This window comes from Mytilus galloprovincialis, chromosome 7 (genome assembly GCF_965363235.1).
Source record: "Mytilus galloprovincialis chromosome 7, xbMytGall1.hap1.1, whole genome shotgun sequence".
Taxonomy (NCBI): Eukaryota; Metazoa; Mollusca; class Bivalvia; order Mytilida; family Mytilidae; genus Mytilus; species Mytilus galloprovincialis.
Window position 1 is genome coordinate 71298923 of NC_134844.1, and position 66996 is coordinate 71365918.

A 66996-nucleotide genomic window follows, 5' to 3' on the forward strand; every position below is an offset into this window, starting at 1 on the left:
TTTCATGATCAATAGGTCATTACTGAAGAGGAAACTTAAAGTTGAAATTTATTTACAAAGTGCATAATTGGATTAATTTGAACTGGAACGTGTGCTTTCCTGCAAAAAAGAAACAGGAAATTTCATCATTATCACATGATAATGCCCATAAACAAAATGGAGTTCTATCATAGATACACAAAAACACTATTGCATAAAAGCAACAACATATTATATATATTATTCGAAAGAAAGGAGAATGCAGAACAAATACTATTTTGTTGTTGAAAAAAGGAACACCAGTTTTATCCACTCATTTACATCGCTCCCTCATATCAAATATACGGAAGAAGATCATTGAAGAACAATTTGCAAAAATGTTTTCTCTTAGAATTGAAGGAAAATGTTAAGTGAATGGAATAATGTATTCACTGAATTCTTACGTAGTGGATTGAATAACTGTACACAAGCTGAAACAGAAGACAATTTTAATTTAAAATAACACGAAAAGTGTATATTTTATTATTTAATCTGCAAATATATAAACAAATTCTTTAGAACACCACAAATGGTATGACATTCAAATTGGTTGCTTATTAATGTATTGCATTGAAACAGTTACAAAGAAAACAGAATCATTTGCTACAAATTTTTTTTATAAATCATAGTTAAATTTTATAAAAAGTATGAACAATACCTAGATCTAAACAGTCAGACTTTATCAATTTTCAATGTCATTAAAATGTTGAGTCAAACATTTATGAAAGTTTTGAATATCATTTGCATCAACTAGACAGTCTTGTAATAATTATATTCATACTGTTTGTATACATGGTATAGAGAAGAAATGTTTAACAAGAACAAATAAGGGAAATTTGATGTTCAGAAATTTCCTTAGAGGAAATTTGAAGAACAATGATTTCCTTAGTGGAAATTTGTTGTCTTGAAGGAAATCTTTTTCCCTTGAATAAACAATTTCCCTTGAGGAAAAAACAATTTCCCTTTGAGGAAAAATCTTTTTCCTTTAGGGAAATTTGATTTCCCTTGAGGAAAACAACTATTCCTCTAAGGAAATTGTTGAAAAAAGGGGCATAACTTTTTTAACAGTGGTGCTAGAGCCAAAAAATTTTAGGACAATTATCAGGGAACCAATACCAACCAAGTTATCAACTTCATTTTGACGTAACTCCAAAAATTAAGGTGAACAACTTTTGCACTCAGCGGAATTGCAAACTTGTCCCGGAGACAAATCTGCTTTTCTGAGATGTTTTACAAGGTTCCAAAAATGTGTTATGCCCTACAGCTTTCCATCCAGCTAAGGCAGAAGTATATTCTCTTTTATTCTCATATATCCAGTATTTGCAACAAATTGTAATTTTTCTGAAGAAAAAAATTCAAATGGAAAATAATGTTTGTATTGTAATATAGTATGTTCCCATGGGAAGAAAAATTGTTCCTATGTGAAAAAAAATTGTTCCCATGGGAAGAAAAATTGTTCCCATGGGAAGAAGATTTGTTCCCATGGGAAGAAATATTGTTCCCATGGGAAGAAAAATTGTTCCCATGGGAAGAAAATTTGTTCCCATGGGAAGAATCAATTCCCATGGGAACTTTTTGTATTCATCTTTTCCCATGGGAACTTTAAAGTTCCTATGGGAACTCTAAACTTCCCATGGGAAAAGTATTTTTTCCCATGGGAACTTCCAATGTTCCCATGGGAAATTCTAATATTCCCATGGGAATTATCAAATTTCCCAAGGGAAATGTACTTTTAATCAGCTGCAGTGACAAGAGTGACAACAGTGACAAGTTGGGACATATGGCATTTTTTCAGTTTTTCAATAATCTATCACTGGGCAAATTTTTTTTTTGATATCTTGTAAACCGACAAAGTCAGATTTGCCGATACCGGAATGGCAAATTTGTCCCGCACAGTGTTTTGATATTGAAAAAAATTCAGAATATTAAAATTGATAAAATAGATAATGAACAAAAAAAGTTAAAATATATGTTAAAATGTTATCAATGGTTATGGAGCTCCTTTTTGTGATATGGGTTTTTAAAAAGTTGGCGGGAAAAGGCTGACTTGGAAGTTCACCATACATTTGCATTGGTCTTTTTGGGGTCTAAAATACAATGAAAAGAAATCTAAAATCGACTCAACTTATGGTACATGACCTTTTAAGAGCTATTGAAGTCTTATATGAAAAAAACAATGGGTGTTATGGGGCATTTTTTTTACTTTGTAATGTATTAAAAAACCAAGGAGTCCCAACATCTAAAACAAACTCCTAAACCTAAGTAACTAAGTACATCCTTAAGTGCAACTTATGAGTCTTGTACAATGTACATGTAAACAAAACACTGGTGTTGCATACCAAATTAAAAGTATGAAATCATATGTTTTTATATGTCTGACATTTATTGTGTATATATAGTGTGCACAAAATTTCAAGACTTGATTAAGGGGTACATGTAACTTACCCTGAAGCAGGAATCGAATCATTCTGCACGTCTACCTCAAACTCATCTCCACTGGGATCTATATCATAATCAAATTTGGAAGTTTTAACAACTTCCTTAAATGCATCTTCTCCCAATATGTTTATTAAGCCACCAGTGCCTTTAAGGATTTGGATAGCATCATCAGACAGTTCTGTGCAAAATAAGTTGTGATGGATTAACATCCAAAGATTAATAATTGTAGAAAATTCTAGTTTGTCTTTGTCGAAAATTTGTAAAAAGTCTTTCTTTTGCATTTTTAATAGGTAATCGTGCTGAGCATTATAAAAAACCACCATATATTTGTGTCTATTAATGGCACAGATAGGTACCATTGAAGAACCATAATCCTGGTTTCCACTGTAGGCCAAGACCCTTTGTTTATGTTTCCACATTGATAAAGAGATGGCTTGTTTACAGACTTGATTAATGTCTACATCATTAAAATTTTCACCATTGTTTTCATCACAGATCTCGTCGTTGTCATCGTTATCATTATTTTCATCATTAGTAATCCATTTTGGGTGAATTTTGTTTGCATCAGGACTTTCTTCTGGTTCTCCAATATGAAACACAGCAGCTGTATTTGCTTGAGAATCTAAAAACATGTCCTTGGTTGTTGGAAACAATGTGATATCTGCACTTCCATAAAATAGACGGGCACTTCCTGAAAAAAATAAATTTAAAATTACAAAAGTGTTTAAAGGACCCTTAGCATTTATTCATTGTTAATTGCCTAATGTCCAGTGGCAAATATTTCATGTATGTCCAGGTCACCCTCTAGCATGTTGATAAAACAATTGTGAAAATATGAATGTTATTTCATGTACAGGTGTATGATGTTCATAATCATCGACGTACATGTACTGTGTTCTTCTCACCAGACGGGATTAATCATGTTTTGTATATGTGGTTTATGATAATATATTTGAACAGTAGAGATTTTCTATTCTCATTTAAGAATTTGTTGATCTTTTCTTTTTCTTTTATCATGTTTATATGTACATACATCATGTACATGACATATCTTACCAAAATTTGTGTATCCATATTGTACTGGAGCGCCGCAGTCATGTGGTTGGTCTCCAGACAAGCTTGAATCTATGATATGATTTGCTGGATTATACAGGAGCTGTGAAAGAAGGTGACCAGTTATCAATGATGCAGTTTCTGTCTTTGTCAGTTTCATGATGTTCAGTTGAGCAAGGTTTCTTTCATAAAGTTCTGAAAAAAAAGATTTCTATAAATATACTAGTCATGCTATATACAAGGGACACAACTCTACCTTAAAACTAACTAACACGATTATCATATTAACCTGTACCAGTGATCATGGTTATAATACATTGTAAAAAGTTAAGTATTACCCCTTAATTGGTTTAGTATTCATCATTCCATTCTCATCAATTTTCGAAAATTCAATATTATTCCAGATTGAAGTAAGTCCTTGCTTTATTTATACATGCATTTGCTGTGCCATTTTGTCAGTAACAACATATTAAAATTTTAAAAGGTTTGGTTGAACGGTTCATGAGTAAATGCACGGACACAACATTTTTTAAACTTTCAAGAACCGTAACTCCTGAACGGTAAAAGTCAAAATCGTCTTTATTGAACTTGACCTCCATTTTGTTGTCAGTAACAACATATTAAAATTTTAAAAGGTTTGGTTGAATGCTTCATGAGTAAATGCACGGACAACATTTGGTTGCCGCCTGCCCGCCCGCCCGCCGTACATCCCCAAATCAATAACCGACATTTTTGACACAAAAATCCGGTTAAAAATTATTCTGGGAGTGTTATTGGTATTATTCCTGAAAATATACTTCAGGATTTCTAAAGAAAATTTAACAATATATATTCAATTTAATGAATGTTTGTAAATGTTTGACAGATCATGTTTATTTATTGTATTTATAGAACAATTTGCCAAATGACGTTTGCAGTAAATGTTCATGCCTGGTGATAACATGAACACTTTCGTTTAGACAATTAAAAATCAACTGATACAGACGATACACTTTAATTTTTTACAGTAACGATAATTATTTGAGACCTATGGCAATACATGATAAGAATATTTTGATGAATCACAGTATATTTTAACCAATTTGACACTAACAACTGACTAACAGTAGCCGAAATTGAGACAGTCTCTAGTATGGTTTGGGAAATGCCCTTGTGGGGCCAAAGAGTCCATGTATAAAGTTTCAACATGTTTGTTCGTCAATGAATAGCAGATCATTGAAGAAGCAGATGTCCAAGAGGTAGACAGCCAAAAGAATGTTTGTGATCAGTGGGTCAGTTTACTCCCAATTCACATAATCACACCCTTCATGTTCGCATGTCACATGCATCATTAACTAGGTTCATTGGCTTCAAATTATTCTTTAAATTAGAGTGAAGTGCTACTGTGATAGTTGCTACCGACCATGCAAGGGCTGTATAGCCAGTCGAAGTTGTTAAAAACTTCCATTTGTTGTTTTTGATACATGTGATAGTCGAGTTTGACATGATAAATTGTATTTATACACTACTGTTGTCAGTCATGAGGACTTACTGAAATAAGTGATTTTTAAATCTCTTATTCATTGTTATTTGAGTAGCAAATTCGAGGTTTTGTCACAAATTGTGATTTTGTAGTTTTTTCAAAATTTTAAACACATAGATTTAAATAATATCTTTTAATTAGTAAAATTAAAAAAAAAAATGAACTCTTTGCTTCTTTTAAGTAGCAAGGTTTATGCCTTTGATGCTATCATTTAGCTGAAAATTCTATTTTAGTTGAAAAAATGCTATAATAATGGCTTTACATAATGAACTGATACTTTCTTAAAAGATTTTTCCCAGCAGTGGGAGTATTTTTCCTGTGAAGTTCAAGGTTTCATTTCAGATTATGTAATAAAATTCTACTGTTCGCGATAAAAATTTCACTGTTTAAGGGGGTTGAAATTAGTGGGGGTTATTAAAAGAATGATACTTAAAGAAGTGATTTTTGGGAAGGAAATTGAGGTCTGATACTTAAACAAGTGATTTTTATGTCATTATCCTAGATTCAGTACAAGGTCATCACCTGAAATGACCTGGTCATCCTAGACAACACGATTTCAAGATTTCAAGATTTTATTGTACACTCTGACAGTTTACATTGTTACAAGAGGCAGATAAACATAATATACAGCTTGACAGAAGCACGGGGGGGGGGGGGTTACTTCCTATTATTGGGTATACGGGGATGTGCCAAAAATATGGGTCATAATTTTGCGAGATTTAATGACATCCTATATTAAAATGCATTTATGTTTGATAACTGTATATTGATTTGGGGTATGATCTACATATCATATATAAATATGCACCAAACGATGTCAATTCATATATAAAAACTTAAGGGTAGCTGGTATATTTATGAATTATGAGTGATGATAAGTTAGTGCTTATATAAGCATGGGTCATATTTTAAATATTGTATATAAGTATAGGTCATTCTTTCTTAAATATTTATATAACTATAGGTACTGAATTTCAGTGAATGTTATATTAAAATGGGTACGTTTTTTGAGGCAAAAATGGCACACCCCTACCAAAAAAATATCGAAGTTACCCCCCCCCCCCCCCCCCCCCCCCCCCCCGTGGACAGAAGTGGTATAATAACAGAACAAAATTGAAATAAACATATAAACAGGTCAATTTAATATAAGTCATCAAACACACCGTAACATATGGTTGTTTGACACGTGATTTAAACGATCCAAACAAATACACATATCATGACATATATATATATATATCATATATATGGATAATTGGATTATAACACACAACTTGAATTAGGTAAGTACTTAACAGTTTCTTTTATCAAAAATACTTCATGATTTTTTGCAAAAATAATGCGACATTATTGAGCACTTTTATATTACAATAGTATAGTAAACCAAATAGCTTGTCCTCTTTTGGGTTAAAAAAATAATATCTTGGTATATGTATTTTTCTAATTCTTTCAATATTAGGGTTACAACATACTAGCAGATAATAAAATTCATTTCCTATCACCCCCATGTCACATAATGTGCATATTCTGTCCTCACGAGGTATATTTAACCATCTACCGGCTTCTTTAGGAAATTTTAAATTTGAACATTGCAGTATACTCAAGTGTACTCTGCGTTGTTCATTTAGTTTCATCAAGTAGCCTTCATAAGTTTAGAAACATAATAAGTCCCTCAGGCTGGATCATTAGTACATGTATTCTATAGTTAAAGCTACAATGAAATTAAATCACTTCTTCTAGTGATTAATTTGAACTTCTTAAATAGGTGATTATTAAAGAAAGACAACTCTAACTTCCAACCTTTATGGAAATAATGTTACTTGAATCAGTGATTTAGAAAATCACTTATTTAAGTAAGTCTCCTGACTGGTTGTTATGATTATTGCTAGGATTTCAAAATCATGTGATCAGAGTACAACAAGGAGCTTTGGCTCACACATAACAGCAAACTATAAAGAGTCACAAATAAATTTCACATATCTATTCCACATAACACAACAAAAAGGATGTGAACAGACCCAGGTTGAAAATGTGTGAGGTGCAAACCTGATTTTGGGCACATGGACCCAAAATTTAAAGAAAAGCATGCCACAGTTTAATAAATACCCTTATTGCTATAAAATCTTTCCAGCACTGTGAAAGCAGCACAATTAGGATGGTCAACTTTTTCGCCATGTAAATAACCCTCCAGTGCATCATAACCTCTTGCAAATATATTTTCTGAATTTTCGTAAATAAATGGTTTGTCTTTTTCAGTTCTATTCCATGGAAATTGCCATATACTACTCCTACTAGTAAATGATTCGCCTAGATTATTTCCAATAACGTGTTCGTGAAACTTTTGTTTACAAACATCAGCTGTGGCAGCAATCAAAGTGTATTTGTGATTGTTTATGTAGTTTTCAATTTCATTTTTCAATTGCAATTTTTGGGGTTCACTAATACCACATCTCTGATTAGTACATGTCGACGAAAATGTCTGTCGTAGTAATACATTAGCATGATTAGTGTTGACTAAATATCGCATTTTTTTCATTTTGTTTTGATTGCGAAGATTGCGGAGGAGGGAGAGCAACGCCATATTCGTTGTTGTTACAGCTTGTAATTTCCTCCGTTGATTTCGGAGCACCATGTGTTAAAACTTTATATTATTTACGCATGTAATGTGTCTAAAGATCTTTCCAACGAAGGAGTACCGTCATCGCGTAAACTAAAATACAACTCGGAACAGTATAAAGAATAAAAATTAAAGTCATAAGAAACGAGTGACCGGTGAAAAATAATGTTCTTCCAATTCTTGAACCAATGCATACAAACATTATTTTATAGTCTTCTGTGCACGAATTTATTTCGTGTAAATTTCGTATAATCGTTACTTTTTTTTCAATCGGTCAGTGTTATTGTGAAAATATGGCAGGTAATGAAAGTTCGTGTTTTGAAGCCCAAGTTTAACGATTGTCACCTGTTTGTCAACAATCGACAAAAAATCAACAAAAAAGTATGGAAATTGAGCACGTGTTTAAAATTCAGATAATAGTTTATTTTAAGGACATCCATGCGTACTAGTATTGCAATCACCGGATTTTTACGAGATGGGTCACACTGAGGTCACTTTGCATACGGAAAATATGTCGGGGGAATTGCTTCCTGGAAGGAAGCAATTAAAATAAAGTAAACTTCTTCTAAATATGAATAGATTAAAGAATTTTCTTCAGAAAAAAGTATATGTACAGAAATTTTATAATGAAAACTATCCATTGAGTTATAAAAAAACATGCATTATTTTTTTTCTAATTTGAGGTTTCTTATGACTTTAACTATGACAAATTAAAAAAAAACAAGTGATCTGCTCATTGGCCTGTTATTTTTGCCGACTTATATATAATACAATTGTATCAAGGATAACTATGTATACAAATCCTTGATTTTATTATATATGATGTACGTCTCTGCTTTTATTTAATTTAATTTCATGATAGTAACTTTTTAACAAAATTTACGGGTTAAAAAAACAAGATATGTATTTAAATTCGAAGGCTTTTGACATATGCTTGATAACAAATTAATGTAATTATCGGTAGTTATTGTCTCTTTTAGTTTTATTTGGGGGAAAGCGAGAAGGGGTACAGAATGTATGTACCGTAAGTCGGCACCTGACTTCTATGTATGATATTAAAAAGGGGGGGGGGGTTGAAATGAAAATCTTTCATTTTCAACTGGTTTTTATATTCGTTCTTATGCTTATTGTTACACCACTGCCTCAGCTAGGTTACGGTAGGGTTGAGATCCCGCGGGCTTAAATGTTTATCCTCGCTACATTCTGTAGGTGCCTGTCCTATGTCAGGAGCCGCGGTAATTCAGTGGTTGTCGTTCGTTGTTGTGTAACATATATTTGTTTTTCGTTTATTTTTTTTTTGTGCATTAATTAGGTCGTTAGTTTTTATTGTTTGAATTGCTTTAAATTTGTCATTAATTTTAGGGGCCTTTTATAGGTGACTATGCGGTATGGGATTTGCTCATTGTTGACGGCCCTACGGTGAACATTAGTAAAATTGTTAATTTCTGTGTCATTTTGTCTCTTGTGGAGAGTTGTCTCATGCGCCATTAATCCACTTTTTATTTTTTGTGCTTGCCATATCGCCCATGAAAATAAGATTGTAGGACAGAAAGTCACAGGACAGAAAGAAACAATTCAGTTTCGAGATTATTTTTCTTTAAAAAGATAAAACTTTTTTTCTTGGACTTTTGTTTTTAATACAACTTTTTTTAACAACATGTATTTAGAAAAAAATCAATGCTGATCAAATAGTTGTTCAGAAAACAATTTGTCATAGTGGCTTAATGTGTATGTACATGTACGTAATGGCTACCTCGTGCCAAGAAATATAACTTGACTAAGCATGATTTCAATTTTAAAATCTTCATTTATCAAGGCTTAGGAACAATTTTCTTAACTATCAAAACCGTATATTTGACCCCATCATGTGTTTGTTTTTGCCGGGGTCGCATCGATTGCAAAATGTTTGTGACTTTTTGTCCCGTAAATTTTGAACTTTTAACCGTTAATCAAAACCGTATATTTGACCCTATCATGTGTTTGTTTTTGCCGGGGTCGCATCGATTGGGTGCAAAATGTTAATAGATTAGGCATATAATTATATTTATACTGCACTCGTTCTTTTTGAGCTGTCAAATTGCGTTGACCGTATATTTCTATATGTCATATACGGTCACTGACATGATATCACTTTTCCTCATGAATATTTAAATAGAAATTGCCGAGATACAATTAATTATTCATACGATCTTTTCAACCTGTTCTTGTTTTCAATGTATACAACGACTCAAACTTATTTCTTTTGCAATTTTTATAAAAAAAAACATATTTCACTTGTTAATATGTTTGGTCTGCATACTATAAATCATTATATGTATGCTTATTGTGGATATTTTAGTTCATTCTTAAACAAATTCGTTCACCATCGATTGCGAATTTCAACAGGTAAATGTACATTTCATCGTGTTGCATATTTCTCCGCCTGCATGATATGATGCCTTTTTATAAAAGGGGGAAGTTTCCCAATATTTCAATCAATGATGACATTAACACATTAAACAACAATTGAAAATGTGTTTTTTTTAGATTGCAGTATAAAGACAATAATAGTGCATTGACTTGACATATCAACGATATAAGGATTCGGCCCGAAACGGGGAAAAAGCTCGGCACAGCCTCGCATTTCCCCGTTTCTAAGCCTGATCCTTATATCGTTGATATGCCAAGTCAATGCACTAACATTGTCTATGTTCACGAAAAAAAAAAATGATATCAAGGGCCACGCATTGAAAGCATGCGTAGAACTGTAGTTTCCATTTTTTTCTCTCCGTCTTTCCAGTCGTATGTCCGCTAAGAATTTTTGTAAACGCAAAAATCACTATTAATTTTTGGGACTAAATAACCTTATTATAAACTAGGTTTAACGAGAACAGACTTGCTCAGCAGAGTATTAATAGGGTGACAATTCAATCTTATACTTATCCAAATTGAAGAACAGCGACATTAGTTTCTTTGCATACAAAGTGTTGCTGTATATCATATTTGTTCATTGTTTTGTTCATAAATCTGACCGTTTGATTTCTTGTTTGAATTGTTTTACATTCGCCATTTTCGGGCCTTTTACAGATAACTTTGCGTAGTCGGTTTTGCTTATTGCTTAAGGTTGAACGATGACCTATAAGTGAGGTTACCATTTGATAAATTCGAATTTTTGGTTTACGCAGTGAGTCGTTGCATGCATATGAACCCGATGATGAAAATAAGCAATATTCCCAACAATGGCTTATAAGCAACTATTTTAAGTATTAATATGATTTATTTAATTGAAACACATGCTAAATGAAACAATTACGAAAAATCATAACCAAGTAAATATATCATATTCTATGTGCACTCTGTTATGTTATAATTCACATATAAAACAATACTATAGTTACGTATCTATTATATATCCTTGCAGACAAATATATAAATGATAAACGGAAAAAGAAAATACTTAAGTAAAATCAAACATTATTGGTCGAAAAAAACCTAACAATAACATTTTAAAAAACGAAAACGACTATGAAACAACAAACAGCCTATACAGCGTTGCATGCATAGAAAACTTAAGAGCAGCACGAACGGTGTCATCAAGGTTTAAATGACATTTGCGGTGATTTAAATTTGTTTCGATCTTTCATTTGCGCCGATATTTGATTCTTTCATTCAATTTGCGCAATTTGTGTACAAGTAAATTACAGGTTAATGTTAATTTTTAGTTATCGTTATTACACCTCTTTCGTCAGCCATGCAGTTGTACATATTTTATGAAATGTCAATTAAAACATACATGCATATAACTGTTGTCCCCTGCAAATAGATTGTTGTCGTTTTGATATTGCCCAGAACTTCGTTGTTGCCAAGTACAACAGGTACATGTATACGTAAAAAACACTATTATATAACCAGGAAAGAATGCATCAAACGTGTTGTATTTAATTCTCGACAAGAACAGATTTATTACTCATTTTATAACGTTTTTATGGATTTAAATTTTTGTACTTCTGAAATCCGTGATTTGAGTGGATGTAAATTAACAATGTGCTTTTATCTTTTAAACTGATTCAAAATCCAACTTCCACTTTCCTTTGGTTAGCAGAGGACAAATGTTATATACATGTTATAACTGACTATAATTCATAAAGCTATGGTCACACCTTACCGTACTATCCGGTAGTACGAAAGAACGAACGGACGCCTAACTGATGAAAATAAAAGTTGTCCGTTGACAAAGTTGTTATCCGTTTGGAGTCCGTTGATGTGCTGACCAAATAAAACGGACACGTAATGAATGCATAAAGGACACACACCGGATATGCAACGTACGAGAAACCGAAAAGTACCGGACAGAACGGATATCGAACGTAAATCCAACGGACGAGTACCGCATAAAACGGACACCTCACGGAAGCGTACCAGATGAAACGGATGAACAAGATAGACGGAAAAATTATAGACGACAATAATAATACATGTAAATCGCATAAATTTCAAAAAATTGTAACTGATTTTGATTTTGTACTTCAAAATGCCACCAAAGGGTAGTGTCTGGCCTGAATAAGAGCTGCTTGATATCGAAAACGTTCCCTTACTCTAACTAAGATCGATTATGAATAATAAGAGTTCATGACTCAAAAAATCTGACATACCAATAATTGGCATTTCTGACGCGAAATTTTCCATTCGTTTCAGATCCGTTCATCATTCATTTTATCCGTTATACGTCCGATAGAAGTTCGTTACCAATTCTTTCAACATCCGTTTTATCCGTTAAACGTCCGGTAGAAGTCCGTTGGTGAATTTGTCTACCATACCTCCAACGGATGTATAACGGACAAGTAATGGATACAAAAAGGAAACGAAACGGACGCATACCGTACAAAACGGACGTTCAACGGACACTTTATCCGTCGGACGTCCGTTCAAAGTTTTGAACATGCTCAAAATTTTCCACCGAACAGAACGAACGTCGACGGATAAAACGTACGCCAAACGGACATGAAACGGATATGGACGGACGTCTAACGGAAAGGAACGGACGTCTAACGGACATGCACGAATTGAAAAAAAAGTTATCCGTTGGGCATCCGTTCGAGCTATCCGTTAAGGTGTGACCGATGCTTAACATATGTACATCTGGCTAACAGATGAGATTTATAATGATAAATACAAAAATAACATTCACCTTACATGCATGTACAAAATAGGCGGAAATGAAAGACAAAAAAGGCGCAAGTGAAAGAAAAAAATCTGTGAAAATGCAAATCGGCGTAATGACACATGGAAAATGATCTTATTTTCACTCTCTGAACAATGATTATACATTGAATTCTCAATTGATCTTAACTATAGACTTTATACAAAATCTCAAATCCTAAAAAAATTAGGTTCAGCTGAAAAAATATTCATGATTTTACCATAAACCACAATATATCAGAGTAATTAACTTGTGATGGTATACATGCACTGACTTCATTATGCAGTACATTGTATACTTTTAGATCTAATCAGTTCATTATATAGATCTATACAGTTATGCGTACTTTCGTTGTTTGAACTGTTTTTGAACTTATTATCTGTTTCGAAGAGGAATGCAGACCATTTTCAACATAACCAATGTCTTCCAAAGCGAGTCGGAAATCGGACATTGATTGAATATCCTTCATCCCCAACTGTTCTCTGATTGTTTGGTAGAAAGTATTCGGACACTGAAAAACAAAAATAAACACTTATGTGTTTTATGTTGCACAATAACATGTTTCTTTAAGGTCTCTTGTCTAATATAGAAATTGATAAGTAGATGTGTTATAACTGCCAATTAGACTATACCCTACCTACCAATGCTAGTTTTCAAATTAAGTGGTGTTACAACACACCATAATGATAATCAGTAAAAATCAGTTGCAGTTGGCCTAACTCAAATGATCGGCCAAAGGCAAACACAATAAAAAACAAAAAACTTAAGAAAAGAAATTCAGAGAAAAGACACAAAGCACCGACCATGTTGATTTAAGAAATAACGAATCATTTCTTTATAAATAGATTTGAAAATTGTCCCTTTGGTGGCTCATATGACAAATAACAATATATCTTAAAGATTGTGATTTATTTGCCATTTATTCGATTGCAAAAATTGCACAGTAACATTGTAAACCTATAATTTTATTATTTCGGAAGTTCTATAATATAAAAGAATAAATAAGAAATACTCAAAAAGTATGGTTGCATTTCCTATTAGACTTGTTATTATTGTCTACCACTTTTCGTTTTGGACCTTCAAGTGAATTTCAAATTCGTGCAATAACTGCTTCCTTTTTTCTAAACTCTTTAAATCACCTTTCTAAACTCTTCAAATTACTATCTTCGAACGTACGAATTTGATAAGGTGCTTTTTTTATTCTAATCTTTTAATTCCAAACATTTTCTTGGTGTTTTTCTTAGTAGTGCCTGTTTTGATTAATAATACGGACTAACCTCACGAACAAGGAGCTTGATAAAAGCAACGTCTTTTCCTCTCAAAGCCTTTAGCTGTTTTCTATAATAAAGCAAAGTTTATACATGCATATAAAATGTGCGTCTTGTGTGTCTAACAAACATATACTAGTAATGAAATAAGTGGCAATTATTTTCTAAATTAACCAAGACTCCGCTTTTGGTAGCTCGGTAGTGTTCCTGTCTTGAGGAAAGGAAGTCGTTGATTCTATTCCCGCCATGTTAAAACCAAATATTAACAATCAAATTTAAAACTGACTTAACCAGTAAAAGTAAAGATTATTCAGCTAACAGCCAGATTTATAGCACCTTCTAGGGGACCATTACAGTGTGAAATTTCAATATTGTGTGTTTTGCATAAAACGATAACTACCAAGGAAAGAAATTTGGAGAGCAAATTTCAAAATATGTCGATGAATAGACCAATATCTGCTAATATCAAAATCAGATGATCCCAATGCAAAACAAATAACAGACTTTTAATGGTTAATATGAAAAATGATACAATGTGCGGAAAAATTCCAAGAAACTCGCATTACATATGTTTCTAAGCCTTGTACATATACATCAGAAAATTAAAGACACTAAACAGTTATTGTATATATATATATGCATATGCAATATAAAAAACGGATTTTTCTATACACATGTACTTGTATATATATACCATATTCAGCATCAGAAATAGAATCAGTTGTGAAAAATAAGTAAAATAACAAACAATTAAAACAGACACGTACCGCGTTGATAAAAACATATCTTTTTGAAATATCTTATCGTTAAGCCATTCCTCTACTTGTAAAAGTGTCCAATTCATCGCATGGTATATTTCACTAGTCTGTTCTTCCTTTGGTTTTTCGCCTGACATATCAGGGGTCGCTGGTGGCGAAGCTGGCTGTAACATATATGATATTTTCGTATGGTAGAATTAAATGTAATTTGTTATACAAAAAAAAAAAACATGAAGACTAATAGTATATCATTTGGTACATGTATAATATGGGGAAATCGTGTAAACCAGAAGCTATTTATTTGCTTAAAACAAGATATTTTGGTGAGTCCAATTTCGAGCAACTTCTTACAAATTATAAAAAGAACGAAATAATCAAATCCAAATGACCATCACACATCAGATCCTGTAACATAGCTATATATATATATAGGTTTCTTCGAATATTGAGTCTCTTTTATTTGCAGATGATCTTCGTTAAATTTAGGTGCAAGAGCTGATCTGGGGAGACTTCTTCTGGAACTAAATATTAAATTTCAATTTATATTGTATCTTTTAAGATAATATTCTGATAGACAAAACTTGCATTTTATACGTATACTCTAGTCATATCGGCCATATCGGGTTTCAGAGAAGAAGATGTTTAGAAAAGTTAACAGACGACGACGAACGACAGACGCCAAGAGTTGAGAAAATCACACTTGGCCCTATGGACAATGCTCAAGGGTAATATTGGCTAAAACGAGAAACCGAAAACACTGATGAACCACACCAACACCAATATGCACGATCTTAGAATACGTTTGAACTTTACCATAGTATTTCTACACACGGTTTTACAATACAAACTCTACATTCTTTGTAGCAACATACTTTACTTGACAAATAAAGGCAAGAAAGGCCAATTAACAGTAACAGGAACAGCATACGGATACAAAAATAACAAAGGCATGTCTGTAGATCTGGTATCTCTGAAGGCTTGAAACTGTTTTTGCGCAGAGGTTGTTGATTCTGTAGAACCTGCAACATACGAAAATAGTATTGCTTTTATAACGACTATGTGGTATGACTGCCAATGAGACAGCCGTACACAAGAGATCATATGATACAGAAATTAACAACTATAAGTCACCGTACGGCCTTCAACAATGAGCAAAGCCCATATCGCATAGTCAGCTAGAAAAGGCCGCGAAATGATAAATGTAAACCAGTTCAAACGAGAAAACTAACGGCCTAGTTTATGTACAAAAAAATGATCGAACAATAAATATATATCACATTATTTCAATATGACGTGCTTTTTTTCGCTTTGTTAACAACATCGTGTTAAAATTTTCGATATATCTTTACTTAGCGCAGACTCAGAGATGTACATAAGAATGGCTTTTGAAATTCACCTCCCACATGTATCGTAACCTATGCGCAAACACTATGCCGATTTCGCTGAGTTAAAAGTTGAAATTGAAATGCAAACTACGGAACCTTTATTCTTATTCCAAGGTATAACATAAAGAATCAATGCGATAGAGCCCGGTAAAAAGTTTAAAAATAAGAATAAGATGAAATTCCGCGAAAGTCCATTAATTCAAAACATGACGTCATACAAATGAAAACACATAAGCTGAAGGATTTCCAATACCCTCAAAATTCAGATAATATTGGATTGTTGGTAGGTAAAGTTTTATGCATTATTCGCACATTTACTGTTTTCAGGTAGTCAAAATGGCGGCTCTTTATTTACGAAATTTCAACTGTGGTAGCTACGAGAAAATAATGTATATTGAAAATGGCAAATGTTGGGCTTTCGAATTTAAGAATTACAAACATTTTTAACGGTCATCATTATTTAAGGAATAATTCATGCAAGCGATAGATTTATTAGAAATCTTTAGCTTTAAGTTATCCAACGAGGGATAAAATAGATCAGCCAAACACACGACATTCCCACCCTCGTTTCATTTTAATGATCGTATTTGTCTTATTCGAATTAAAATCATTCATGGAAGCCATGACATTACAGGCACCTGACTTGGGACGAGCACATACACACAGAATATGACGAGATTGATCATGTAAGCGGGATCCAAACCATCCCACTAACCCAGGACCGTGGTGTAACAGTACAACATAAGAACAAACTATAAAAATCAGTTGAAAAAGGCTTAAATCATCAGATAAATACAAATAGAAATATATATGACAAAACACAGAGTGGACGTGGCTGGGTGCTTGTATATCCTAACAACAAAAAGACATTAAGTACAGATCTGAAAATACTCGCAGTTAGTGACAGCTAGTTAAAAACCACTAGACACTAACAAACTAATAACAAAAATCTAAGACTAATTTAATATGGCATATAGCCATGGGCGTTGTCAGTTTATTGTCGATTTATGAGTTTGACTGTCCCTCTGGTTTCTTTCGTCCCTCTTCTTTGATAAGCTTTCGCTGTATCCTCGTCTTCATTGAGATCTCTATTGAAAGGTTTGAAATACGTTTTTTCAAGTTCAATTTCCTCTACTGCTCGTACAGGAGTATTTGGCCCCTGATTCTTTGGCAAAGGAAAGAAAATGGATTATTTCATTAACCGCACAGGAGACATATGAAAACTAGAAAGACCAAAACATATAAAAAGAAAGCGCAGAAAGCTCAATTGACTCATTGTAGAACCCCTAATCTCCGTTCAGTGTGTAATTGCCGAACTAAAATGAAATGAAGTCATGCAAACTCCTTAGAGACAACCTCGTTACAAACTTTAATTTAATATTGTCAATCGCCAACAAAACTATTTAAGTAAAACTATACGGATTTTTGTACATTATTTACTATATTTGTATTATTTTAAGATTGTATCTGTCTTTTAATCTGTCTTAGTTTGACGCGTATTTGGACTCGAGTTGGAGTCATTCACCTATTGTGAGTCACTAGTACGAGAGACATATTTTCCGATAACCTTTCACTTAACAAATACCAGTATTGGTCGGTAAATTTCACTCTTTATAAAATTATCTCTTTCATTATCATTATATTTACCTCTGTGTCTTTCTTATTTTGTTCGCCCAGTTCTTGTTGTATTTCTCCGGTGTTTGTCTGATTTTGTTCGCTCAGATCTTGCTGTATTGCTCCTGTGTTTGTCTTATTTTGTTCGCCAAGTTCTTGCTGCATTGCTTCTGTGTTTGTCTGATTTTGTTCGCTCAGTTCTTGGTGTATTTCTCTTATGTTTGTCTTATTTTGTTCGCTCAGATCCTGCTGTATTGCTCCTGTGTTTGTCTTATTTTGTTCGCTCAGATGTTGCTGTATTGCTACTGTGTTTGTCTTATTTTGTTCGCTCATATCTTGCTGTGTTGCATATGTGTTTGTCTTATTTAGTTCGCTCAGTTCTTGGTGTATTTCTCCTGTGTTTGTCTTATTTTGTTCGCTCAGATCCCGCTGTGTTGCTCCTGTGTTTGTCTGATTTTGTTCGATCAGATCTTGATGTATTGCTCCTGTGTTTGTCTTATTTTGTTCGCGCAGACTTTGCTGTATTGCTTCTGTGTTTGTCTTATTTTGTTTGCTCAGATCTTGCTGTGTTGCTCCTGTGTTTGTCTTATTTTGTTCGCTCAGATCTTGCTGTATTTCTCCTGTGTTTGTCTTATTTTGTTCGCTCAGATCCTGCTGTATTGCTCCTGTGTTTGCCTTATTTTGTTCGCTCAGGTTTTGCTGTATAGCTCTGATTAATTTGTTTACTTTTTCCTCCAGGGTTAATTCCTCACTAAAATCATAATAGAGCAGGGAGCCAATTATAAAACTTAACCAGCTATCAGCCGTGTAACCTTTTTCCATTTTCAATGGTATTATAGTTTTCCTCAATTGATACGCATATCTTGCCTCTATAACATTAAAAAACAATCAATTACATTACAAGACTATATCATAGTAACACACATGGTCAATCAAAATGCATTGTTTATATGGAAAAAAGTATATTCGTCTGTTAATCATAGCATATTTTTTTACTTTGTAAGTACATACAATGTAAAGCTACTTATTGTTTGAAAAGATTAGAATTAACACTTTTAATTCATCAAATCATGTAAATGTTTATATGTTTCTTAAATTCACTTTATGAGCAATACATACCAGCTCTACAATTATAACTGTTCCTGTATTTAGACGAATAACAGACAAGTACAATATCTGCCTGCTCAATAGCGTTAGCCATATCATCGACTATGCAACCTTGCATATTATCTACATTCATCCATACTTTGATATTTTCGTTTTTCAAACTTTCAGATATCTTTTTAACTACCTCTTGGTGTCCCAAGTTGTAACTGATCACAATGTGCCTTTCGCCTCTTCCTCCGACCACGGTTTGTTGCAAATCACCTAAGTTGCATAGAAAATAAATATTTTGTTTATTCATTCATTCATTCGTTCATTCATTCATTGAGAGTAAAAGGACGAATATATGATTGACCGGCAATGATGTCGATAAACTCTTATTAAAACAAACAGACTGATAAAATTATTCAGTCAAATGCAAAATATTTCTAGCATTGTTCATTGTTGTTATGTTAGTGTTCACGAAAACAAAACATGCCGCTTGATACTTTAGTCTTAGATGTATGGTGTTTTAAGTTGCTATTGGCTTTGAACTTGCTGTCAGTAACTGCGAGTATACTATCAGATATGTACTTATTGTCTTTTTTGTGTTGGAGTGTATAAGTACCCGGCCACTTCCACTCAGTGTTTTTGTATCCATCAGATGAGTTAAGCCTTTTTTAACAGATTTTTATAGTACGCTAGTTTACATTACAGTAATGTTGTACTACTACATCGCTATGCCAGGTCAAGGTAGGTGTGAAATCCTGCAAACATGTTTAACCCCACCACATTATGTATGCATGTGCTGTCCTAAGTCAGGGGCCTTGAATCCAGGGATTGTCGTCTGTTGTTGAGTTGCGTATTTGTTTTCTTTGATTTTTCGTGCATTAAACAGACCGTTTGTTTTCTCGTTTGAACTGTTTTACATTTGGTCATTTCGAGGCATTTCATAGCTGACTACTAGGTGGTATGAGATTGTCTCATTGTTGAAGGCCATACGATTACATACAGTTGTTTATTTCTGTGTCAGTTGGTCTCTTATGTAGAGTTGTCTCCTTGGTAATCATACCACATCTTCTTTGTATATTCCAAACATATTACATTTTTTATCATTGCAGCTTTGATTTAACGATTCATGTCATACATGATTTTGAAGCAAGATCATGGTTATGTTTTTAAGATAAGTTTGATGTTTCATTCGTTTTAAAAGTCTAGAAAACACTCCTTTGTCTAAGATTGTCAAATGCCGTGATATTTTGTTATTACTAATAACAATATAATTACATGTATTCCTATGGTCTTTAATCATCTTAATCGTCCATACAGCATTTCTGCTAACCATTTTTACAGTTTGATCAGATGATTTAGACAATCTTTCCAATGTCGCTATCACCTTCCATTCCTTCTTTTCTATCATCTCTTTTCGGTTGTCATTATCAAACGACAACGCCCAAACGGTACAAACGGCCTCTTAATAAGACAATGATATAAGTTATAAAATATATAATACAATTTAATTCAGACATTGTTTGAGATATGGAAATATTTAATTCAATAATAATACTAATTGAAAATATAACTTCATATATATCATTTCCTCAACTTTCGTTTCAAAACTTACTCTTTATTATTCATTTTGTACAAAATGTTTAACATTTGATAAGTAAACTTAGGTACAATATATTTACCACGTTGTTCCTCGACGTTTCCAGTGTCAATAATTTTTACAAGTATTGGAACTGCACCATGGTGTACTACCGTCCCTTTATTGCTATCATTTCTTGCCACCTGACGAACAACTGTTACAAATATAGATACTAGTTTGTTATTTATTATATCAAGTACTCGGTTATAATTTCTGACTTTGATACACACATGTTTTTGATTTCCCATTATTTTGTTTTATTAAAAAAAAAATTATTTGATACTTTATTTCTACAGAAACACAAAAATCAATAAAATTGAAATAAAACGATAATTTGGACGATTAATCTTTATTTTGTCTCCATTGTGTTATGTAAGAAGACACCATTGCAGTGTTGAGAGTAATACATGCACTCTCTTTAATCTACATAAAAGTTAGTGTTTTCGTCTATATTCTGTTAAAAATAATTGTTTTACCAATTTCCCCCTTGTATTTCCACTGATCCGTTTCAATTGTTTTAACAAAGCGAAAGCACCTTCTTGTGTTTAAAGTATTAAAAATTCGATTGTAGTCTATCTATATATGTATATATATTTAGATCATACTAGATCGTTGGATTTGTCTGCAGGGATAAATGTATAAAGTTATTACAGGCTACGAAAAAGATATTTTCTATAGAAAAACCTAAATATTTGAATTTCCTGTGCATATATTTTCAAATTTAAGTAATATACACACTGTAGTTCATGTTTGCTGAATATGACATATGCTTTAATAAAAAGTTATACTTTTAAATTAATGTCACCAACGTGCCTTTTGAAGACTTACTTTTTTCGGGAACATTTATCCTCAAAACAACACATTATTAAAACTTATGAAAGAACAAATATCTTACTGGCGGGGATATGTAGGCAATAAGAACATAAAGAGAATATGATAGTCTACCTATAAGGTGTATTAGGCATAGGTAACGGAACTTTATTTTATCAACGGATATTTAAATAAGTACAAGTACACACCCGTGATATCGCGGGTCCGTGACTGAATTATAGTATTTAACTATGCCTAAGCCTTATTTTAGTAATTAGTATTGTCATCTGATAAAGTCATGTCGATTATAAGATACAAAGTTTTCTCTGCTTTTAAATCTTTCTGTTTGAACCCGTCGACCTGGAACTTATCAATTATTGGTAATATTAATTATTTGGAAAACAAAAGGTCCTGGCTATCCAGGAATGGAGTATTTTTTTAATCAACAGCATTGTCCTATATTAGTTATCTTAGAAAGTCTTGCTGATTGCTGAATAAAACTACAATAGGGAACAATTTGACAATGATTGAATTTAGTAGTGTCAGCCCTTTGATTATGACCCGTGTATTTAGCAAAATCCTAACTACACCGTTTGGTGGTGCGCCTGTCAAATGCGGAACGTACAGATAAGGTAATAGCTAACAGGTGAATATACTATTGGTATCGGTATCGGATTCGACCCGGAACTTGTTAATTATTGGCAATATTAATTATGTGGAAAACAAAAGGGTCTGGAGTGGTGTAATTTTTAATCTACACCATTGTCCTATATTAGTTATATATAGAGTTGAATTCTTTGATTTGTCGTTTTTACCCGATGACGGCTGACAAATTGGACCTCGTAATTTTAGTATTATAGATGTTATAAGTAATACAAATGCCGATTCACTGACTATTGAGATGTTAATTGGCGTTGCAGTCCGCTATCAGTAATATCAATCGTGTGGTGTATATATGAAATTTGTACGCTATACATTTGTGAATCAGAAATGTTTCTTTGAACCTTCATCAAAAGTTCTCTTTTATCCCAATAAAACTAAAAACCATGGATGTTTATATGCTTGAAACTTGTAGACTATATGACAATAAACTCATCATAGATACCAGGATTAAATATTTTATTTACGCCAGACCCGCGTTTCGTCTACATCAGTGACTTTCGAATCCAAAAAAGTAAATACCAAATGAAGTACGAATTTGAAGAGCATTGAGACAAAAAGAGTTGTATTTTAAAAATCAAACGTTGAACTTTTTTTTGCATCAAAAGATCTGTCATGTTGGTTTGAAATTGTGTTTTCTACAAAATAATGCATAATAATATATTGTTTGTGCTTTTATTTCAATTGATATTTTTGCAGGTGAAATAGATACACTTTTCGATGGCATCCATGTTGTTAAAAAAAATGTAGAAGGAACGCGTGGTTGTCGTTTGTTTATGTGGTTCATAAGTGTTTCTCGTTTCTCGTTTTTTATATAGATTTGATCGTTGGTTTTCCCGTTTGAATGGTTTTACACTAGTATTTTTTGGGGGGGGGAAGGGGGGGGGGAATTTATGTATTAAATTAAAATTCCTTGTTTTTGACACTTTTATATGTCTGTGCTGTTTCTATCTGTAACAATCTTATCGATCTATTGCCCGAACACCACGCTTCTTCTTCGATCATTAAACGGTTATATTGTTGGCCCTTTATAGCTTGTTGTTCGATGTGAGCCTATACTCCGTGTTGAAGACCATACCTTGACCTATAATGGTTTACTTTTATAAATTTTGACTTGGTTAGAGACTTGTCTCATTGTCACTCATACCACATCTTCCCATATCTAATTAAAGATTTGAATGTGCAATTTGTATCTTTCGCCTTTCTTAAATGTTTGGAAAAATCAAATGCGATCAAAAATATTAACAAAACCATCGAAATTGTTTTCTCTCAGAAACGTCTAAATTGGTTAAAGGAATCCTTCGATCTTAAAATAATGCATATAAAATTTTATATTTTGCATTAAACGTTTTTAACAACAACATACATGTGTTAGTCTAGTAACACTGAAAATCATTTTAAAAGTCTGGTAAAACAGAAAAACAGAGTTTATATGGATTTCTCAATAATCAATATCCCGTTTTGTTAAACAATATTGAATTCACTCTGTACTAAAAAAGCTGAAAGCCTAGCAAATAGAGGAAAAATAAGTATGGGACGTACTTCTAGCTAGTTTAATCACAGACCATCCGTAATACATTCTTTCTTTGCATTTCAATGCCTTCGTAATTGTAGACATTAAAAATTCAATAACATCAGGTTTTCTGTTTAAAATCCCACTTTCAGTTTCGTCCACCAGATTAGCTAGTGTTGCTAAGCATAATAGTAGAATCGTGTTGTCTTTTGAATCCAGATATGGTTTCAGTGCTTCAATGCATTCAACATCTCGAACGTTTTGAACATTATCCTCAACCATGGATATATTATACAGGATGGAAAGAAGCAATTCGAGAGTATTTCCACCTTCTCCTGACTTGTATAATAGACAGAAAAAAATGAACAGAACACAAACATATTGTTAGAATGAAATAATAAAGAGGTTTCGTGGAATTGCATATGTTATAAAAAAAAAAACAATATACAGAGACAAATGGTAATTTGTGAAAAGTTTCCATAGGATTACATTAAATGGGTTATACCTTTAAATTTAAACTCAATTCTTACAATTGGAAATGATGGTTGAAGTCGTTATTCAAATCATTTGATAACCTTCAACTGTTTCCCTGGAAAGCATTTCTCTTTTAAGTTTCCAGAATACAACTGTTTTTAGTAATTGTTGATAAGGAGTTCTATATAAAAAACAGACAATTTGACTATACTTTTTGCGGTGTTATGAAAAGAAATCTCCAAACCTTTATTCGCAGTTTTTACTAAGCTCCCTTACCTATCAATCTGAACATAAAATGTATATTTATTTTTTTCAAATTTTAGAAATAGTTCTTATTTGTATAATACAAATAAAAAAACATTATTCTGCGCGTATTTATAAAAGAGTAAAGAAGAATAATCATAAATACTTTGTGTACACAATGACCACAATAGGATAAGTCAAACTGTTTAATCTGAATACTAAGTAGCATGTTCTCGTCATAAAATGAAGGCGCCACTGGATTGTATGGGAGGCCCATAAACCATAAGATTTAGTCTGAGTTTTTCTGATTTTAATATTTGCTATATTTTAAAAATATTTGATATCAATTGTGGGCATTAATAAATTGTACTATGTCTTTTTGTAAAATTCAATCCTTTAGTAAAATATATCATTTCATTACGTTTAAATACCTTCATGTCAATATTGTCACCAAAAGAAATACATTTCCATTCTTGTAGTTTATCAGTCGCTCTTTTTAGAAAGTATTTTTCCCGCGCAATAATGCCACTCAGTTCACAGTTGTTATTTGAACAGTTCCCTAAATATCTCAACATTATACTTAAGAGAGCAATGCATTCTGGTTTTATTCCTGGATATTTAAAACGTTCTCCAGATTCCAATAGTTCAGCACTAATTTTGCAAAAAAATTCGACGATCCGATAATCTATCAAAAGTTTTGATAATTGTTTAAGCATGTCTGATCTTTCAATAGAAGATATCTTTTCAATGATAAACAAGTGCTTTGTAACCAGCGATAAAGTTGCTTTCTGAAACTCTTCGGTAACAAAATCAGTTTCGGTTCTTTTTGCTTCGTTTTCTTTTATAAATTTCATAGATTCTTCGGCTGCAACAATAAGATTTGATAAATCCACTAACTCATTTTCGCTGTCCGATTCATAACCATCACATGGCTTTACATCGTTTTGCAGTATAACAGGTTCATTTACTGCAAAGATAACTTTTCCCTGGATTTCCATGGCAGTACGTCGTCGTGAGTCTTTCTGAGTCAAAAATTAAGTACAGTTAGTAATTTCAATACAGTAAAAAAAAAGTCATCATTCAAATTATGTTTTTCAAAATAAATTAAAAAAATAAATTACAGTTACTGTAGTACACTTAAATTTGAATGTTGAAGAATCACTAGAATTTACAAAGTTCTGTCACAAATTCAAATAAGCAAACGCTGTATTTTGATAACCCTCTCGGTTCTTGGAATGCGATTACAATCTAAGCTCCCTAGGATATTATATTGACTAAAGATCTTGGTGAATAGCGGGAAGATAAGAACATGTTTTAGTGAACAAATGAAGCTTTAACGGTTTCTTAAGAGAATTATTCTACGAGGAGGTAAATCCCATACGCGTAAACAGAGTAAGTTTCAAAAGCTAAATAACTGTACGATATCATATTCATGATATATAAAATATATATCGACATGTTTTAAATGGTTGTAAAACGAAAGTGTGAACAACAAATGGAATCAGAACAAAATAAAAAAATCTTACAACTGCAATATGGCAAGACTTATTATATATTAACAACCTTTGTTTGTAATCAATAACTTGATTTTAAAAGAAGGGGTGGAAGGTACACAGTTGATCAACAATGTGAAGCAATATGGACATAAAGGTTATCTATTTTTTATTGATATTTCTATGATTTGATTGATTTTTGGTAGTTTAATAATGTATCCGAGAGATACTTTAGATATTTCATGTTTACTTTTTTTTTTAAATCAAACAACGTTTTCACTGCATACTTAGAGCATGTTTTATCTATACGGCTTATTATTCAATAGACTGTAAAATTTACAGATAAACCATGTGTACCATAACATTTTGTTAAAAGAATGATATAAACTACTGCTTTCATGAGGACATTTCCTTCAGTAATAAAATTGAGAATGGAAATGGGGAATGTGCCAAAGAGACAACAACCCGACCATAGAAAAAAACAACAGCAGAAGGTCACCAACAGGTCTTCAATGTAGCGAGAAATTCCCGCACCCGGAGGCGTCCTTCAGCTGGCCCCTAAACAAATATATACTAGTGCAGTGATAATGAACGCCATACTAATTTCCGAATTGTACACAAGAAACTAAAATTAAAATAATACAAGGCCAGAGACTCCTGACTTGGGACAGGCGCAAAAATGCGGCGGGGTTAAACATGTTTGTGAGATCTATACCTCTAGCCAATGTAGAAAAGTAAACGCATAACAATACGCACATTAAAATTCAGTCCAAGAGAAGTCCGAGTCTGATGTCAGAAGATGTAACCAAAGAAAATAAACAAAATGACAATAATACATAAATAACATCAGACTACTAGCAGTTAACTGACATGCCAGCTCCAGACTTCAATTAAACTGACTGAAAGATTATGATTTCATCATATGAACATCAGGCACAATCCTTCCCGTTAGGGGTTTAGTATCATACCATCATAACATATATGAGAAGAACATAACCCGTGTCATGCCAACAACTGGTTTTTGAATAAATGTGTTTAGTTCCGATGTAAAGACCCTATAAGTGAATCAATATTAACGCCAAAATATGCAATCTTTAATGACCTGACAACAGTATGGTAACTATATCCCTTCTTAATAAGTCTATTCAAAGGTTTTGTTAGTTTTTGAGGTGAATACTGACACCTTTGTGCTTTTATATTCTGGAAACATGACGGAAAATAAAGGCATACGTGCATAAGATGATGATCACCATTGATGATGGTGTTGGAAGTAAATGTAATACTTTTTTAAAATGGGTTGTATGACTTTTAAAAATGTCAATAATTTCCCCTTTTTTTGGATAATTAACTGCGCATAAATTAAATGAAATAGGTGCTTATAATTTAAATAGCTGCAATGTGTACTATTGTTTTGAGTTGGAAAATTCATTTCCAGAACGTATTCATAATGTATTTTTTTACAACAATGTTTTTCGTTATACAAATGAAGTAATCCAATATGATTTGAATTGAATTTTACAGTTCAAAATAAATATAGTTTTCATTGAATGCTAATCTTCATTATTAATAGAATAAAAAATATATACTGAAATTTAAATGTTAAAAATCATACCTTGTAATGCGGTCAGGTCAATCTGAAATGCAAAGTTAAACACGTTGTTCTCCCAACGACAACTTATCACCACAAAATATGAAATTTTGAGCTTCGTACAATCTATATTTGGTTATACGCTTTATATACTCGTCGAACGAATCGGCAATCATGCATCACTCCTTTAGAATTTATTTCGGAGAAATCAACAAAAAAGAACGGCTTATAATGTTTCGTGGAAATGTATTGTGGACGTATATTAGGATTTATTTAAGGTAGAAATCAAATTATTTAAACATAACACAATGCTCTTTTTACATGCATTAAATATGTTATGGTGTATTATATTTCATGCAATTACCACAGATGAATTTTGAATACTATAACTTTTGATATATGCAATACAAGTACGATAGTGATTAAGTTTATATCTTTGTCAGACGTCTTTGTATTTTATCAGTCTTCCTGTTTTCAGTGTTAAGTTATCATTATCAAAAAATCTTAACATTTATAAAAGAAAATTATACAAATTATACAGCTTATCTACAAAATGAGAAAAAAACATTTTATTCTAAATTCACTCAACAGAAATAGAACCGGTGGATTGAAATATTCAAATATTAAAATACATTGTAATGATTTTTTTTATCATATCTTATTCTGTAATGTATTTTCAATAATGATTTTGATTTTTTTGTACTTTTATGATATCTAATTCTATAACATGTATAATGCAATTTCAATAAAATTTTTTTTTATATATATTATCAAATTCTATTAAGCATTTTCAATAATGATTTTTTTAAAAACAAAATGTTGATTGATGATAAAAGGTTGACTCTTTTATAAAAGTTAGATAGCAAGTATTTCAAATATTTTACTAACACAAAAGTAGTTCAGTCCAAATCAGAAATTGGACAGTTAATATTCACTAATAGCATCTGATTTTGTCAGATTTTTAATGACTACCTCCTTGTGAATTTGCCTTGGTATTCAGTATTTTTTAAATTTTAGAAAATTAAACAGACATAATTTTAGTTACCAATATACTATTAATACTGTGAGTTTTTAAATAATTGAAAATACAACACAGTTTATATATGTACGGTATTAACCACTTTTTGTGTGTTGAATAGTAATTAAAAAAAAAACACGACCTTGAATTTATTTACGTCTGTAAAAGGAAGTGTCTTGGATTGTAGGCCATATCATTAGGGGTCTCTATAGATAGTCTAAATTATATCAACAAATAATTATAAATGTTTTTGAAGAAATTCTTTAAATTAGTCAAGCCATTGTATGTAAGACAACATTGTCATTCGTAAAGAGTCATGCTTCTATTTAAGAAATAATTCATGGGGGATTGAACATATCGTGATTTTACAACGGGTTGGCCCTTTATGACAAATATTTTACCCTGAGCGATATTCAAGCCCCCATGAGTTATTTCGTTTCTAATAGGACAAATACAGCAATGGTTGTGGATCGAAGAACTCTAGGTGAATGCAGTATTTGCCGTTCCCATAAATAAACGCACTACTAAATTGACGTAAAAGAAATGAGCAAACTGTATAAGTGGCATGCTTAAACTATTTACAATAACATATTTAGATAGGTTTGGATGTATCTAAATGATAATTGTATTTATATGTCTTATATGTATACAAAAACGATTTATATAAGACATTTTGGCATCGTTTGTTTACGTTTTATTGTTGTGATGTCTTTCGGTTTCACAAGCGTGTGTTTTCCCCGTAAAATGCTTATATTCTTACGTCATCAATCTATGACGTCGGGTAGTTCATTCATATAAAAGCATATGACGTGGAGTACGATCGGAACAGCCCAAACAATATATTCATATTTTACCATGTACTCAAAGCGTTTTAAGAACGTCATGTTAGAATGGTTATTATATTCATTTATTGTCTTGTGTCAAGTAAAATGGTGTTTTTATCTATAAAACATATCAAAAAGTTGATACATAAATGACCACGGAGTTAGCCAAAGTACTGTATGGTATAGAAATCTAAAAGGGATATCCCATCACGATTATATCTATATATTACGTCAAGTGTGCGTGTAAGTTAACAATCTACTTTCATGTCAAACATGTTGAATTTTGTTTAAAAAGATAGTAATTGATATATTTAAAGAAAAGATGTATATGAAGATAACACAACATATTTGTTTAAAAGGAATTCGTTTAAGTATTCAGTAAAGATTTATTGGTTGAAAGGAATTAATGTCTTTAACGAAAGAAATATTATAATAGTTTAAATGATTGACATATTGCAATACGTTCATTGTGATCTATCCGTATTTCATAAAAATACACATTTTTAAAGATCTGAAGAAGCAGGGTTATACACACAAGTATAGTCTGTATAAAGTCAGAACTCTCAAGCTACACTGGAGAAATGAAAAGAAGTAATGTCGTCTCATTATGATGTTATAATGGAATAAATCTTTGTCATTATATATTTGCATATTTCAAATCAGAAACTGTATAAGGATAGAAAAAAATATGCATAACCTTATGACAACATGGATTTTAATTCATTTGTTGATTCGAACGTCACTGATGAGTTTTTTGTTGACGAAACGCGCGTCTGGCGTAAATACAAAATTTCAATCCTGGTATATGTGATGAGTTTATTCACTGCAGCTTAGCTTAATAAACAGTGTCTTACAGCTATGATAACTGATTGACATACACCATGTCAACACATTTACGTTAAATGTACAAGGTTTTGATTCCTTAGGAATTAGTATGATATACAAGATGTGTACCGAAAAATATTTGAGCCTGAAATAACATGATTCATTTCTTATCTGTAATAATACACATTGCAGTGTTTTTAATGGGAGATTTGTGTCTTTTGTGTTAATCTTTTTTACTCATTTTAATTGGTCGTTTTAATCTAATGAATGAGCCATATATGAAACTGTTTTTTTTTTTTTTATTTGTAGCACTAAAACACTATTTTTATCACTATCATATTCTTCATTGGTCTGTCTCATGTTATCAGGTGCCAGTGATTTAGTGATTGGCGTTGATAATTGTTTAAGAATGAATATTTTATCAGTTTCATTGTTTCGGTAAAAGCAAAATCGCTGTTTCAATCAGATAATAGGCTATTTTAGTGACAGATCTATGCGTAGTGTGGTTATCGGATTTTTACGAGAAGAGTTACGATCAGGTCACTTACATGCGGAAAATATGCCAGCAAATTGTCTTCTGGAAGCAATCAAGTAAAATAAAGTTAAATTCTTCTAATAGTGGAAAAATTAAAGAATTTTCTTCCAAAAAAAGTATATGAACATAAATCTAATAATGAAAACTATCCATTTTGTTATGAAAACATTTCCTTAGGGTTTTTGTTTTAATTTGAGGTTTCGTATGACTTTAAATTGAATAATTCGTTTATGAAAACTCTCAAATGTTGTCAACGTAGTAGTATTTTATAGATATAAAAGTTATTGCTATTCAAATGAAATTTACAAAAAAATGAGAATGAAACTATCATTGACAGAGATAATCCAAGTACTCATTCTTCCTGCGAATCCTAACTCAGTCAAAAAAAAAATCGGTAACGAGACACAATCGATAAATGTACAGATCACACTACTCTTCTGCTGTCTCAAATAATCAAATATCATAGTTAAATTAAGCTATGGGAACTTGCAATTCAAAAAGAGGCACACATAGGCACAATTAAAACACATTCTGTTATTAATTATCATTAAACATATCTAAAAAGTTTACACTATTTTTTTTATATAAGATAATCAGTTAAAATGCCTTCTCACTTTGTTTATCGGGTCCGCTTATGATTTTCTATACATTCTGTCTCCAAACAAGATTAGTTGATCATTTTTAGTTTTCGTCAAAAGTATACATGTTGGTCTTCAATGCTCTTCAGCTTTGTACTTTTTTGACCATTTAAACTAAAAATTTAGATTGGAAATGGGGAATGTGTCAAAGAGACCAGACAACAGCCGAAGATGACCAATGGGTCTTCAAAGTAGCGAAAGTCCCTCACCCGTTAATGTCCTTAAGTTGGCTCCCAAACAAATATGTATACTAATTTAGTGATAATGGACGTCATACTTAACCCCGAATCATACACAAGAATCTAAAATAAAAAATCATACAAGACATACAAAGGCCAGAGGCTCCTGACTTGGGTCAAGCGCAACGTTACGGCAGGGTTAAACAATTTTTTTGAGATCTCAACCCTCCCTCTAAACCTCTAGCCAAGGTAGAAAAAACGCACGTACAACAATAAGCAAAGTAAAAAGTCAGATAAAGAAAAGTCCGAGTCAGAATATGAAACAAAAAAAAAAAAAAAAAAATGACAAAACGCTTAAATAACAACAGAAAACTAGCAGTTTCTGACATGCCAGCCTCAGACCTCAATTAAACTGATTGAACAATTATTTCTTCATCATATGAATATCTGGCACAATTCCTCTTGTTAGGGGTTAAGTATAACACCATCATGAAATAGACGATAAGAAAATTAGCCGTGTCATGCCAACAACTGGTTTTAATAAATATGTTTATTTCCGATGCAAATACCCTACAATTGAATCAATATTAAAGCCAAAATATGCAATCTTTAATGACCTGACAACAGCATCGTTACTATATCCCTTCTTAGTAAGGACTGGTTAAAGGTTTTGCTAGCTTTTGACTTTTTTGTGCTTTGTAAAGAATATTACCATTTTGAATTATATTTAAGAATTATTTCCTTATACCGATGATAAAACTTAGTAAATGTTTGAAGTAGTTTGTGATATCGATAACGCTGGTGTAATGATTTTCCAGTAATACCTAAATTTCTCTCCCTTAAGTCTAATACGTTGTTATATACACGAGCTAATCATACAAATTGAGATATATAAACACCATAAGATGGTGACAAAAGAAGGGAAATATCTGAAAATGGATAATCAACGGTAAGAAATGAAACATCATCTCTTTCATCATGATTTTTTTGTATCAAGCTTCCCGTTAATGATATAGATATCAAGATCGAGGTTATTGTTAGTATTAGCTTTATTTAAAGTAAGTTCAACATGATTAATTTCTTTAATATACATACTGAATTCGTCATTATTGAGAGCAAATATATCATCAAATAAACTCATCATAGATACCAGGATTAAATTTTCATATTTATGCTAGGCGCGCGTTTCGTCTACAAAAGACTCATCAGTGACGCTCTCATCAAAAATGGTAAAAAAGGCCAAATAAAGTACGAAGTTGAAGAGCATTGGGTACAAACAATTCCAAAAAGTTTTGCCAAATGATTCTTTGAATTCGAGCGTCATTGATAAGTCTTTTGTAGACAAAACGTGCGTCTGGCGTAAATACAAAATTTAATCCTAGTATTCATGATGAATTTATTTAAAAATGCCTATGACAGATTTTGAAACAAGAATGTGTCCATAGTACACGGATGCCCCACTCCCACTATCATTTTCTATGTTCAGTGGTCCGTGAAATTGGGGTCAAAACTGTAATTTGGAATTAAAATTAGAAAGATCATATCATAGGGAACATGTGTACTAAGTTTCAAGTTGATGTAACTTTAACTTCATCAAAAACTACCTTGACCAAAAACTTTAACCTGAACTTTGCACTATCATTTTCTATGTTCAGTGGACCATGAAATTGGGGTCAAAACTATAATTTGGCATTAAAATTAGAAAGATCATATCATGGGGAACATGTGTTTTAAGTTTCAAGTTGATTGGACTTCAGCTTCATCAAAAACTACCTCGACCAAAAAATTTAACCGGACGGACGAACGGAGGCACAGACCAGAAAACATAATGCCCCTCTACTATCGTAGGTGGGGCATAAAAACAAAGTTTGAAAGTCGTTATTTATATCAACTTTTTATTCGAATAATGTCAGCAGTCGTGTCAGCACTTAAACACAAGTGTCTGTGAAAGAGATGGACACGGGTAAGCAATACAGTAAGCAAGGGACTCCATAAGTGGTATTATTATGTCATTACCACTGATATCAGTCTCTTAATGACTAAATGTCGTTAGGTAAATCAACTATAGATTACCTATTAATGTGATCATTAACTTACTCCGAAATGGCATATTATAAGGAGCAACAGGTGGTATCGAAACGACCAGTGTAAAACAATTCTAACGAGAAATATAACGGCACATTCATATACAAAAAATGGCTTCAAACATAAAACCAAATATCCTCCACTGAACAAATAACGTTGATGTATGCACCTAAAACAATTTGACCTGAAACGTGTAGCATCAGCTCACTTTGTGTAGCAACATAGTGTATACAAGTATACCGAATGATTAGTGTGAAACAGTACAAAAGGGAAAGACAATGGCATGATTTATAATCAAAACTTGAAACGAAACACTAATAGAATTGGAAAACAGCAAATAACAAAAACAACATTGTCGAGACTCTTTTCCGTTCCACCATTGCAAGTTTTAGACTTTTACATGGAAGTGTGTGTTTCTGATATTGGAAATTATGAAAATCCAACACAAATTCAAATAATATTGACAGTGGAACTTGGAAATGTGTCAACAAGTCAACTATCCGAACATAGAGTGGAAAAGTTCGAAGGCCACAAATATATATTCAATAAAGCGAGAAAATCACTCGTGTATTGAAAAAAAAACCCATGAAATATAAAATATGATTTATTAAGTTAAAGCACGTGATAAAAAATAACACACAAAAAACTATCACAGTCAAGTAAATGTAATTTCTATGCAGTTGTGATATTAAATGTATATAAAAATATAAATCATATATTTATGATGTACCATTTATATTATGAAAGAAGGCACACAATTCACAGACACAAGCTGTCATTATCAAAAGCAAAAACCTAAGCAATTCTAAAATGAAACGACATTTAACAAAACAAAAACAAAACTTGATCACCAAAAGTAAAGTTACTTGTTCTTGTGTATAGCTCTTTGATTTTGTTTCCAAAATACCGCATATGGAAAGACATAGCTATGGAACGCCGTAGCTGCCTTATGTGTACTTGTTTTTAGATACGCTTATACTTTTCAATATATGCACATAGTTTTTCTATATATGCACATACTTTTTCTCTATATGCACATAGTTTACTTTATATGCACATAGTTTACTTTATATGCACATAGTTTTTCTATATATGCACATAGTTTTTCTATATATGCACATAGTTTTACTATATATGCACATACTTTTTCTCTATACGCACATACTTGTTCTCTATATGCACATAGTTTACTTTATATGCACATAGTTTTTCTCTATATGCACATCTGTTACGTATTCGTTTTTAATGCGCGGAGTATACGGTTGCACTTTGAATTAAATCGTTTTTCAATTGTGTTCATGTCTCTGGTGGTAACAATGTGTTCTTACAGATGAAATGACCCTATAAGCGCGATTGCAACCGTTCCAGTGCTCGGTTAATACCCTGTTACTTATTCACTTATAATACGTTTGTTGTACGTTGCACCTTTTAAAAAAGGATTTTCAATTGTGTCCGTGTCTTTGATGGTAACGATGTGTTTTAAAAATGAAATTACCCTATTAGCGCGCATGTACCCGTTCCAGCGCTCGGTTAATACCCTGTTACCTATTCACTTATAAACGTTTGTTGTACGTAGAACATTTTAGAAAAGGATTTTAAAATTAAGTTCATATCTCTGGTGGTAATAATGTTTTCTAAGAGATGAAATGACCCTATTAGCGCGCATGCACCAGTTCCAGCGCTCTGTTAATACCATGTTACCTATTCACTTTTAATACGTTTGTTGTACGTTGCACCTTTTAGAAAAGGATTTTCAATTTTGTCCATGTCTCTTGTGGTAACAATGTGTTCTTAGAGATGAAATAACCCTATTAGCACGCAAGTACCCGTTCCAGCGCTCGGTAAATAACCTGTTACCTGTTATATAAAATTAAAGTATTTACATGTTTCTGCTTTTGCACATATTTTCCTTGGAGAACCCTGACAAATATGGTTGAAAATCAAATATGATGAATAAAAGATAAAAATTTGCTCTTCTTAATGAACATTTATCATTGTCATAGAAAATTATAGATTAAAGCAATGTCCCTATTTTTTGGTGGCAGCTTTGTGACAAGTACAGCTTTCTTTTAAATGTTAAATTTACTATTCTAATAAATTCAAACTCTGAATGTTTACACTGCCATTACACATGGAATATTTAAACAAAATCATCCAAAACGCACAAACAAAAATAAGTCTGAACATACTACACTACACATAAAAAGTATTACAAACGTGTTATAAGCGAATAAGTAACGAATAGGTAACAGGGTATTAACCGAGCGCTGGAACGGGTACATACGCAGTAATAGGGTTATTTCATCTCTAAGAACACATTGTTACCACCTGAGACATGGACATAATTGAAAATCCTTTTCTAAAAGGTGCAATGTACAACAAACGTATTATAAGTGAATAGGTAACGAATAGGTAACAAATAGGTAACAGGGTATTAACCGAGCGCTGGAACGGGTACATACGCGCTAATAGGGTCATTCAATCTCTAAGATCACATTGTTACCACAAGAGACATGAACACAATTGAAAATCCTTTTCTAAAAGGTGCAACGTACAACAAAAGTATTATAAGTGAATAGGTAACGAATAGGTAACGAATAGATAACAGGGTGTCAACCGAGCGCTGGAACGGGTACATGCGCGCTAATAGGGTCATTTCATCTCTAAGAACACATTGTTACACCAAGAGACATGGGCACAATTGAATTTTTTTTTTAAAAGGTGCAACGTACAACAAACGTATTATAAGTGAATAAGTAACAGGGTATTAACCGAGCACTGGAACGGTTGCAATCGCGCTTATAGGGTCATTTCATCTGTAAGAACACATTGTTACCACCAGAGACATGAACACAATTGAAAAACGATTTAATTCAAAGTGCAACCGTATACTCCGCGCATTAAAAACGAATTAGTAACAGATGTGCATATAGAGAAAAACTATGTGCATATAAAGTAAACTATGTGCATATAGAGAACAAGTATGTGCGTATAGAGAAAAAGTATGTGCATATATAGTAAAACTATGTGCATATATAGAAAAACTATGTGCATATATAGAAAAACTATGTGCATATAAAGTAAACTATGTGCATATAAAGTAAACTATGTGCATATAAAGTAAACTATGTGCATATAGAGAAAAAGTATGTGCATATATAGAAAAACTATGTGCATATATTGAAAAGTATAAGCGTATCTAAAAACAAGTACACATAAGGCAGCTACGGCGTTCCATAGATCTATGGAACGCCGTAGCTGCCTTATGTGTACTTGTTTTTAGATACGCTTATACTTTTCAATATATGCACATAGTTTTTCTATATATGCACATACTTTTTCTCTATATGCACATAGTTTACTTTATATGCACATAGTTTACTTTATATGCACATAGTTTTTCTATATATGCACATAGTTTTTCTATATATGCACATAGTTTTACTATATATGCACATACTTTTTCTCTATACGCACATACTTGTTCTCTGTATGCACATAGTTTACTTTATATGCACATAGTTTTTCTCTATATGCACATCTGTTACTTATTCGTTTTTAATGCGCGGAGTATACGGTTGCACTTTGAATTAAATCGTTTTTCAATTGTGTTCATGTCTCTGGTGGTAACAATGTGTTCTTACAGATGAAATGACCCTATAAGCGCGATTGCAACCGTTCCAGTGCTCGGTTAATACCCTGTTACTTATTCACTTATAATACGTTTGTTGTACGTTGCACCTTTAAAAAAAAAATCAATTGTGCCCATGTCTCTTTGTGTAACAATGTGTTCTTAGAGATGAAATGACCCTATTAGCGGGCATGTACCCGTTCCAGCGCTCGGTTGACACCCTGTTATCTATTCGTTACCTATTCGTTACCTATTCACTTATAATACGTTTGTTGTACGTTGCACCTTTTAGAAAAGGATTTTCAATTGTGTTCATGTCTCTGGTGGTAACAATGTGATCTTAGAGATTGAATGACCCTATTAGCGCGTATGTACCCGTTCCAGCGCTCGGTTAATACCCTGTTACCTATTCGTTACTTATTCGCTTATAATACGTTTGTAATACTTTTTATGTGTAGTGTAGTATGTTCAGACTTATTTTTGTTTGTACGTTTTGGATGATTTTGTTTAAATATTCCATGTGTAATGGCAGTGTAAACATTCAGAGTTTGAATTTATTAGAATAGTAAATTTAACATTTAAGAGAAAGCTGTACTTGTCACAAAGCTGCCACCAAAAAATAGGGACATTGCTTTAATCTACAATTTTCTATGACAATGATAAATGTTCATTAAGAAGAGCAAATTTTTATCTTTTATTCATCATATTTGATTTTCAACCATATTTGTCAGGGTTCTCCAAGGAAAATATGTGCAAAAGCAGAAACATGTAAATACTTTAATTTTATATAACAGGTAACAGGTTATTTACCGAGCGCTGGAACGGGTACATGCGTGCTAATATGGTAATTTCATCTCTAAGAACACATTGTTACCACAAGAGACATGGACAAAATTGAAAATCCTTTTCTAAAAGGTGCAACGTACAACAAACGTATTAAAAGTGAATAGGTAACATGGTATGAACAGAGCGCTGGAACTGGTGCATGCGCGCTAATAGGGTCATTTCATCTCTTAGAAAACATTATTACCACCAGAGATATGAACTTAATTGAAAATCCTTTTCTAAAAGGTTCTACGTACAACAAACGTATTATAAGTGAATAGGTAACAGGGTATTAACCGAGCGCTGGAACGGGTACATGCGCGCTAATAGGGTAATTTCATTTTTTAAAACACATTGTTACCATCAAAGACACGGACACAATTGAAAATCCTTTTCTAAAAGGTGCAACGTACAACAAACGCATTATCAGTGAAAAGGTAACGAGTAGGTAACAGGTTAATTACCGAGCGATGGAACGGGTACATGCGCGCTAATAGGGTCATTTCATCTCTAAGAACACATTGTTACACCAAGAGACATGGGCACAATTGATTTTTTTTTTAAAGGTGCAACGTACAACAAACGTATTATAAGTGAATAAGTAACAGGGTATTAACCGAGCACTGGAACGGTTGCAATCGCGCTTATAGGGTCATTTCATCTGTAAGAACACATTGTTACCACCAGAGACATGAACACAATTGAAAAACGATTTAATTCAAAGTGCAACCGTATACTCCGCGCATTAAAAACGAATAAGTAACAGATGTGCATATAGAGAAAAACTATGTGCATATAAAGTAAACAATGTGCATATAGAGAACAAGTATGTGCGTATAGAGAAAAAGTATGTGCATATATAGTAAAACTATGTGCATATATAGAAAAACTATGTGCATATATAGAAAAACTATGTGCATATAAAGTAAACTATGTGCATATAAAGTAAACTATGTGCATATAGAGAAAAAGTATGTGCATATATAGAAAAACTATGTGCATATATTGAAAAGTATAAGCGTATCTAAAAACAAGTACACATAAGGCAGCTACGGCGTTCCATAGTTAACAATAGTTATTTTCCTTATAATATATCATTTCAGTATATATCTTGATAGCGTAATTATCTAAAATTCACGTTTCTATATTACACTCATGAAATTCGATGTTCCAAAAATCAATGAGTCGATTGAATACAAGACAGAGACTGTCCTACTATATAAAATTATCACACTTTGATAATTTTTTAGTTGGTACAGGAATAAGAATTCAAATATCATATTTTACTACATATTCTGGCAAAACAAAACTTACTATTATACAGACACATTTAATGTTTGCAAAATAATTGTAAATACTCGATAAGAACTATTAATTAGTAGGAATGCTTTCTCTTGTTTTTAATGTGAACAAAAAATAGACCGAGAATTAACTGTTTAAAATTCGTTTGCAATAATAAAGTTTTGTGTTTATAACTTATAAATTTGGTTATAGAAAAAAAAGGAACGCATACAATTATTTTGAGCTTGATCATCTATACAGGTAAAACGAATTTCATACGTTTTTTTCAACTTAGTTGTTTTATATCGTAGTTTATCTTCAATTTCAAAATTTGATAAATCTCATGTATGAATGTATTAATAGCATATATCCTTGACTAACAAAAACCAATATGCAAAACTAAAGCAGGCTAGACTAATAATAGTTCACACGGTCTTTATATTGAAGAATGCACAATAATTTTCTATACAGTTAAGCGAACTTTAGTTGTTTCAACTGTTCTCGTACTGGTACTCGTAAACTGTTGGGTAGTTGAATGCAAATCAGTATCAAGCACAGTATCAATGTGTTCGAAAGCGAATCGGAAATCGGACATTGATTGGATATCTTTCATCCCTAACTGTTCTCGGATTGTTTGGTAGAAAGTAGTTGGACACTGAAAAGCAAAATACAAAAATTATTATTTTCTTTAATTCTTACTCGTTTCCTTGTCTACATTAGAATAAACACCGCTATATATGTTTTGACAGTGAACATGCATGATTTTGTGCCGACAAACATTTGTTTACAAGGCACAATATATTTTTATAATCTTGAAGAACAGAGACATATACATGGGATTATTATACGGTACCCGTTACCTAATTGAAATTGCTTTTCTTTTCTATTTAGCTTTTTTTTTCTACACAGAAAACAGATAACCAAATGTCTCCTTATATGTCAGGGAAACCATTGCTTACAGGTGTATCGATGATATTGTCGGTTCAAAATGTTTTCTTGATGTTTGGTAGTGTTTATTTCTTTGGTAAGTATAAACTAACCTCGTTGACAAGGAGCTTGAGAAATGCAATGTCCTTTCCTCTTAAAGTCTTTAGCTGCCTTCTGAAAAAAAGAAACCAAATAAAAGTGTTCAACATTTAAATGTACTTAATGTACGGTCTGTGAGTATGCCACTTAGACCCATATCTTGGTAAAATATCAACCTTAAGTGGAGTATGTTGTTTGTCCCATACCCAATGGTCAAACAAAGACGTTTAAATAATAAAGTCGTAAATCGCGCTGACTTTTAAATTTAGCAATAAGAGAAAAAACTGACCAACACATTGTTATACTGTTATGTTTGCTAGAGGAAAATTGCATTTAGGGAAGCACGTTATAATTATGTTGGCCTGTACGAGACGGGTTTATCTTCAGATATTATTAGCATGTAAACGATAACAACTTCTCTTTGTTTTCTACAAATAACGTATAAAAACTGTTATCACAGAGATATGACTCGCTTTTTATATATTTCGATAATGAAAATGTTGAAATTAAAATAGCAACACTTTAACATGCACGTTTTGGAAATATTCAAAGTTAATGAACCGCGAATAAAGGCACATGCCTAAAAAATGACTTTGCAATGAGATGTGTCAATGTTAATACAACTGCAAACCAAATACCATTGACGTATCATAAGTAGTTCCCTTTAACAAACCTCAAGAAAAACTAATACTTGTAAACTAAGCAAAATTTCAAAATTAATAAACCATAACTGAGGGGTCAGATTCAACTAATCTCCATTATTAAGAGATGTGCCAATGCTAATACGGGGCGAACAATCTCCAAGAAAATGAGAAAACCAAGGCTGATACATCTGCATACTAATTATACTTAAGCTACCACTAGTGGTTCCCTATTATCTGACCTATTCACAACCTAATACTAAAACTAAGCAAAATTTTAAAAGTCAGTAGACCATGAATGAGGGATAGGGCCAAATGATCTTCATGGTAATGAAATCTGCCAATGCTTCTACAACAACTGCATACCAATTATCATTAGCGTACCACTAGTGGTTCACCATAAACTGACCTTATCACAAACAAATACATAGAAAATAAGCAAAAGTTTCATAGTCGATAAACAATAACTGAGGGGGTGGGGTCAAATAATGAAATGTGCCAATACTTATACAACTGCATACCAAATATATTTGGCTTACCCTAGTGGTTCACCATAAACTGACATAATCATGAAAAATAAGCAGATGTTTTAGAGTCAATAGATCATAACTGAGGGGGTGGGGTCAAATAATCTCCATGATAATAAAATGTGACAATATTTATACAACTGCATACTAAATATCTTTTGTTTACCACTAGTGGTTCACCATAAACTTGTCCTAATCACAAACTAATACATTGTTGACATCGCCTCCGCCGCCGCCGACGACGACACCGGAAACAGCATACCTAATTCTTGCTTTTTGACTTTGTCAAGCGAGACAATAACTACACTTTTTTATATATGAAACAGATGTTGAACAACATTTGAAATCTTTGCAGAAGGCTAAAAGATTTCGATAGAATCATCCAATACTACCGTCCACAACTATTGAAACAAGATATGTGTTTTGTATAAAAAAATCTTTTCAATAAAAATATGATGACATTGTATTAACTCCTATTAATTCATATAGTTTAACGCTGTTTGTAAACATATGTATATTACTTGTATTAAAAATATTTGATGAACATGAGAATGTTTTTAAATTCACATTTACAATCAAACCCCGGATCAGATTCAGTTACGAAATGTGATTAAGAAAAAAAAAATGAACAGAATACATACTGCGTAGATAGAAACATATCTTTCCGAAGAATCTTGTTGTTAAGCCATTCATCTACTTGAGAAAGTGTCCAATTCATGGCACTGTCAATTCCATTTGTCAAGTTTACCTTTGAAGTTTTATCTGACATACCAGATTGCGGTTTTGGCAAAGCTGGCTGTAACAATAGAAAGGATATGTGTGTACGAACCAGTTGCGCATGGTAAAAGACATACGAAAGATACAAATCGAGATATTAAATGAAAGCAAACTGAAAATGCTAGGACAAAAAAAAAAGAAAAACAGTATTTTGCAAAAACCAACATGAGACACCAAAGATTGAGCAACACGAATATCCCCCAATAAAAAAATAGATAAATAAATAAAAATAATAAACAACCGAGGGTGATCTCAGGTGCTGTAGGCTGTAGAAGGGTAAGCAAATCCTGGTCCACATGTTTCCCTCGTAATCTTGACCTAGATTCTGTGAAATTCATTAACCTTAAAATTCAAATCAAGTAAAAACGAATGATTTGCTTAGCAGGGGCATCATTTTTCTGCTTGTAAACAACAAATCTTATTCGAACGTTCATCAACAGTTTTCTGTTGAAGAAAACAATTGCTTTAATACCCTTTGAAATATCAATCCATCAAACTTAGCAAATAAGATGTCATTCAAAAAGTCCAGCATTGTAATGTTATCATCATCTTATGTGTTTTTTCATTGTTGGAATCTGTGTTCTTTGTAACAGGGTAAAGTATTTCATGACCCCAAAACAAGGGACTTTAATCAGCACTTATGTTCATGCTATTATCAGAGAGATATACCATTTTATCGACTATCAAGTCGATCTTTCAATTGAAAATTCGGAACATAATTCAATTAAAGACAGTACGTAGCATGCACGGTGTCTCTTCCTATATGAAGGTATATATGTTAGCGGCAGTAAGTGAAATTAGGAATTAAGCTTAAATCCTAGGCAATAAGCTAACGTCTAGGCATTAAGTTATTACCTGAAATTTTCTGGCATTAAGCTTATTACCTGATTTCTTAATAATATGATGATTATTCATCCTATTGACGAACATGATTTTAGGCAATAAGTGAAATCTGTAATTTATGTATATTAAGTGATTTTTTTCTTGAAATAAAGTAGTTTCTTAATTATATTCCAAATATCAATATATATTTATCTGACAAGTCTTCAAATTTTAGTAATTTTCTTATTCAAAACATAATTAACTCATACTTTTTTGTGGAAGTACAAAAATTAAAAACCATTTTAAAAAGTGATTGTATCCAATAAAAAAAGGGCAAGACTCAATATAATCTTTATAATAGTTTTTTGAAAATGTTTACACTTCACTGGTCAAGCTGGTAAAAAGTAGACAACAATGAAGATATTTATTTTTTCACTTCTTTAACTGGATCATTTGCATCACGTGACACCATGTCTATAGGGGATACATATCTTGAGTCTATGAGGTCTAATAACAATAACGGTACCAATTTTCTGCACCAGATGCGCATTTCGACAATACATGTCTCTTCAGTGATGAATTTGAATCAGGGAAAACAAGGAGCATATACCTAAGAGTAAAGTACCATGATCTTTTAGCAAAGATTAAACTTTTAGAATCATAAGAAAAGAAAGCGACAAAAGATTACTACAATTTAAGAAGGTATGACATTTTTTTACATTGATGGTTTTGAGAGGTTGATAACTAAAGTCAGCGAGAATGACGAGGGAAATTTCAAAATTTATGTTTTTCTAGAGGAACTCTATGGTATTTTGGAAAAGGCACATAAAGAAACAGGTCATGGCGACAGAGATCGCATGATAAAACAACTAAATAATGGATATGCTGCAATTGGATTATTTCTGTCACTTTGTGAAAATTGCAATATGAAAAAACATATAGGGAAAGGAGTAGTAGTAAAGCCCATTTTATCTCAAGTCTTCAACAGTAGAGGACAAGTTGATTTGATAGATTTTCAATCAAACCCAGATGGAAACTATAAATTTATTATGGTGTTTCAAGACCACCTTACAAAATTTTGTAACATTAAAGCTCTTACCTAAAAAATGTAAAAAAATGTGCATCAGAAGTGGCTTTTAATCTAATTGATATTTTTACAATATCTGGTGTGCCCAATATACTGCAAAGAGACAATGGTCGGGAATTCACAGCTTTGGTCATACCGAGTTAAAATTAATGTGGCCAGAACTTGTTATCGTTCATGGGAAACCGAGACATCCCTAATCACAGGGTAGCTTTGAGCGATCGAATGGAGATATCCATGACATGCTTACTGCATGGCTGAGGGACAATGAATTAACAAAGTGGTCGATTGGTATCAAGTTCTTCCAGATTCAAAAGAAATCAGCTCTAAACAAAGGCATTGGACTATGAAGCCATGTTTGGTAAATGTGCAACAATTGGATTAACATCAGAAACCAAAATTCCGAAAAAAATATTGGTGACCTTAGAAAAGGAGGAGGACTTACTTCAGCTAAAGACCGAGTCTTTAAATAACCAACATATAACTTCAAATACTACAGAAAACAATGACAATGCCCTTTATATACCATCTAATCAAATTCATAAACAAATGTGGAAACTTCTACTTCAATCACTGATGAAAAGCAAAGGGTAAGTTGTAAAAAGTAATAAGAAATATCTTAAAAAATATTAAAACGACTCTTTAATCTTGGAGGGCTTTAACTAAAGTATAACAGTATTTTCATGTAAAATTTAATGTATAAGAGATTTTTAGATCGAGGAAATACATCGATAGGTAGTAATTGACCAATTGTGATTTATCAATATGTCATCATTTTTCAGTTTGTTGTGCAACCATCTTCACTGAAAAACAGTTATTAAATGTATCTTATCATGTACTTGGCTTTAAAAAAGAGAAATTATTTCTACTGCCTCGCATTTTACCTCTTTCAAAGCAAATGCATTTTATATTTTTAAACATTAAATAGTTTTCCATATTGTATGTATGCATGACCATAGGTTACGTTTTCACTTTCTCAGCAAAATGAATTTTACAAATATAATTATGTAATTCTCGTGATGAAAGTTCAGAATACTTTACAAATATTTTTAAAGAAATGTAATGAAACTTACCTCACATTCTTTGTATGGACATACTGTATTTGAAGAATTAAAGCAAGCAAGGTTTATCAACAGACACAGTAACAGGAACAGCATAAAAGAAAGAGAGAGACAAACTGGTAGAACTGGTATCTCCTTGCTTTTACCACTGCTTTGATTAGAAGGTCGTTGTGCTATCATAACCTTCAAAATACAAAAAAAACACCATCGTAGTATATACATGTATGATAACGACGTTTAAATTCAGTTGTCAGATACTATTTCATTTTATTGCAGTCTATGACAATTTTTGAAATAATAGTCAATATTCTAAGCATTCTGGTCGACTATCCATGTTCGAAAAAAAGATAATACACATTCAGTAATTTTCCTTAGATTACATGATCTCACTATTACGCATATAAGTATAGAACGTAGAAAAATATAGAATATATAGAAGTCGGAGAGAAGGCATACACCGAAAATAATACAAATGTGTTTTCCTTTCTCACTGCATATCTTGTTTTGAAGGATTTAGCTTCATCGCACTTACAATGAGATATCGTTTTTAAAGATACAAGGTTGGGGCACTATATAATATGATCCAATTAAGAGTATAAATTTTCTGTACATATACAGACAAGAAAGGTGTTATATTGGTGATCTTGAATTGATGAAAGAGAAGATTCGCTTTTAGTTACAATTTTCTTTTAATACTCTATACATCCGGTTTGCCAGTATCAATCTAAATATCTTTCCTTCTCCAACCCATCAATATCATCAGACCCTAGACTATGATATGAAGTCGATGTAATCTTCCCTTGAATATGTGTTAAATATTTTACTTAAAACGTTCAGTTCAAAATAACCAATAAGTAAATAAAAATTTCTCAAGTGTAGTTTTTTGCCATTTGCCAATTATTTACCTCATGCTCAGATTCAATTATAGGTTTTGTCACATCTACTACTACTCCATTCTTTCTGTTCAATTCCTGTTGTATGGCTCCGATTACTTCGTTGACTGTTTTCTCCAGTGGATCTTTTCCACTGAAGTCAAATTCCAGATTGTTACCGACTATAGGTTCTAACCAACCATCAGCTTCGTATCCACTTTCCATTTTCAATAGTATTATCTTTTTCTTAGTTTGATGCGCATATTCTGTCTCTGTTATAGTTACACACAAATATTAGTAAAACAAAAGAAGAACACAACATTGATATTGATCATATAACTGCTTTAGCCAATATGATATGTTATGTAAAGTACACATATGTATAATCTTTGTATTTTAGTCTGTTGCTGCTACATGTACCTTCTTTCTCAATTTGACAATATTTGAAAAGAAATATCTGTCTCCCTGTCTGTTACTACGGGAAGCTGATGTTTTCCATTCCTGAATGTATTGACATGTAATTTCTTAAATAATTAGCCAAAGCTCGAAATAATGACAAAAAATGAATAATTATAATTATTTCTTTTTTTCGGTAATTTTACATTCGTAACGCTACGCGTCTCCAGGTTAGCTCAAATGCTATTGATTGACGGCCTCAAAGCTTTAGATACAATAAAGTTGGTAGCTCTTTATTAGTTGAAAATATATCATGTTTTTCAAGTAAACCAGAATTTATTCCGACTGTTTTAAGAAATGTTCGTCATTATTCCATGAATATATTTCTAAATTATGTAAGGGAAATGACTTAATTATTATATTGATTGATATCTACAAATACATATAAACAAAAATGTACCCGCTCTACAGTTATAACTGTTCTTGAATTTATATGAATGACAGACAAGTACAATTTCTGCCTGATCAACAGCATCAACCATTGCCTCGACTGTGGCACCTTGGATATTATGGACATGCATCCATACACTTATACAATTCTTTTTTATACCATCATATATCTGTTTTACCACTGGTTGGTTCCCCCAATTGTGACTTATCAAAATGTGTCTATTGTCACTTCTTGTTACTTTGTCATTTTGCTCACCACCTACAATTGGCATTTCGAAAAAAATTAGTTTATTGATTGAAATAAAGAACAATAAAAACATAAAAAAAAAATGCCGTACTTAAATTGCTTCAGAATATACAATCTTTATTAATAAACTCATCATAGAAACCAGGATTGAAATTTCATATTAACGCAAGACGCACGTTTCGTCTTCAAAAGACTCATCAGTGACGCTCGAATTAAAGCACACAGTTTAATAAAAAAAAGGAGGATGTTGAATGTCACCAACGGTTATATTGTAAAGATACGATGAAATTTTTTGAGTATTAAATATGTCATAATATGAAATTGCTACAGATAGGCTTGTAAAATGTATAAACAATATTATTATATATTTACAGCTGTTTTGGTAGTCTTTGATTGTCCATAAAGCTTTCATACTAAGCAGTTTAACATTTTTATCTGATGAATTAGATAATCTTTCCAATGTTGATATCACCTTCCATTGTTTGTTGTCGATCATCTCTGTCTTGTTATCAAACGATAACCCCCAAATAGCATAAACGGCCTCTGAGGTAAGCAGAAAACACATTGCAATTAATGTATTACACTTTCAATCTCGAGTACATGTATATTAGTAGGGTGCCCAATCAACAAATTTGATCGATCAACCTTAACGGAATAACCCACGGCTATATTTTATATCATTGGAAAGAAGAGAACAAGTTTCATCGAAATACCGTTGTCGGCGTTGTCGGCCGTGTCACATTTTTTTTAATCAGGGTCAAAGGTCAAAGCAAAAATTCCAGAAAAATACACAGTCACATTTAGATAGCTTGTTTCTCCTACATATATGCGTTTGGGGCAAAATAAAAACAACTAATTTGTAGAAAAATATCTTTTGTATCAAAATTTAGAACTTATTTTATATTTATATCGCCCAAATTGACTTTAGAATGACTTTTTTGCATATAGGGTGCAAATTTGAAATCTTCAAACAGCTGTTTAATAACAGTGACCTTGACCTATTTCAATTTTTAGATTTGAAATTTTTGTATTCATTTCATTACAAGTAAGATCTAAGGATGTTTTTTAGATCTTAATTTTAATAATTTGTCGAAAATAAAATGGGTTTTTCACGTCTTTTGATGGTAAGGTGTTCGTCAATTTCTAGGTAAATATCAAATTTCTGTTACTTGGTGTGAAAGAGTATATATAAATGATTTGTTTCAAAATTTGTGTAATATTAACACCAAACTTGTTGAATATTAAGCTCTGTGTATAGGTTTTGCTTTATAGAAGTAAAAATTACTGCAAACGGAGAAAAAGGGGGGTTTAAGTTATGAAAATAAAACGTCTACTAGAAACAGGTAAAACACCCCATCCCACATATACAGATGACTAAAGGAGCAACAATTGGCTATACAAGTATTCCAAAAATATAATAAGGGAGAGGGTTATATGTGACGTATAAAATTTTCTGACGTCAGACACTCAAATCAATAAATGTGTTCGTAGATAGTAGATGTTTTTGTGTTCTGTTAAATTGTTCCTTTTAAAATTGTTAAACGATGATGACTGATGTACCCATATTTTGACTATTTTATTTATTGTGTCTGTTTATTTAACGCATCAATGTAAAAATATCGGAAATTGATGAGACTTTCATTAAAGTGAGAGGGTTAGCGCTATAGAACCAGGTTTAATCCACCATTTTCTACATTTGAAAATGCCTGTACCAAGTCAGGAATTTGACATGTCTTGTCCATTCGTTTTTGATGCGTTTTGTTATTTGATTTTGCCATGTGATTATGGACTTTCCCAATTGATCTTCCTCTAGGTTCAGTATTTTTGTGATTTTACTTTTTATGTACAGCACCGATGTATTTTACAAAAAATTGCAAACAAAAAAGGCGTGAGAAACCAAAGGGACATTAAAAACTTATAAAATGAAGACAAGTTGAAAACAGCATGGCAAAAACACAAAAAACAAGAACAAATGCAAATGGAAAATTATGATCGAAGCTAGTTTTACCTACTTCGTTCTATGGTCTCCTGTAGTTTAAGCCCACCAACCACGTCAAGGTCAGAGACCATATAGCAGGTTTTTTTTTGGTTTTTTTTTTATATATCTTTCCCCAGTAGATAGATTATTACTGTATTTTCTACGATTTCAAAATTGAGTAAATGTTTTATTTATAATAAATAGAAAATATTATGGACTGCTTAATTTTCATTCGATAGCTAACAATGATTCATATTAAGATACAAACAAAAAATTAAATCTTATACATCGTCATCTTCGTCGTCATCGATGTTTCTAACTGCAACCAGACGAGTATTTACATTTTGACATTTGTCATTTGCCTGACATGGGCATAAATCTGTACACGATAGACTTTGTTCGAAGCAAATGCAACCCTTTTAAAACGCAGATTTCCCCTTACAAGTGCACACTAAATTTTGCAGAAATTCATATGACATCTGACCTTCAAGATAGACAGGAACAAGTCATTTTTCTATTCCCATCCGAACTGAAGAGGAGAATGTTAGGTTAGTTTTGCTATATGGGAAGACATCAAATATATGTCTTGAATGAAGTTCTTATTACATATTGTTCAAAAGTAGATTCACAAGGAGGACGTTTGAAAAGGTAGAAATTTTAAATTGTAGCCAATTTTACGCTCAATTTGTTTAGGTCACAATGATCCTTTTTGAGTTTTGACTTGTGATCATTCAACCTAACAACAAAATCTCGAGCTGAATCTTTAGATTCATCGAAGTCACAATTAGAAAGGTTTGACAAATCGGTGAAATCCTCTGGGTTGTCCTTCAAGACTAAAAAACACACTTACTGATCATAAACAGGTACAATGTTGCAGATGGCAAACCCGATACTTTTACATATTTCGTTGACAGGTGTATAGTAGCGCAAATATTGTGTACAAGTTAAAGTGCCTGTTTGAAACCATATTTCATGCGTATGCTGCATGGGGGGGGGGGGGGGGGGGGGGGGGGGTTATGAACTCATTAAATCAGAATATATGTAACTTGTGACTGTATCATTATCCTACCCTTGATTCCTTTCAAACCGAATTCTTTGTCTAAAGGAATAGCATGTGAATTCCTGCGTGTATCTACTTCATCGGGCAAACAAAATAATTCTTGAAACCTGATACTCCTTCTGAGCAAATTTAGGGTCTTTGGAAGTGCTAGCTAGATAAATGTCTTCCTCGTGTATCATAGTAACTGTTGATCTACCAGGATGCTGAACAATCAATTCGCCAAGAAATCTGATTAAGGCCTGCTGGTTCTCACTAACTCAAAGAAACTTTTCCAGTCAGGTATTTGACGACCTTCTATATATATGACCTGACACAAGAACTTGATCTAGGTTTGAAATAACTGCAGTTGTGTCTGCTAGTGTAAGATTTATAGCAAGAATGGTGGTACAATATTTTGTAATCATCGGTACGAAGATGGTCTAGGTCTGAAGCATCATGCAATATTCTGAAATATACATGATCTTTCCGTGTTCCAATAGCCTCGATAAAGCTTTTGTTTGTGCTAATTCTATGTATATTAATAAGCAATTTAGTAGAAGAACCCTGACATATAACACACTTATCCCATTGTATTTCATTCCTACTTGGTTTAGGGCTTATTGGCATAGATTATTTTTACCGGACTGTGAATGTGTGCCATATTTCGGGTCGGAAATTTGACCGAAGGATTTGATTTGTATATTACAATTATATCAAAACTATCAATCAAAAAAAATTAAAGTTATAAAAACAAAAAAATATTTCCCAAAACAAAACAACGATCTTCAAACTAACTGGACTATTCAAAACATACAAATCGACCATACACCAAGCAACAAAGAGAAATGAAGTTAGTAACAATTGTCCTAGTTAATGACCTGATAGTGTCAGCTACAAAACGATTAACGGCACGAGAAAAGGCGTGTTTGAATCAAGGCAGAATTATCGCTAAGTTTGTGTTTTAAATTGCTATTTTCTTCTCACCGATTAAAATTACACGAAAGATATTTGGCACATATATTAACCACGTCTTATCGATGTAATCAGAGAAAAAATCCCGTGAAAGTTACAACCAATAAATTTTCTTTGGTTCAAAATGGGGTAAATTTCAGCTAAAAAAATAGTCTTACTAAAATCATGAAATACTTCTACTTAAACTATATAAATCTTTTCAGCTTTCGTTATATAATAAATTAAATTTTTAAGCTAAATGATAAGTATGATTTGAACAAATAACACAGAAAGCATTAATTTTATTTTTCGTGTTGAAGATTGCCTGTATGATGAGGTATCTTTGGGTACCCTAAGAAACGACAAATTTTTGACGTGACCACGGGAGCTCATGACGACATCCATGATTGAAAAATATTATGATTTTCCAATAGTTTGCATATAAATATAGCCGTGTGTTATCCGTTAACTTAAACTCGTTAACTAGACGTCTTTTTCGATACTGGGCACCCTACTATATGTTCTTCCTGACATGGAAATATAAATAAAAATAGTTGTACTATTTAAATATTTGATTCAATATGATATTATTTCATCAATTAAGATTTTAGAATCTAGTTTTCTTTCGCCGTAAACTAATGATATAACTTATTATGTTCTTAATTTATTATCACGGAGAACTAATAACAAGAATATTATGACTTTGCAATTTGTTAACATCCAAAAGACCGTTTTAGTATTATATACATTACCACGTTGATCCTCGATGTTGCCATCTTCAGTAATTTTCACTAGGAGTGGAATTGCACCGTGCTGCACAACCAGTTTTTTATTGGTGTCATTTCTGCCTACTTGTTGAATAACTGTAACATATGATAATCATCAAAATATCTTAAACAATGATAATAATCAGGCAGATCTCGTGGTCATCATTAGTATAGACAATCCAATCCTAGTACTACGAAACTGATAATAATTCAACATATTAACATACTTTGAGATACAGAAATCTAATATTGAATTGAAATAGAGAACAAAAAAAGGTAAAAAAAATAAATAAAGGCTTTGTATCACCAGCCCAGTAGTCAGCACTTCGGTGTTGACATGAATATCAATTATATGGTTATTTTTATAAATTGGCTGTTTGCATAATTATGAATTATTCGAAATAATAAGTATTTTCTTATCCAAGGCATAGATTACCTTAACCGTATTTAGCACAAATTTTTGGAATTTCTGGTCTTCAATGCTCTTCAACTTTATACTTCTTTAACTTTTTAACAATTTTGATTTGAGCGTCACTGGTGAGTTTTATGCAGAAGAAACGCGCGTCTGGCGTATCAAATGATAAGCCTTGTAACTTTGAACTATTTGTATATTTGGTATGGTTAAAAGTGGAATTAAACATATACTGAATCAAATGTCCATACAACTAGGCTCTGTTAAAAGGAAAGATATTTAGATAAAAGATTAATTTGCATTTAAGACTACTTTTTTTAGACACAACACCGTATATGTGGTTGGACATCCTGGTGCTTTGTCAAATATGAGCAAAATAAATAGGTTTTATCAAACTTTGAATTCGGTACACTTTTCGGAGAAGATTTTTTGAGGATGTCCTATCACAGAGTAGGTGACCTGTCGAAAATCATATAATCCGATGTCAAAAAACGGTAATATGAAAATAGTCTATCGCATAACTGTAATATGCGTGTGCCCAGTTCAGCACTATAGTAAGTAATTTTAGAAGACGTATCGGTACTTACTTCTAGCTATTTCTTTAAGAGAACAGTCGCCATAACTTCCATCTTCCATAACCTTTGAAATTGTTGACATTAAATCCTTAATGCTATCTGACTTGCTTCCACATTCGGATTCTTTCACAAGATCAGCAAGTGTTGCTAAACAAAGAAGTCGAATTATGTTGTTTTATGATTCCAAATATGGTTTCATTGCTCCAATGCAGTTTGCGCCTCGCACGTTTGGAACACAATTTTCAAACATAGATATGTTATGCAATAAACGACAGAGCATTTCAACAATATTTTCTCCTTCTTCCTTAAAAGATATGATTAAAATGTAAATATAATAAAACTGTTTTATAATGGTGTAGGATAGATACATAGGACTCTTAAATAATTAATACAAAAAGAATGTAAAAATTAAGAAGAATTGATGTGATTAAGATGAATATGATATAATTGAATTCGTCATAGTACCAAGAGTTTCATGGATTAAGAAGGATTTCCAACTTACTTTTATATTTTTTTGGTCACTAACAGTCGGTATTTCAAAACGATTTTCATAACATAACTGAGTTGGAATAAGTTCGATATTTGAGTGATTTTTTTTCATTCAGCTGTTTTTTTATCCTTTATGTGTTAAAATAAAAGTAAATTTCTCTTTTAGCCATTAAATAGTGTCAATTTGTAATTTATTGTATAGTCTTTTAACTTTGTCATACGTTGTTGTGCATTCTGGATGGAAGCTTGTTAATGGTCAATATTTAACAGACAGCTCGAGTTGTATTTGTTAAAAACTAAAATATTAAAAGCAAATGATGAGAAAATGGAGGCACACCTATGCAACCAAATCGCAATTTTAGTCGATTATATGATATGTTTTGTTTTTATTACCTCAGACCTCATATGATTATCATTAAGATGAAAATCTTTCCAGTCCTCCAACTCTTTCGTTGCTTTGATGAGAAAGCTTCTGTCTCGGGTTATAACTCCACTTAGTGTTTTGCTAACACTTGAGCAATGAACCAAAAACTCGAACATTGTTAACAATGGTTCAATGTACTCTGTGTTTATTCTAGGATACTGTGAACCTTTACCAGTCTCCAATATGTCAGCAGATATTTTACAATAAATTTCAACTGTCTTGTATTCTTTTGAATGTTGTATCAATTGTCTTAGCATGTCTGACTTTTCACTGGAAGACTCTGTTTTCGTGATAATAGAGATATCATCATTCAACTTTGAAGCAGCATCCTGAAATTGCTTATTATCAAAGCTCTCTTTGGTTCCTGTAGTTTGGTTTTCTTGAATTACTTTCATACTATTTTTGACAGAATCAATAGTGTTGGAGCAATCCACTGGTTCATGACTCGTTTTACTTTTTTCAGGTATTGCATCTCCGGGACACTCTCTTAGTGTTGACATGTTAACACTGACAATACGATCAACAGACCCAAAAATGGCTTAAGCACAGAACGTTTTTGTAATCTAAAATGAATATTACATTATATTGATCATATCATTTCAGTTTTGATTTCTTTTCTTTTTTTAAATGAGGTGCGTGTTTGTAATGGCTCTTTGCATCGCTTACATTGAACAAAGGACAGCACAATACCAAACTGTAAAGTGGGTTTACTAATTAGATCGATACGAACCACACAACATAAACATTTAAAAAAACAAAAACATACATTATCGATATGTTTATCATAGATACTGGAAAAGTGTTCAAAGCTAATTTAAACAACCTAAACATTTTTGACTTTCGTGTTTCTTAATGAAGTGGAAATGATTGAGTATAAAACAAAAACGGTGCTCGACCCTGCTTAGATCTTTAATATTTGAATTCAAACTATGAATAAATAATCTTACCTGTTTAGGTATTAATGCACTTTGATTATTCCAATCAAAGAAATTTAGTTCGAAATATGGATTTCCGTAACTACACATTTGAAGAAAAACCACGGAATAGAAGTATTTGCCTACACACTCTATATTTATATACCCATTGAATATATTTTTTTTGTTGGCACTCCTCTGTGTTTCATTCTTGGAAATGAACGTCTCAGAACTTTTCGTAGAAAATTATTTTGAACACTTCATGTTTTTTTCTTAGATTAAAAACCAGTTACAAACTTATTTTTAAATTATATGTCTGATCTACCTTTAATTTATAAACAATCTTTGTGTTTTACTATGCAACAAGTATTTTGAATACGGAAGGTATTTGAAATGACAAAAGAAGCATTGATCGTTAATTATTTAAATTATTCAATGTATTATTGTATGACTATCCTTATTCGGTAAAGACTTTTGAATGAATTTAAACTTTTAAGGTTGGTATAGAAAAAAATATTACATAATAAGACACATGAATAACTTTAAGATCAACTATATAATTGCATAATCAATTTGAAGAAAAACCTGATTGCTTATTCATTGTTATTATAAATTAAATTGATAATTAAACGTTAAAAAACTAGAATATGCAAAAATAAGTAATTATAAGTTACCAGAACATTGCAGAAGGAAACATGCCCTATAGCGATTCTGGTCTTGGAATATATTAAAATCTCATATTGAGAATTTTTTACCTTTCAACCGTTCTTAATATGATAACGGTACAACGTCTTATTGAATAAATAATGAACAATATACTATTTAAGAGTCAACTATTGTTTTTGCTTTGAAATATTTATTATAACCTTCCACTATATAGATTTTTTAATGGTGTTCAATAACTTTAGTTAATGAAGAAAAAAATCACTTGTCGCAATTAAAGTATAATTATGTATTTCTAGTATTTACTACAAAGGTATCAATATAAAGACACTATATTAATAAAACTGCTAGGTTTGTCAATGTATTGTCTGGAATATGGTGAGCCTCTACTTCTATGTAACAAGTAAGAATTCAGAAAACGAGAATTTAATAGATGAAATCAAATTCTAATAGATTTGAAAGAAAATCTAAAGTTAAAATGTGCATGATGGACGCTATCGTGTAGGCAGAATCTAGTTTGAAAGTTACACAGATTATACAAAACCAAAAGGTGTCAACTGGAGATTAAAACTAAGATGGGGATTTCGGCCATGTTAATGTTGTGTATCTTTTACAACAAATAATTCTTTTTTATGTATTATGTTCCCAAAGGAGTACAAGGCCGCTAAACAATTGATGACATTAAGTTATTTTTTTTTATTATGATAAAAGAAACTGAATGTCCACCCCCCTATCTTTTTAAGTCGATCGGTAAAACATTCTTCAAGCAAATTTCGACGTAAAAGTTTACTACGTTTTACCAAATAAGGTGATTGTTCAAATGTTTTAAAAGTCCTTTACAGTTTTTTTTTACAATTGATTACTTAATAGATGGCCATGCTGCTATTAATAATCTTACAAAAGTTGGAAACGTTGGCCAACCATGAAGTTGGCTTGATTATAATCTTTCAAACATTACACGATAACATATACGTACAATAGTATGTTTGGCTTTTAAACTAGTTATCTACGTCGATATGATACCTGAATAACACACCATGTACTTCTAAATAAAAATGCATCAGTATATATCTTACAAACATACGCATTTATGCAAAATTCTAAAGATGTACTAAAGGTTACAAGATTTTTTTTCAACAAACATCGCTACATAATCAAAGTTTTATTAGTTATATTTGTTGACAGAAACAAGTAAAAAAAATATGTCTTTAAAAAAAGAATATTAATGCAACTTTTTTAATTGTTGTTTATAAAATACAATTAAAAAGCAATGCTTCTTATATGACGATAAGCGACAGTTGTTGTCCATTCGTTTGATGTGTTTGAGCTTTTGATTTTGCCATTTGATTACGTACTTTCCTTTTGAATTTTCCTCGGAGTTCAGTATTTTTGTGATTTTTTTTTTTTATAACTAGCAACGGAAATGAGGATACAAAACACTATACAAATAAGGTATACAAAGGAAAAAACTACAATGACCATGTTGTTAATCATAACAACAACGGTTCAAAGTGTCGAGTATAGAAGAGATAAAGAGAAGAATGTAGTTGTTTTACTCTAGTGACAATATACATGATAATCAAATCAAAATAGCTTTTTGTAAAAGGGAGGACTGGATTTAACCATTTTGTACCATTGGTTCAATAGTTTCTCTGACTAACGCGGTACGGACACCAGTATTCGAGATTCATTCACAAATACAAACTGGTTCCCATGGTAAAACCAAAGGTGGAGAGAGATGCACACAATCAATCATAAGAGGAAATGCCAGTTTTAACATATCGTCAATCATAGTTGACTACACAACAAAATCACATGATACATGTACAGGCGCTGCTTAAATTTGACAGTCCACAATGCCGAATTGACATCATATTTTTTTGTGGATGTATTTCTTAATTATTATTATTTTAATAATTCCCTCGGTACGAACGCAGATGATAAAAGAGATAAATGCATTATTTGGTCGATCTAAACGTATAGTTTTGTCGTGAAAAAGTAGTTTTAAATGGAAGAAATATTTTCAATTTCTCTGAGGTTTTCTAACGAATTATAATGTTTAATGAACATCTAAACATTTTGGCAAAACGTGTTACAACCATAGAGTTTTCATCTCTCATCCCTTTTAAAGAAAGTTTAAAGACATATTCATATACAAAAATATAATGATAAAAAATAATAATAATAATAACTAATATTTGTGAATACTTATAATAAGGATAATGATAATGATAATGATGATAATGATAGGTTAAATAAAAAATATTACATTTAATAACACAAAAAAAAAATAGGTTTCAAAATCTTTAGTTTGAGTTGGATGTAAAAACAATGGAAATAGAAACATGTATTGGAATATTAAATATCTTGATAAGCTCAACGATAATCTCAATTTCTGAAATACATATCACAAAAGTCTGTAATAAATGTGTCATGACCAAATTTTTTGTCTGGCAGTGTTCAATTAAGAAAACAAGGAGATTATTCACGCAAAAGATTGCATACATTTACATGACTGAAAACAGTAATTTTACATATATTTTCAATAGTTCACATCAGAGAGTTGGGTGGGTAAGGAGGTGTTCAATTTCTGCAGTTTTTAGATTTTTTTTCATTTGTTGGCACATCATTCAAGCAATATATTTTTCTATTTTTTGCGCTTTTTGTCACTCTTCTGTCGTTTTTTTTTAATTTTGTCTATTGCTCTCTTTTCTTTTAACCCCTTTCACAATATTTTTCCAATCTTTGGTTTCAACCAATATAAATGTGTATACACATACTTAGCAAGTCAGGTAGGTGTTTAAATGTAATATCAGTATTTAGTTCTAATATAATCTTAAATCAATCCTAATTCTATCTTATAAATTACTTTTGAGATATAGTTTTTCATATGTGACGTAATTTTTGTGCTGTTTCAGAAATTAATTCAAATGTGACGTAATTTTTGTGCCTTTTCACCATCGTATATGACGTCATTTTTATTATTTATTGCGTTGAGGCCTGGACTGAGTCGGGTGTCTATTCTGTGTTGGTCTTTGCATTATGTATTCGGGTTTTGTTTTCTGTAATTAGTTAATACTTCAGTTTCATTATGTATATCTTTTATATTCATTTGATAAAAGTTACTGTTTGCAATAGCATTAATTGTTCTAAATAATAAGGATGTTCTTATCCCAAGCATAAAAACATAGCCGTATTTGACACAACCTTTTTCAACTTTTAATCTTCAGTGCTGTACAACTTTGTACTATTTGTCACTTTCGATCTTTTATATCTGGGCGTCACTGGTGAGTCTTGTGTGGACGAGGCGCGTTTTTGGCGTATTGAATTTTAAACCTGATGGTTTTTGTTATCTATTAATCATGTGTTTCTTTGTCTAATACGTTCTCCTATTTATTTGTCTTGTAGTCCTGTAATATTATGTTGTCATTTCAATGTTATATTTAACATTGCCATTAAAGTGCGAGGTTTGGCATGCCACAAAACCAGGTTCAACCCACCATTGTTTCCTTTAAAAATGTCCTGTACCAAGTCAGGAATATGGCCATTGTTATATTATTGTTCGTTTCTGTGTGTGTTACATTTTAACGTTGCGTCGTTTGTTTTCTCTTATTCTTGAGTGTAAATTCACATTGCGATAAGACGTGTCACGGTACTTGTCTATCCCAAATTCATGTATTTGGTTTTGATGTTATATTTGTTATTCTCGTGAGATTTTGTCTGATACTTGGTCCGTTTCTGTGTGTGTTACATTTTAGTGTTGTGTCGTTGTTCTCCTCTTATATTTAATGCGTTTCCCTCGGTTTTAGTTTGTTACCCCGATTTTGTTTTTTGTTCATGGATTTATGAGTTTTGAACAGCGGTATACTAATGTTGCCTTTATTTATGCCCATACACGTTAAATTCAGAAACGCATACCAAGTAAAATGCTAGGGCATACTAAGATCCTTTTGTCATCAATAATGGTCAATCATCTATATATTTACTTCCTATCACTAGTAGTAGATTTCAATCTAGAACAGTTATTTTCGTTTTAATCGACTGAATATATACAAAGTCAAATCCTTTTAGATTTGTTTTCATCAGATTTTAGTCGGCATTCCTTTCGTTAGTGACTACCGGTATTTAGAACATATTTAAACATGTCAAAACAAAGAAGAAGGGTCGTTCTAGTGTTACGTTTTGACGCAATCAGACATCATTGTCAGATTTTGTTAGATCAAAGTTATCAATGTCGTTTATAACTTGCCACATTATGTTCATTGGGTTTAATATGACAACAACGAGCGAAACTTTCTTAGTGCTTATGAAGGATTACTTCTGCATGAATAAAATCGGCAAAGCTATAGAGTTGGAATTTGAGTAAATATTTCAAAAATAGAAAATTAACGTGAAAATTAGCTTACATTTCGATAACGCATAACATATTTGTATATTTCAGATAGTATTTATATATATCAACATGGCTAACGTTACAAGTATTGAATGCATTTTTATCATTCAATTCCTGTTATGTGGTTATGGTATCAAACCAGTAGCAAGTGAAGACAAAATATGTCGACAAGGTTTCAGTTTAGAAATGTCCAATGGTAATTGGTCTTATAAATTACAAGATGCGACGAAAGGCCATCATCAAATGAAAAATATAAAGTGAAATTATGGAACTACTCGGCATATCTATCTAATGATAAATGATTTGGAAGTTGGAGACATAAGCTGTAATTCATCCACATGATTGGCTAGAAACTTAACTCGATCCGAATGGGCCGCTTTACTATGTATCTTGGCGAGCAGATTTCAAAGTACTCTCTTTTGGTCTTCTGGACCAATACACTGAAAGGAAACAGCTTGACCTTCAAGTACAAGAAAATATCGATAACTGCACAATCGACAATGCTAAACACGATTTGACAAGCTTAATTGTAAAAGCATTTATTGAAAATTTAAAAGTATTGTTTTTAAACAAAATAACAATAATGAAAATTTAAATTTATGCTTTGTATCTAAGTTTGAATGGTTTCAAAATAGTCCGTGGTTTATTTTGAAGAAACATTTTGGCATACCGTTCCAGGAATTTGGATACAAGTGTTGTCATTATTATAATGGATCTGTTTGCTGTGATCATAAATTAAAAAGAATCGAGGGCTATAGACTGGTTCCCTATATTATTTCTATCATATTGTTTTGATATACCCCTTTTATTCTGGTAAAATTAGGTAATATCAACTGCGAGACTCATCCTGCAAATTGGCATAACTCTAGTGAAATTGATTCAAACACAAGTAGAACTGATAACAATATGATGTCTATGTTTGGGAAAGAACTTTTTATCGACGACCCTGAATGTTCGAACGAACAGTCAAAAATTTTTAAGTTTTTAAAGCCAAAAATTGTAAAAGTTTTTTTCATAATTCTTGTACCTTTAGGAATTTACATTGGACTTATGTTATATGTCTTAACTCAAATTCTAGATATAGTGAAGCTTGATATCTTGTTTGGTTTCATTTTGCTTTTATGTGACCCTTTAAACAACACCGTTTTACCTTTTCTGGGTGGTCCGCTTGTAGGACTACTGATTTTTCATTGTCTAGGACTAATTGTAATCTTACCTGACAATTTTGGATCAATACTTGCAGGAGGAGCCAAATGTATTTGCTAAGATAAATATATAGAAAAAAAGAGGTCCTAAAGGATGTGCATCTTTAAAAGATTATAAAAAAGTACACAGATTTTTTATAACTGGCATGTATCTACTGTTTAACTCTCGGCACTGGAACAATTTAAAACATGAAAAGTATAATTATTCTTTTCTTATAAAATTGTCAGGTGTAATTATGGTAATAATATTTTTGTTTCCTGTGTTTCCATTCATTTTTGTAACATCAATTGGCTGGATAAAATTTTGTCACGATGAATTATTCAGAAGCAAAACAGCTACTACTAACGAAAAAACTTGTAAAGATTATAATTGGATGTATGTATTATGTTTTTGTTAAAAATTGCTTCTCTGGTTTGTGTTATTCGGGTTTTTAGTTATTTTATGTGCTCAGCGCTTGTAACGTCACCAAAGGAAACTTTTACCTATTTCTTGTTTATTTTCGGGGTATTGTGTTTTTAATTCAGACAGTTAGGGACATGTTGCATTTTATTACAAAGACGTATTGGAATTAACACAATCTATAGTAAATTCAAAAAGAAATATGAAACTGAGCCTTATTTACTTAAAGAGAATAACTTTGAAATAAGAAAAAAATTCACTAAATTACAAAAAAAAAATGTAAGGGTGAGTGACCATATTTTGGAAATTGAAAGGGGTAGATACAAAAATATAAAAAGAGAAGAACGTTTATGTCAACATTGTTGTCTAAATACAATAGATGATGAAGAGCATTTTGTATTTACAAGTACAAAAAATAAAGATTTGAGATTTGAATTTTTGCAAAAAGTTAAAAATATCTATTCCAATATAGATAATATGGATAATTTGGATAAATTGGTTTTATGTCTTTCTTGTCCGTCAATTATGCAGTATGCTGCTTCATTTGTTAAAAAGTCGTGGTCACTGAGGAGGGTGGACTCAACAACTGCATAAAAGATACATATATGTATATAATGTTTGGTTCTTTTGTTGGTTTTCTCTGTATGATGTATTGTAAAATTACTATGTTGATTTATGTATGCCTTCAACCCATATGGGTACAAATGTGCATTATATTCAATAAACTTATTGCTATAACAAGCTCATTGCCTTCGCTCATTCAGTCTCAACTGACACTAGAACGTCCAAAACAATCTATCATAAAATACTTTATTGTGGAGTATGAGACAAACAAGACTAACTCACGTTCATCAACAATCGATAGTGTGCCAGGAAGCATAACTGAGAACAATATATCTGTTCCTAGTTTAAGTGACATTGAAAGTGATGACACAGCAGATATTTCGAAAGTAGTAGTCGTATTGAACGAACAAACAGAACCCATGAACACCTCATTCAAGAGTAATATAATAGTAATTGACGAAGATTGGCCATCAGAACACACGTCTCTTTAAACGCTTTTACAATTTATTCCAATCAACACATATGTGCAAAAATTACTCAGGTATTTAAGAAAAGAAGCTGAAATCGGCCAGGCTATCAAAACATAGTTAACTTATGATCTGAATGACTTGACATATACAAACAATGTGATTTCATATGAAATTGTTGTTATGATACAGATTTGGTATTCAATGGTTGTTCACACTTGATTTATTCTTTAATGGGCAAAATAACATGGGCTCTTTTTGGGGTACTTAATACCCTCTTTAATACGTATTTAAATGTTCTTAATAAACCATTATAATTATCATGGCTATACTTGTATGTGTATCAGCAACAACAAAAATAATGGATTCAAATAATGTACTAATTGTTACTATTATTCAACTATTACATATGTTATATATTGATTATTTTTTAAATTTTACATTCCAAATATTTTCATATTAATAAACATAAATTTAATTAATAGAATTGTCGTGCATTTTTGTTGTATTCCATGAACTTTTTTTCGTATAAAATAGTACAAAGCACAAACATTATTATACTCTTGCAGTTTGCACAACACAATATAAAAAAAAACTAAAGCTCGAGCATCTCAAACCACACTCAAGAAACAGCGGGTACTTTCAGGTGCTCCGATGGAGTAAGCAAATCCTGCTGCAGACGTTACTCTCGTTTTGGTGCAAGTGTAAACTTGAACCCGGTGATAAATTTGAATAGGTCGGTCACATTCGGAGAACGTAGATAGGGATTCTGATAACGACATATGGATCACAATTTAGATTTAAACTTCACCACATGAAACCCTTGTAAGCAGCAACCTTCTGTTATGGAAAACATAGTAGGAAATGCAAGTTCTGTAATATCGTATCAACTGGGCAATATATACTTCATATGCAGACTCTGGAATGTTGCTACAAATCGAAAATTTAAAAATCACAAATGGGAACCTGCAATCATCTCTTTTGTAGTAAAGTTTATAGATATAGGTTAAACCAGAAAAGCCCTCGGACGCATGAAATTTATATCATGTACTTTTCAATTTTTGAAATACTGTCAACAAACGTTTTGTCCCTGATTCTTTTGTTTTGTGTTAAAACCATTCTACAATATTTCACGACAATACAATTACGACCATTTATAGTGTTGCTGTTTTGTGCCTAGAAGATTAAATTTACATTTCACTATTATTTACTTGATTTTCTAACTGCGAAAATAAGTTGTAAACAGTAATATAGAAACGAACAATGAGCAAAACCCATAGCAAGCTACAAAAAGCTCGACATAAGCATATGTAAAACAAATATATTGAGAAAGCAATAAACCTGATGAATGTACAAAACAGCAAACGTATAACGAACATGATATACAGTTACAAACGACAAACACTGAATTACAGGTTCCTGACTTAGGACAGGCATATACAGATTGTGGCGGAGTTATACACGTTTGAGGGGTCCAACCACTTTCATAACAGTGGTCTTATAGCACAATAGAAGAACACACTATCAAAATTGGCTGATAAAGATTTGACTCATCAGATGAAAACCTAGCAAAACAATAAATAAACTAAATGCGTAAATACTGAAGATACGAAAAACCGATCTGACCGCACGCTCGTTTTCGTAAGGCTTTTGATGTCAATAAAAGCTTATAATAAATCATGTATCCAAAACAAAACGTTGGTTGATAGGTGTTTGATGTCGGATGTTTCGTCAAGAGGTATTACCAGCTTAGTAATCCACACTCATAGGCCGACATTAAATATAATTCATGCAGTCATGTTTTGTAAATTAACTTAGGTTTAATTTCATTTGTTTCTTCCCCCAAGCACATCTTTATGGATAATTGGATTTTCCTTGCTCTTTAACTGAATTAATTGTTAGCATTCCAGCTACGGACATAACCGACGTGTCACAAAAACTTTACATTTTTTTAGACATTCAAGGTTTAATGTATTCACGTGTTTGACCTAAATTATTTTTATCGTGTCAGGTAAATCTATTCACATCTTTATGCATTAGGGGCGACTAAGAGCTTGATATATTGTATTGACACCTACATTTTGTCTTATCGATATCGTTTGGCTACTATTGTAATTTCTTTATCATAAGAGTATACCCCAACATCTCCTATAAATATCGACATAATGTGGTTCAAACTAAAAAAACAACATTTGTGTAGTTAGTTAGAAAAACAAAATTATAAAAATATGACTATGCAAATTAAATTATTGAGAGTTATGCTATCCTAGGGAAATAGTAAAACAAGTAACGTTTCAACGCAAGAAAACACTGTTTCTGGTCCTTTGTTCATATCAACATATTCTAAAATTATTCTATAAGTTTTTAGATAAGTACTTATATAAACAAAATATTGTTTAATGGCTTTGATTGATTGTTGGTTGTGTATATACAAATATATACTAGTTCAGTGATAATGAAAGCCCTACTAATTTCCAAATAGTACACAAGAAACTAAAATTAAAATAATACAAGACTAACAAAGGCCAGAGGCTCCTGACTTGGGACAGGCGCAAAAATGCGGCGGGGTTAAACATGTTAATGAGATCTCAACCTTCCCCTTATACCTCTAGCTAATGTAGAAAAGTAAACGCATAACAATACGCACATTAAAATTCAGTTCAAGAGAAGTCCGAGTCTGATGTCAGAAGATGTAACCAAAGAAAATAAACAAAATGACAATAATACATAAATAACAACAGACTACAAGCAGTTAACTGACATGCCAGCTCTAGACTTCAATTAAACCGACTGAAAAATTATGATTTCATCATATGAACATCAGGCACAATCCTTTCCGTTATATATATATATATATTAGATAAGTGAGCTGCGTCGGATAGAAATCGACCTTATGAGAGTGCACGTAAATTTTGTAAATGTATAAGATTATGATTTATTTTGGAACAGTTAAACATAAAATAAAAGAGAAATTTCGGTTCGTTTTGTAGGGTTCTTATAAAAACTCAATTTTGGAACAGTTACAGAATTAACTTAAAGATTTTTTTCAACCCAAAATAGGTTAACGTATGTATTGATATTCATTTGTATACGGTCGATTTCTATCCTACGCAGCTCAATTGAAGGTAGTTCAATTAAAGATAATGGGTTTTAATTGAATGTTCTCTTTGAATTTTCTTGTATTGGCCTATTTCAATTTCCAAGTTAAGGTAAACATACATTATAAGTCATTGCACGTAATGAACTCATTTTATATACAGTGACTGCAATTATATACGCCATACGCACGCTTCGTCTACAAAAGACTCATTAGTGACGCTCTTATCAAAAAAGTTAAAAAGGATAAACACAGTTGAAGAGCACTGAGGAATGGGGGCAATTTTAGTGACGTTTGCAAATCTATAAAGAACTCTGACTCTAGAACGACAGCAGTAATAATCGGCAATAAACAAGCCTTGTGCAATATGATGTTATGCCTTTAATTCTAAATATATGTGTTTGCTTTCACCCCGACTGTTTCATTTAAAATTTGCAAGTTCGAAAATAGTGAACGATCAAACAAGGAATATGAACACTTTGTTTACATAGTTATTGTAAGATATAATTATTTTAATATGAATTGTCCTTGCTTTTGGTCCTTATTTTACAAGCCATACGCCTCGACCTCCTCTGTCGAATCCTAATGATAACATATGGATAATATTCTTGATTGATTGAAGGTTGATTCATTGATTTAGTAGACTGCCACTGGCTACTTTTTTATGATTATTTCGTTATCATGGTTATGAGCAAAATTTCAATTTAAACTTGTGCCGCTTAGAAAGATTCTGTTCCAATTACAAGTATATTATTTCAATAACTAATAGACTAATTCGAACCTTTGTTCGTCCTTCATACTGGTCATTCACTTCACAGTAACCATTTAACGATTTTAAAACTTGATAATTTGATTAGGTTAGAGTCAACCTGAACGTTTTGGAATCAAAATGCAAAAAATTTTAATTATCGAAAGAAGTATTGAAATTGTAGACATCCTAAGCATTTATGGTTAAACACTTTAACAACTCTGCAAGAATATATTCTTTGCATAACAAAATGTTATAGTTCCATCGATCAAACGAAGACTTAATTAGAAGTTAATGTTATAGATATATTGTGTGTGACTTGTCAAGTATCAAAGAGAAAACATATGTCATTCACTTAGGTCAGTCATATTGAAAACTTTACTTACTCAACTGGTGATCTCTATGTTTTTCTTTAGATTGTAAAAGTTGGAATGAGAGTTAGCAAACAAAGAATTAGAAAAACAATTTATCAAGGTTGATGTTTGACCAATATGAGAACAATTTGACTTTTTGTTCATTTCTAATAAAAACTGTTATGTTTGAGTTTTAAGAAACTGAATTATTTTTATATCAATTTTGCAAACTATACGATTGGAAACCAATTTAAGTTTCACTAGTACTAACACTTTGCATGAAATAGACCACCCGATAGATATGTGTGATCTCTTATCTATTATAAACCCATTGACCAGTATTAAAGATGAGAAAGTGTTCAGCTACAATTAAACAACGTATTTCCGAATGCAATTTTTTCTTGCAATACTTTTTGAATTTACATCCAAGAATTCATACACGTGATGA

The 66996-nt window shown here is 31.9% G+C and overlaps 2 protein-coding genes and 2 long non-coding RNA genes across 5 annotated transcripts in view; 1 reads left to right on the top strand and 3 right to left on the bottom strand.

The window, feature by feature from the left end:
* LOC143083597 (uncharacterized) overlaps positions 1-745 on the top strand; it is a 3689-nt gene extending 2944 nt beyond the window's left edge. The window contains exon 3 of the long non-coding RNA XR_012980799.1: positions 1-745. This exon is cut by the window's left edge and continues 18 nt beyond it. This is a non-coding gene — a long non-coding RNA (uncharacterized LOC143083597).
* Positions 746-12339: 11594 nt separating this feature from the next.
* Positions 12340-15198, bottom strand: LOC143081931 (uncharacterized). Its single transcript, XR_012980165.1, has 3 exons — positions 14864-15198; positions 14106-14166; positions 12340-13339 (listed from the first exon to the last, which is right to left on the bottom strand). It is a non-coding gene; the product is annotated as an uncharacterized LOC143081931 (long non-coding RNA).
* A 150-nt stretch (positions 15199-15348) lies between these two features.
* On the bottom strand, positions 15349-18680 carry LOC143081932 (uncharacterized). Its single transcript, XM_076257569.1, has 2 exons — positions 17887-18680; positions 15349-15873 (listed from the first exon to the last, which is right to left on the bottom strand). The coding sequence occupies exons 1-2, from the start codon at positions 18673-18675 to the stop codon at positions 15664-15666; spliced, it is 999 nt and encodes a 332-aa protein (XP_076113684.1). The 5' UTR covers positions 18676-18680; the 3' UTR covers positions 15349-15663.
* A 20315-nt stretch (positions 18681-38995) lies between these two features.
* Positions 38996-54941, bottom strand: LOC143083598 (uncharacterized). 2 transcript variants are annotated; one of them, XM_076259864.1, is made up of 11 exons: positions 54692-54941; positions 53714-54307; positions 52844-53135; positions 51830-51940; positions 47482-47652; positions 46873-47121; positions 46050-46288; positions 45157-45327; positions 42042-42196; positions 40247-40307; positions 38996-39861 (listed from the first exon to the last, which is right to left on the bottom strand). In XM_076259864.1, exons 3-11 carry the CDS (start codon positions 52911-52913, stop codon positions 39670-39672), a joined length of 1419 nt encoding a protein of 472 aa, XP_076115979.1. In that variant the 5' UTR covers positions 52914-53135; positions 53714-54307; positions 54692-54941; the 3' UTR covers positions 38996-39669. The 2 variants fall into 2 exon arrangements, with proteins under 2 accessions (XP_076115979.1, XP_076115981.1); XM_076259866.1 differs by lacking the exon at positions 47482-47652.
* Positions 54942-66996: the final 12055 nt, after the last annotated feature.

Excerpts from the sequence above, each read along its gene's own strand:
- LOC143081932 (XM_076257569.1), bottom strand. The coding sequence starts at position 18,675 with ATGGAAAAAGGTTACACGGCTGATAGCTGGTTAAGTTTTATAATTGGC. Across the intron at positions 15,874-17,886 it reads AAAATAAGAAAGACACAGAG|GTTCTACAGAATCAACAACC; the intron begins GTAAATATAATG and ends CGTATGTTGCAG.
- LOC143083598 (XM_076259864.1), bottom strand. The coding sequence starts at position 52,913 with ATGTCAACAATTTCAAAGGTTATGGAAGATGGAAGTTATGGCGACTGT. Across the intron at positions 45,328-46,049 it reads TAATTGAATCTGAGCATGAG|GTTATGATAGCACAACGACC; the intron begins GTAAATAATTGG and ends TGTATTTTGAAG. Across the intron at positions 39,862-40,246 it reads TCAAGCTCCTTGTCAACGAG|TGTCCAACTACTTTCTACCA; the intron begins GTTAGTTTATAC and ends TTTGCTTTTCAG.